Source organism: Diadema antillarum, unplaced genomic scaffold, assembly GCF_040938485.1.
Source record: "Diadema antillarum isolate AM-2024a unplaced genomic scaffold, OU_Dant_1.0 seq00000015_RagTag, whole genome shotgun sequence".
Lineage (NCBI taxonomy): Eukaryota > Metazoa > Echinodermata > Echinoidea > Diadematoida > Diadematidae > Diadema > Diadema antillarum.
Window position 1 is genome coordinate 43,562 of NW_027271135.1, and position 62,023 is coordinate 105,584.

General features: G+C 39.0%; 5 protein-coding genes and 1 pseudogene across 5 annotated transcripts; 4 read left to right on the forward strand and 2 right to left on the reverse strand.

Moving 5' to 3' along the window:
- Positions 1 to 8,878: 8,878 nt before the first annotated feature.
- LOC139725105 (ketohexokinase-like) lies at positions 8,879 to 14,729 on the forward strand. Its single transcript, XM_071636191.1, has 8 exons — positions 8,879 to 8,887; positions 10,147 to 10,268; positions 11,203 to 11,319; positions 12,142 to 12,276; positions 12,581 to 12,653; positions 13,396 to 13,548; positions 13,970 to 14,064; positions 14,453 to 14,729. The coding sequence occupies exons 1-8, from the start codon at positions 8,879 to 8,881 to the stop codon at positions 14,727 to 14,729; spliced, it is 981 nt and encodes a 326-aa protein (XP_071492292.1).
- A 7,192-nt stretch (positions 14,730 to 21,921) lies between these two features.
- On the forward strand, positions 21,922 to 22,836 carry LOC139725106 (UDP-glucuronosyltransferase 2B16-like). Its single transcript, XM_071636192.1, has one exon. It carries the CDS (start codon positions 21,922 to 21,924, stop codon positions 22,834 to 22,836), a length of 915 nt encoding a protein of 304 aa, XP_071492293.1.
- Positions 22,837 to 28,436: 5,600 nt separating this feature from the next.
- Positions 28,437 to 29,351, forward strand: LOC139725107 (UDP-glucuronosyltransferase 2C1-like). The gene has a single exon (XM_071636193.1). The coding sequence runs from the start codon at positions 28,437 to 28,439 to the stop codon at positions 29,349 to 29,351; it is 915 nt and encodes a 304-aa protein (XP_071492294.1).
- An 8,240-nt stretch (positions 29,352 to 37,591) lies between these two features.
- Positions 37,592 to 44,187, forward strand: LOC139725080 (UDP-glucuronosyltransferase 2C1-like). Its single transcript, XM_071636168.1, has 5 exons — positions 37,592 to 38,505; positions 40,731 to 40,787; positions 41,565 to 41,730; positions 42,788 to 43,007; positions 43,479 to 44,187. Exons 1-5 carry the CDS (start codon positions 37,603 to 37,605, stop codon positions 43,759 to 43,761), a joined length of 1,629 nt encoding a protein of 542 aa, XP_071492269.1. The 5' UTR covers positions 37,592 to 37,602; the 3' UTR covers positions 43,762 to 44,187.
- A 3,259-nt stretch (positions 44,188 to 47,446) lies between these two features.
- LOC139725108 (uncharacterized) lies at positions 47,447 to 52,764 on the reverse strand (annotated as a pseudogene).
- LOC139725110 (uncharacterized) lies at positions 52,473 to 58,894 on the reverse strand. The gene is made up of 4 exons (XM_071636194.1): positions 58,585 to 58,894; positions 57,443 to 57,686; positions 52,973 to 53,404; positions 52,473 to 52,642 (listed from the first exon to the last, which is right to left on the reverse strand). The coding sequence occupies exons 1-4, from the start codon at positions 58,744 to 58,746 to the stop codon at positions 52,473 to 52,475; spliced, it is 1,008 nt and encodes a 335-aa protein (XP_071492295.1). The 5' UTR covers positions 58,747 to 58,894.
- Positions 58,895 to 62,023: the final 3,129 nt, after the last annotated feature.

Genomic DNA, 62,023 nt, shown 5'->3' on the forward strand with positions numbered 1-62,023 from the left:
ATCTTCCTTGGATAAACGGAACCCTCAAGCGATTGATTAGAAAGAAAAATAGGGCGTTTTATAGTGCCAAAACAGATGGATCCCATCGGAACTGGTGCCGTTATAGGCAGCTTTGTAAGCAAGTCCAAAAAGAACTTCGAAAAGCTGAACAACATTTTTTAGGAACAACAGTTTTTGACTCACTCACTTCTAACCCCAAGAAATTTTGGTCTTTTATTAAGCAAAAGAGGCGTGACACAAATGGTATATCGGCTTTATACTCCAAGGGAAAACTAGCCGATACAGCTCGTGAAAAAGCTGAAGTCTTAAGTGATCAATATCAATCAGTTTTCACTAAAGAAGATTTGATTAATATTCCTCATATGGGACAGAGACAAATCCCAACAATATCAGATTTGATTATTTCTACAGAAGGTATTATGAAACTTCTTAAGAACTTAGATGTGAATAAAGCTTCTGGCCCAGACGGCATTTCTCCCAAATTTCTCAAGTTATGTGCTGCACAAGTAGCACCTATATTGCAAGTCATATTTACGCAAAGTCTTCGGACTGGCACGCTACCCCGAGATTGGAGACAAGCTAATATAAATGCTCTGTATAAGAATGGTAGTAGATCCGACCCAGCCAACTACAGGCCGGTATCCCTCACATCCACCTGCTGCAAAGTTTTAGAACATATCATTTATCGCCACATTATGAGCCATCTGGAGGATAACAATATCCTCAGTAACACACAACATGGATTCAGATCCAGACGGTCGTGTGAGTCCCAACTGATTACAACAATTCATCATATTTTCTCCTCTGTCGAAACCATTAAGCAAGTTGACGCTGTTGTGTTAGACTTTGCAAAAGCGTTTGATACTGTACCACATCAGAGGCTCCTTCATCGCCTCAAGTATCTTGGAATCCAGGGCTCATTACTTTCATGGATTTCACAATTTCTCACAGAAAGGGAACAAACAGTCATAGTCCAAGGGTCATCCTCAAGACCCGTTCATGTTTCTTCAGGAGTGCCCAAAGGCACTGTTCTGGGCCCATTGCTTTTCTTATCATATATTAATAACCTCCCTGAACAAGTTTCATCCAACGTCTGCCTATTCGCAGACGATTGTGTAGTTTACCGTCCCATTAAGACACATAAAGATTGTGTCATACTTCAACAAGATCTACGTACCTTAGAGGCTTGGGGAAAAAAATGGCAAATGAAATACAAGCTGGACAAATGCAACGTTATGCGCTTCACAAGGAAGTCTCGTCCCATTCATCACACGTACACCTTAGCCGGTCACCAGATAGAAACAGTGTCCAGTCACAAATACCTAGGAGTTGTCTTATCAGACAATTTAAAATGGAATAGACATATTGATATAACTACAGCCAGAGCAAGCAGCATGATTGGCTTTCTCCGTCGTAATCTATATAATGCACCGAGAAATGTTAAATTGCAAGCATACAAGAGCCTAGTGCGTCCCCACTTGGAGTATTGCTGTACAGTATGGGACCCCTTCACTCAACGTAACATCTCCAAGATTCAAGCAGTACAAAATAGAGCAGCCAGATTCATCTGTAATGATTACAAGTGGCAATCTTCCGTCTCCGGAATGATAAAGGATCTCAAACTTCATCCACTCCCAGAACGACGCAAGCTTTTAAGGCTATCAACATTTCATAAAATAAAGCATGGCAATATTGATCTAAATCTCGAGGATTATATCAGTCCTGCTCAAGCACCGAGAGGTATGACAACCCGAAGTTATCATCCAGATAATTACTCTACTTTACACGGTTCCTCAACTGCTCTCGCCAACTCCTTCTTCCATAGAACAGCGAAGGATTGGAATAATCTGCCGAGTAACATAAAGTAGATTCATAAATTTGACACATTCAAAGAAGCGCTCCAGCGTCACCTCCGTTGTGATTAGCTGCACATCACACACCACAGTGCTGAGTGATACTCTATCCAGAGTTTTTCAGCGTATTCATCCAGATCCAGATCCAGCATTAAAATTACACTAGGGTGACTAGTTACAGTACTACTATAAAGTAGGCCTAGGGGCCTGTACCGTAGTGTTAATTCAGTTGACTTGTTGGGGTGGTGCATAGACAGAAAGATCCGTCTGTCCGGAGGACTCTTTTGTATTTTACCATTAACGCCGTCCTCCGTAGACAGACGGAAGGTTGTAGTACCCATTGCTGTGTGGATGTTCTTAACCACTGTCTCTGTGGAAAATTGGGTGAGGTACCTCACCCTTCTCGATTGCGTCTAATTCACGGCCCTAGGTCGGCAAATTTAAGCTTGAATAGTTAAATCAACTATTAAAGAATAGACTACACTAACCAGATTAATGAATAATCCAATATTTCGGTCGAATTTTCAACGCAAAACACACATCAACCAGCCCGTCGCGTCGTCACGTTCAAACTGCAGAAACATACTGTATGAATCTATTAGCCAATCACATGCGAGGTAGTTTCTACGTGTTTTTTTTACTTAATAAAGTACCTCGCATGTGATTGGTTTACAGATTCAAAATGGCGACCTACAGCTAGCGAACGGCGATGTTGCGATATGAATAACATTTCTGCATTATAACCGCGTTACTGTGAGTATTTCGATTGCAAAATGTGAGAAATTAACCCCAAATATTGACCGAAAGATCGGTCTGTATCTGTCCGTCGGGGAATGTTCCGCGGAGACTGCGTCTGGCTTCACGGATCCCCTCCGTATACAGACCGAAGTCAATGATTGCGGCTCCTGTGTGGAGCAGTCGCGCACAGATCAAACGTTACGATAAACCAAATTTCAGACAGCTTTTTTACATTCAAACAAGTATGACATGACATGACACATTATGCAGCAATATTTGGGATAAATTTCTCACATTGTGCAATCGAAATACTCACATAACCTCGGTTATAATGCAGAAATTTTATCGATATCGCAACATCGCCGTTCGCGAGCAGTAAGTCGCCATTTTGAATCTGTAACAATTGCTAAGCCAATCACATGCGAGGTACTTGTTTTAGTAAAACAAACACGTAGAAACTACCTCGCAGCATGTGATTGGCTAATAGATTCATAGTGTATGTTTCTGCAGTTTGAATGTGACGACGCGACAGGCTGTGTTTTACGTTGAAAATTCTCCTAAAATGTTGGATTATTCATTAATCTGGTGAGTGTAACGTATTCTTAAAAAAATAAATTCACCATACAAGCTTACATTTGCCGACCTAGGGCCGTGAATTAGACGCAATCGAGAAGGGTGAGGTACCTCACCCAATTTTCCAAAGAGACAGTGGTTAAGAACATCCACACAGCAATGGGTACTGCAACCTTCCGTCTGTCTACGGAGGACAGCGTTAATGGCAAAATATAAAAGAGTCCTCCAGACAGACGGATCTTTCTGTCTACCCCAAATATTGCTGCATAATGTGTCATGTCATGTCAAACTTGTTTGAATGTAAAAAAGCTGCCAGTAATTTGGTTTATCGTAACGTTTTATCTGTGCGCTACTGCCACACAGTAGCTGGCATCATTGACTTCGGTCTGTATACGGAGGGGATCCGTGAAGCCAGACGAAGTCTCCGCGGAACATTCCCCGACGGACAGATACAGACCGATCTTTCGGTCAAGGTGGTGCAGTGCTGTTGCAGACAACGGCAATGCTGCGCTGTGACACGTGCTTGCCTTTGGGCACAACGCCACGTTACTTTTGTCTTTACTTAGACATCTAGACTCTAGCTCTAGACTAGTTCTCTAAAAAAAGGAAAAACATTGCTCCAGAACTTACTTAATAGAAGCTATCTAACATTACATTAATCTTAACTTTAGATTGACTGTGAAGTAAGTTTAGACCACGTGCACGTCAAAGTAATTTTCCTTCCTTTTGATCATGTTGACTTTCAAACTGAAATCAAAGTTTATTTGAACACTCAGTCACTCACACAGTCACAGCACAGACAACGGACAACAGTGCAGGGCCAGGGCAGGGCGGGCCGGGGTTGATGACTGACCCCTGGTTTTGGTATGGCAGCCCCTGGTCCATTAACACTCAGCTAGACAGCCCATGGCCATGCCATGACTATGAGAGGAAACTATGATCTATATCACATCATAGACTCTACACTTACAGTTAGACTGCTAACTTGTTCGGTGGCCTTTCGTTGAATGGTTGGTTGGTGGTGTACAACACCCTTGCCTGCACCTGAGATCATATATCCAGTAGGAGGTCGCCATTACTAGTCTCTTTCATAATATGTCAAGATTGATTTAATATTTTAATAATATTAGCAACATATACACCTTTTTTTAAATATAAAAAATAATTTAGAAATATTTTAATATTATTAAGAAAGAAAATGCTTACATAATTCTTAAAAGGAAAATATTCTATATGATTAGATGATGATTTAGTATTAAAATGATAGCAGACGCCGCCTCCTAGATCCTTCGTAAGTTGCTTGATGACGCTCCGTATGCAGTACCGGTATTCTACCTTGTCACGAGTTCACATTTCTCAGCCAGAGGCCAGGTGTAAACAACGGGTGTTGTTAGCTGAACAACTGACTACTAGTATCTACCCGGTACCCACTACTATATGACTGATAAGATTCACCGATTTGTTTCATGAGGTAAGTAAGATTTATAGTGTATATTACATCAATTGCAACAACAACAAAAAAAAGCATCAAACAATGCAGCGTGGCACACTACTACTACTACTAGGTAACCCCGTCGCGGGGCGCTGTACGTATTTGTCCGTATGGGGTCGCTGCTGCGGTTAACTACTAGGTAGTTTCAGCACTGCACAAAGTACGAAAATACTCTTTCCAGAGGTCAGTACTTCACCCGGAAGAAGAAGAAGAAGAAGATTTGTTTCAGTGGGCAATTAAAATCCTACAAATGCCGATAAAGTCAATTTCACTACTGCTAGCTGCTTATGTTATGATGTACAGTAACTATACACATGTCGCTGTACACACGGCACGGCGTCTGGTTGGGCTAGATGTACAGCAGTGCAGTGCCACCAGTGCCAGTGGTGAGGATGTATTGTACTACTTGTAGGGCTAGCTATAGGTAGGGGGACGGGGTCGTACAGAATGATTCAATTCAATTCAATTCAATTCACTTTATTGATAATCATAAAAATGGAAATATATACAGAGTAAAATGTGTCGGGGAGTTCACAAAGAAAGCCAAAGGCTTGAGACAAGTGATCCCCTTTAGGAGAGTTGGATACATAAGAATATACATGCAAATGCAAATTCAGAGTTACATTCAGATTACTTAATGACAGTTACAGATAACATAGACAAATAAGATGAAATAAAAGACATATGCTACTACATTACACAAATAAAAACAAACAGACAGAACAAGACTTACAAAGATGGACTGATACAATTCAATAGGCATTTAAAAGATATTGTTTATATCTAGACTTAAAAGCACTTTGAGTGGATACATTCTTAAAAATTGAATCCAAATTATTCCAAAACTTAGCACCTTTATATAAAACAGAATTTTTTTGCTTTATGCTCAAGCGACAAAATGGCAACACAATGTTATCCTTATTTCGAATTTCAATGTTATGTAATGCACAGTTCAGTGTAAAAGAACCATCAAAAATGTCAGGTAAAATTGCATTCGAGTATTTATACATAAAAAGACCAAGTTTGACTAAGACACTGTCAGACAGAGTGAGAGTATTCAATTTTTTGAAAAGTGGAGCGGCGTGGTCAAGAGAGTTGGCGTTTGAACAAATTCGAATTGCTTTTTTCTGTAAAACAAATAAACGACACAAATTAGTTAAGCTGGTTCCAGACCATACGAGACTACAATAATCAAAATGAGGCAAGATAAAGGCATTATACAACATAAAAAGAGTATGTTTCGGCAGTATTGAACAAAGCTTATGCATTATACCAATAGAGATACTTATCTTCCCATGAATATTATTTATATGTTTAGTCCAAGTCAATTTATCATCAATAACAACTCCTAAATAATTAATACTATCAACTTGATCAATAATTCGATTATCTATCTTAATTTCTGAATACGAAACCAATGAAACATCTTGCCGAAAACTTCTGTTAGAGTGGAATATCATATATTTTGTCTTATCAACATTTATCTGTAGCTTATTAGCTCGGAGCCAGTCACAAACGTACATCATTTCAGTGTTGACAGTACTATACAGAGTATTTACATCTCTATGTGAAAACAATATATTTGTGTCATCTGCATACAGAATGAATTGTAAAAACTTTGATGTATTTATTATATCATTAGCGTATATTAAAAAAAGAAGAGGGCCCAAAATACTGCCTTGAGGGACCCCACACGTTAAAGGTAAAGTACTAGAGTTTGTGCCATTAATACATGTGAACTGCTTACGATCTGTCAGATAATCCCTGAACCAACTGAGGGGTACACCTCTATTAACGAAACACCATAGTGTTCCAGTTTGTGCAGCAAAATGCTATGGTCGAGCGAATCAAAAGCTTTACTTAAATCAACGTACAGGGCAATCACGGTTTCTTTGTTGTCGAGTGAAGAAAGGATTTGTTCGAGGGTATGTAAAAGAGCTAATTCAGTTGAGTATAAAGGTCGAAATCCAAACTGTTCTTTGGCCAGTATTTTGTTCTGGAGCAAATGATCATACAATCTATTATAGATAATGCGTTCGAGGATTTTCGAAAATGCAGGTAAAAGAGAAATAGGACGGTAATTTTCTATTGCTTGTTTGTCGCCTTTCTTATAAATTGGAATTACTTTGGCGATCTTAAATGCATCTGGTACAACACCTGTGGTTAACGATAAATTGAATATAATAGAAAGAGGCTTGGCAATTGCAAAAACAGTTTTCTTAATAAATACAACACTTATATCATCATGTCCAGCAGACAAAGTATTTTTTAAACGTTGTACGACACTGATGATTTCATTTTCATCAGTAGGAAAAAAGAAAACTGATTTATTTACTTGATTGCCCAGATAATCTGAAAAATGGTTTGAGGATTTGTTGACATTTTTTGAAATACAAGAACCTATTGATGCAAAATAAGAATTAAATATATTGGCAATCATTTTATCATCTTCTATTAATCTGTGACCTTTCAGAATACGTTGAGGCAATCTAGAGGCATTGCTTTGACTGCCCAGAATTTCATTGATAACTTTCCAAGTTTTACAAATATCATTTTTGTTTCGTTCCAGTAAACGTGTGTAATACTCTTGCTTCTGTAATCGAATAAGTCTATTAAGTCTATTTCTAAATTGTTTGTACAAAAATTCATTTCTTTTGGAAGGGGAGGTGATATGTTTCCGATATAATCTCTGCTTTTTTGCAATTGATGACATAATCCCTTTTGTCATCCATGGTTTCCTAGGAGTGTATTTCTTTCCCCTAAATGCCTCATTGTATTCTACCGTATGTTTTTCACACATGGACTCAAATTCATTCATAAAAGCTTCATATGCAATATTGGGGTCTTTACAGTTTTCGACACATGACCAGTTGTTAGAATCCAATTCACGTATGAAGAGATCATCACACACAATTTTTTTCAAGGTCCGTTTACAATGTCTTTTCGGGCAGTGGGTATCTTGAGCACAATGTGACTTTGTAATATGAAAGATCGGTAGATGGTCTGTTATATCTGAGAAAAGTACCCCAGGTATAATAGGTTTATCCATGACATTTGTAAATATATTATCAATGCAGGTGTAGGAAGATTGAGTTAAACGAGTGGGCTTAGTAATCAAAGGCCTAAAACAATTTTCATACATTATGCTCAAGAAATCACCAGTGGCGGAATGTGTAGAATATTTCAATATATCATAATTAAAATCACCAACAATGTAACAAAATTTATTTTCTTTAGCTATGTTAGAGATACAATTTTCGAGCAAGTCGTTAAATGCACTAGAATCAGTGTCCGGGGCCTTGTAAACAACTCCCACGATAATGTTTTTATCGCGTTTCTGTTTCACCTCTATGAATATGGTATCAACGAAATCATTTGAGAAAGACAAATCAGTTCTCTCATCATATGTCAATGCGCTGTCAACATATATGCAGACGCCACCACCTCTCCGGTTTTGTCGCGGTTTGTGAATAAAAGAATATCCAGGTATACTATACAAAGACGGAACAAATGGTTTGAACCAGGTTTCAGTAAACGCGTAGATCGAAAACTTGTGATCTAACGTTGAAATATAATCAGAAATACTTGAAAAATTAGCGGATAAACTTCTGGAATTTAAATGAAATATGGAAAAATATTCATCAGTATTCACATTACAGAAATTCTTATTGAAATCGTCACTGAAATAATGATTACATGGGGTCTCAATATCATCACCTGAAACATGATAATCATTCATTTGCACTGCATCAAACACATAGGAGTTTAGATTTGGGGAAATAGAGTTTCTGTCGCCATGGAAACATGAATACAAAGTGCTCTGAAATTCTTGATCGTCGATGTAATGATTGAAAGGAAGCTCACTCAATATACAAAAATCACATTTCCAATGGATAGAGTGCAAGTCCAGGTTAATGCCAGAACATTTTACATGACACTGCCTACCACATGAACATACTAGTTTGATTTGATTCCATCGTACACAGGAGAGACAGACACAACACTTCATTACAACATATACAACAATAAATGCTTACATAACACCGTGACCACAAGCGCGCCTGCGGAATTTGAGGCAGGCAGAATTGAAAAGAATAACAGAGAGAAAAGTTCAAGAGGAGTTCAAAAGTTCACTTGCCTGGATTCTCAACAGCCTCCTATGTTTACATCGAATAAATTAAAGTTAAATTAGGCCGGAGTAAGGAAACATAGAAATGGTAATATGGGTCGCGTGAGTTACTTCAAAAACCGTTCGCAGTGTTCTTTCCAGTCGGAGTGTGATGCTATCGTGAACAGTCTGTTGGTTGTTTTGACTTTGATTTTTCCGTCTTGGGTCCATACCTTGTGATCATGTTGGTTGTATTTCAGCTTCACCTTTCTCAGGAGACTCTGTCGTTCACTTGTCAGATTCTCGTGAATGTAGATGCCAGTCGACCTCAGTTTGGATCTCGAGGCGTAGACTGACGACCTCGGTCCGTAGCCGCAGAACTTGACGATGATCGGGCGATGAAGTGGCCACAAATGTAACTCAACTTCTCAAGTGAGAGTGACAGAGCAGAGAAGCATGACCACAATGAGTGATACAGCATTGACAAAAGTGAAAATCTAGTCTAGATAGTAGATATCAAGATCTACATCCTCTTTATACAGTACTAGTAGTAGTCAGTACGGTCACTGTAACCATTGTTAGATTTTAATTAAATTTATGTCGTGTGTGACTATAGTGACAGTGTAGTACCAGTAGTAGGCCTAACAGTTAGACCTTCTATAGTAAGTGACTAGGTAGGAGAGCAAATTTGGAATTCTGTGTTGTATGCCTATTATTAAACTGCAGCCACATTTTGTAGGTGTTGATCAAGGCCTGCTGTATAAGACTGTTCTTACGTGTTGGTATAATTTAAGCCAGCACCATACAGAAATGCAAATGAATTCTGTGATTACCTACAGAGAAATACAGTAGATCTATAACACAAGTGTGCCATTAATTTTGAAGAGAAAAGGACAGAAATGTTTGTTTTGTTTTGTTTTTAATGTCTGACTTTGCTGGAAATCTAAAAATATTGTTAGAATGAAGAAACCAGTAATTTTCTTTATGATATATTGCAGTTAATTTGATTACAGATTGGTAAAATTTCTGTTGTCAAAAGACTACCATCCCGTAATATGTTATGATGTCATTCAATTTATCTTTTATAGTAGAATCCCTTTCACAAACATGTGAAATGAACCTGACAATGTTTTGTTAATGATTACTCATCCCTTGATATCCAACATATGCATGCCTTTTAATGGTTGGTATGTTCTTAACACCCACTTAACACTAAATTATATAACATTAACAACCTCTGTATCCTGAAAGTGATTTTGTTTTTCCCTTTTCATTTTCTCCTTGTCAATATCAGTTTCATGATGTAATGCCACATTTTCATATCTAATTATCATTTATATATGATGTCTTCTTTTTTTTTCTGTCATTCTGCACATGTGCAGGATTCATTCATGGCAGACAGTGTAAAAAAGTCAGCCAGACAAAGACTGCTCATTGTTGGGTTGGCATGTGTGGATTTCATCAATGTAGCTGGACACTACCCAGAGGAGGACACTGACCAAAGGTTTGTCCACCCAAGATCAAGTGGACTTCCTTTAGATTTACAGGGCAGTATCTTTTGGACAAACTCTTCTAATGTACTTGCTTGGCAAATAAAAACAACAACAATGCCTACAATTGTATCGGGGGGACACCATTCTATAGGCCTAACTACCATCAGTTAAAATGCAAGGGACTCTGATACATTCCACACACGATACATTTTCTCCAGAAATTGTTGTTTAACATCACAAAGAAACAAAAAGAGATAATCTGTGTTTACAAATGATGTGGTCATTAATTTGTTGCTTTTGTATAGATCTGTGTTAGGAATTTGATGACATACAGCAGGGCTTGACATACATTTACATGTATGTAACATTATGCCAGATGCCATTTGGCAGTCAGATACAAGCCTTGTTGGCAAATGTCCACTCAAATATGATAATGTGGTTGATTAAAGGGTGGGTTGCCTTGGCATACTAAGATAAAACAATTTTGTTGAATTCAAAATGAAATGCCATACTCAGATATGATACTAGTATTCTTATTGATGTACAACTGAAATGCAGAGTTTAATCTTGCACCTTGATACATTTCTGTAGTAAGTTCAAATCCTTTTCTAACGATTTCCTACCCCCAAATCTGATTCTCTCTTAACCCGTTGAGGACGAGTCCCGAGTATACTCGGGCAAGCTTCTATGGGAAATGCGTGTTGTAGCAAAATCAAACCGTCCTCAACGGGTTAATAAGTAAAGCAGCCTCGGCTATTTTCAGCCACCTGTGCAACACACTTACAAAGGCTGCTGGATTTGAGTCATTTGGGAGAGGGTGCAATCCTGCCTTGAATCAAGGCAACCATGTGATGTTATGGTAGACTGTCATGTTATACTCAGTCTTACCTCTTTCACTGATATTTGAGTGAAAATAATTGATCTGTTTTATACGTTATTGAACAGACTGCTGGACCAGAGAATCAGCAGAGGAGGAAATGCCACCAACACTTCTGTCATCGTGGCTCAGTTGGGTTCTCCTGTGGAATGGCTTGGTACTGTAGCTAAAGACAAACTGGCTGAGTATGTGAAATGTTCATTTTAATTTTATTTTTTTGTTAATTGTTTTGTTTTCATTCACTTTGCATTGCATGACTGTCTAATTTTACCTCTGGTTTTGATTAGACCTCTCCCATTGTGTTTGTGATTTTATTATTTTTGTTTAAATAACATGAACATGGAACGGCAGTGAACTATTAAGATTTTTCCTTAACTTACCATTGAAGACTTGTCCTGAGTATGCACGGACAGGTGTCTATGGGAAATGTGTGTTGTAGCAAAATCAGCCCGTCCTCAATGTATCGGGTATATGTAATGACTGCATCCTTCTGTGAAGAAATGTCAAGAATATACCCTATTTCTTCTTTTTTCCTACAGTGAACATACCTTATAAAACACATAGTATCACTCAAGTATCACAGAAAATAAATACATTGTGTATGGTATTATGTACACTTTTCATATAAAGAAATCCCTTTTTTTAGAGAGAGAGAGAGAGAAATGTGAAATCAGTTATGTTCTTCATGCAGATCAAGTGAAAGAAATTCCAGAGGAACAGAATTTTGACTTACTCAGTGACAGAGAAAAGGTTAGAAAATTCCATATATGTGTACTGATTTCCCAAGACTTTGTACAGACTTCATATTGATAAGAAGTCCTTTCTAGAAAATTTTCTGAAAAATTAATTTTGTCTAAATCCAGCTCAATTCATGATATTTTTATTCTTACGAGTATTACTTGCTCTCTCTGAGTTTATTTGGTTTCTGACTATTGCTTTGTTGTCATAATCGTGTACATACTTTTATTTTCATTTCTTCTTCATCTGATATTTTCTTTGGTTTGTAGTGTCATCATTGAAGACCTCAGTGGAACTGGAGTGCTTCATGACCACGTCTGTTACCATGACAACTGTAAAACACCTGTATCCTGTGTAATAATAAGTGCTCAGTCTGGATCTAGGACAATACTTCATGCAAACAAGTGAGCTGCCATACCATTCATACACTTGTTCTCTTCTTGGGGTACATTTAGCTCCTCATGGGTTACAGTTCAACTGTACATGGAGATATCTATGCTCTTTAATAGCAGGGTACAGTTTTGCTCCAAATGGGAAAAGTGTTTGTGTATTTGGGTCATTTTTCATACCCCCCCCCCCCCCAAAAAAAAAAAAAAACAAAACAAAACAAAACAAAAAAGAATAGTAATGATAATAAATACTAGAAGCCTGTAACACACTGCATATGTCATGTCCAGTCTGTTTACAGTCTACATTCTTGCTTCACAGGACACTACCAGAGTTGGATGTATCTGACTTCTCAAGGCTTGATTTGGAAAACTATTCTTGGATCCATTTTGAGGTACACCTAATCCTATCTATTCATGGAATTTTTCAGTGTTTGCATTGAAATCCTTTCTTATTCAAAGAAGAAATTGTACACATTCGTTAAGCTGTTCAGCACAAGACATTTTTCTCGTATACACTCAAACAATGAGATGATTGCTTTGTGTATTTAGATTTGGTGTCATTTGATTGTGTTAAAAGTTACTGCTGGGCAAGGACTTTGTTTTTGCTGTATGACAGGTAATATACGGTAACAGACATGCACATTATATCACATCTGTAAATTTCCTCTCAAAAATACCCACGAACAACTCAAAGAACAATGTTGTGCAATGTTTTGCCAGGTTGATGCTTTGTTAACGATTCGTTACTTGATGCAATCAGTGTAACATAGAGCGATATATCTCCGGTCCATCACGACATGCATTATCATGCATGCATAATCATAAACTAGTCTCTACCTATCAAACATGGATGTGTGCAACGAATTCTTTACTGTTGTCGATACAGTGGACCCGATAATGTCAAAGCAATAACTATTGAACTTATGTGTGTCAATGAAGCACACAAATAGATGGAAGTTGCGCACACAATCTTTGAACTCAATAAATTCTCTATAATCTGTGCAATAAAGTTCCCACATGGTTTTCTCTTCACAGAAGTGGAGCCATGCTATAGATGTATCATTGACGTGTGTTTTTGAAGCAAAAATAGGATTTCAGAGTACATGTAGGTGACACCTTTTGTCTGTGCCACAGGGTAGGAATCAGACCAAGGTGGAACAGATGATTAAAAGGATAGAAGAATTCAATGAAAGGAGACAGTTACTTGGATTGGAGACCATCACAGTGTCTATTGAGGCAGAAAAACCAAAGGCCATCAGTAGAGAGTTCCTATCCAGAGGAGATTATGTAAGTTGCATCAGTCTAATGCATTGTATTCAGATTGAGTCAAGAGATATACCTTGTGAATGATGGTAATCAAGATAGTATTGTCAGAGGTGTTTTGTTAGGAATAATCTCAGTTAAAACACGTCAAGTAATAATGAGGAACATGGTAATGACAATTTATCGAAGAAAAGATACAAGGTGAATGGTCACAATATCATTTCTTTGAATGAAAACGGCTAGATAGCTGCCTTTTGTTTGGGTCGACAAACTGCATGTTCAAATTTATTGAGTTGTCTTTATTGCAACTGATTGACAAATTGCCCTACATCAACAGAAGTAAGCACTACATCAATGAAGGGTAATTTGTAAAGCTGTATGTTCATTGTTTGATAAGAATAAGATGTCACTCACTATCACCTCCAATGTCTCTTTGGTCCTTAAGGTATTCATCAGCAAGGAGTATTCCCACTCCCTGGGACAGTCCTCTGCAGAAGAATGTCTGAAACATTTGCAGACCAGTGGACTTCTGAAGAGAGGGTAAGGTTTGACATGTGATACTTTCATTGAAAGTTTCTAAAATCAGCCAAGTGGGTGGGGATGTAAAGAGATTTTTAGCAACTCTGAACGGAGACTATGCCATGTTTCTTGTTTGCTAATCTGCCACAAATCTCTCATGTATTCTATGCCCCTTATCTCGGCAAAATATATATATCTAATTGCAAAGCTTATCAGTATCTCTTTACATGAGTTGTGGTTCACCAAGACTTTTGTTACTGATGTGCTTAAAGAGGACTCATTAAACTTTTGATTAAGTATTAGTAGTCTCTTCATCAACAAATTTACCTCTTTTAGAGTATTAATGTTTCACTCTCATTCATCCTGTTCATAAATGCCTGGCTATGCTTCTATTTGCTATCAATGACAGGGCAAGAGCCATCTGTGCCTGGGGAGAGAAAGGAGCCTGGGGATTGGAGGAGAATGGCACCACTGTACACAGCAAGGCTTTTCCACCAATCAGAGTAGTTGACACATTGGGTGCTGGGGACACTTTTAATGGAGGAGTGCTGCATGCACTGAGCATAGGAAAGAGTTTGGAGGAAGCTCTAAAGCTCGGTTGCCAGGTTGCGGGTCAAAAGGTCGGTCAGAACGGATTCCTAATAAACATTGGAGCACTTGACAGCCATCTCCTGCATGCCTCATAATGGCAGAACAAATAATCGAAACTTTTTGCTCTTACCTTGACCTCACCGTTTTACAGCTTGGCTGGAGACTTACAAATTATCAAAGATTGCACAGAGAAGAGGCACACCTAGCATCAGTATTGTCTTCAAATTTTACTTGGATTCAATGTATTTTTGCAAGTTATTGTAAAGTACACATTATTTAGAGGAGAAATTATATTATGTAGTTCATGTAGTTCAAAAAAATTAGCAATACTTGGTACCTTGTAAACACACTGTAAGAAAATAGTAAACCCCAATTCTGCCGGTTTGGTTTATAAGATAAGAAGGTAAGAAAATAAATCAATGAAGGAATAAAAAGTAATGAAATCCGGTGGGTCAGTGATCAGGCTCGAGAAAAATAAGACACTCACATTCAAACACAATCAAATGCCACTTACGATCAGATACTCTGCCTTAAACTTGACTTGTGATTTCATTTAGTATGCAGCAATTGACAGATCTTGTCTGTGATTTAATTGACTTGATCATTACAATGCCAAAATACTTGGTAATGTTCACCTACAGGCCCAACATTCTGTTATGTCGTCAATGGTATTTTCTTTTACAAAATCACAATAATATGAAATGATATGGCAAACCTCTGTTTAGCTTAACGGCATAATTTACCATTTGCACATGAAATAAACACCCAGCATTTATGCTTCAAAAGAGTTCCAAAATGTGAGTTAGGGATAGAAACAACCTATGTAAAAATTTGAATTAGTATAATCAATATTAAGTGTTGTTAGATACACAAAATGTGAACTATGGTTGTACTAAAAATGTTTCCTGACTAAACCGTCTACAGTAACAGTTTATCGAGAAAATAGTGATATCTCCTTATATTTTAGGTTAAGTTGCAAAATTCTTAGATGTAACATAGGATGTTTTGTGATACAAGTGACCTACACATATGCATCAAATGTGATATCTTGAAACAGGACCTCTAACCAATAGGATACTCTTTTGTTATCTTTTGAAATGCAATATGGAATCAGAAGGCTAACGATTATTATAACATGGGTTTTAGAATCTCTACAATCTGATTGGTCAATTATCATGTATTGATTTTTACTTATCCTCACTGAGCCATGCGTCCGGTAAAATCTGAACGCATGGTCATGAATCTGGTAAAATCCGAACACATCACTCAAGCAAGCCTTGTATAGTGTTGTAGGTCTACCGGACGCATGATGGGGAAAAGATTGAATTTCATAAATTTACTGACTAATTTTATAAATGAATGATGCACAGGCCTGTTTTGTGGATCAGTGAGAATTTGATGCTCTTGTTTAACTTTGGAAACAGTCTAAAACCCACTTGCTGCGCTAGTGGGTTTGAACATTCCTGAAGTTTAAAGGGATGGTATAGTTTCGTTTGAGACCTGGCTTCAGGTTTCTGACCTTTTGAAATAAGAGGGGAAACCTCTTCTGAAATATGAAAGAGCATATATGTAACTGCAAAAGGAAGTCAACGTTTATTTGATGAAAATTCGTTTTGAAATAGCCCAGATGTTCTAACAAAGCAGTCCAAATAAAAAGTGGGACCCCCATTTTCATAGGATTTTTTTGTTTTACCTTGTTGTTGAATATCTCAGCCATTTCGATACTGATTTTCATAAAATAAAAACAAAAGTGGTGTGCTCTGTAACATTTCACAAGTGGTTTCTTAATATCTCGCAAAAAGCTAAATGCTCAATCCACATTTCCACTAATATTATACCATCCCTTTTACTCGCACATCCTGTTCTCACCAATCCAATCTCTCATGTGCATCATTTGTTTATCGATATATGCACAATAATTATCATATGTTTCACTTAGTACAGCTGTATAATCTAATCGTGCGATGACATGCTTTACGTTATCACATTCTCAGTATAGCTTTGGCGATTCTCGGTAGTGTTATTCACAGCAAAGTAAATGTATACACTTTCAGAGTAAATTGACCAACTTATAACAGATGTGAGTCTGGTGGCTTTGGGGTATTATGCAGAATGTTCCATCCTTGATGTTTCACATGAAGGGTTACGAGCTTCTTAATTTGTATCGGGAGTTTTCATTGGGAACTTTTCACGCCTGTCTCTGTATTTAGTACGGTCTGCTATGTCGAAATATTGAATCCCGTGAGATTTTCGTGCCAAAATTGATTTTTTTAGCTAACTTTGTCATTGGGGGTGCTGAATCCAAAAAACTTTGGTTCCATTTTTTTCGACCACGTCTTCAGCCACCATTTTGAATTTCAAAATGGCCGCCATAGCCAACTGTATTTTGACCCAGTTCTCATAATTTGAGCATCACAGAAGGTTCAAATTTGATGCAAAAAGCATGTTTATGATGTTAGACATTCTGATACACCATTTATTAATATTGTAGATTGTTTTAATACAGTTTGAGGGCTGCCATCTTGAAATTCAAAATGGCCGCCATAGCTAGATGTATTTTTACCTGTATCTTAGGTTGTAAGCATTATGGAAAGTATAAGTTTGAGGCAAAAAGCATGCTTATGATGTCAGACATGCTAATATTACATATTTGTATTAAATGATGGATCGTTTTGGTTGGCGGCCATCTTGAAATTCAAGATGGCCACCATAGCAAATGTAATTTGGCCTATATCTCATATCGTATGTAGTGTGTAAGGTTCTAACTTGGGGCAAAGAGCATGCGTATGCTATCAGACTTTCTGAAGCATCTTTTTCTGAAGTGATGATCCATTTTGATATTATAGGTGGCCATCTTGAAATTCAAAATGGCCGCCATACCAGAATGTACATTTTGACCCATATTTCATGTTGTAAACTATACAGAAAGTTCACATTCCGGGCATAAACCGGACTCATGATATTGAACATTCAGATGCACTTTGATCCCCTCCCTAAAATTGCACATCATCATTTTTGAGGCTGCATTTTATCATTCAAAATGGCTGCTTTTCAGCTAATATCTGGTGTTACAATCAACTTTTAGGCATATCAATGCTTATGGTGGTGTACATTGTACATTCTTTTACAAACACACACACACACAAACATAGTTATACATTCTGTAATAATGGATTATTCTCATTGGCTGCCACTCTTGAAATTCAAGATGGATTTCGGCCCATATATGGTGCTGTCAGATCTTTACCCTGCAAACTCAAGCATGCTGGAGCACTTTCATGTATAGGACCTACGTGGAAGTCAATAATAAATAGTATTATTATTCCACAGGCGTGACTGCTTTCCTGTAGGTACACTGCCATGTTGAAATGCAAAATGGCTGCCATGGGACACAGCATTACATTTGGGAAAAACTTGTGAATGGAAATCATGTGATTCTGGTGTCAAAGCAAATGACTTTCAAAAGTGCGTCAATAACTGGGTCTGAGTAACTAAATGCCCCCATTTAGACGATTTGGGTGTGGAGTATAATAAACAATATTAGCCATGTACTAGAAAATTTATTGGAAATTTACTAAGTTAATGTCTTCTAGGCTCGTTCCCTGCATGTGTTTTTGAAGTCACAGCACTTGTATAGGGCTGTACACCGGGGAGAATTGGTTCTAAATTCTTCCAGAAACAATGACTTTTGCCATGCGCCATGAAAGGCATGTCCGAGCAGACATATGTTTTTCACAACAATTTGCAGGACATAATCTCTCAACAATATCAATTGTACTTTATCATCTCCTTTTCCAGTGATGGAGCAGAAAACATGCGATGTAGTATTAAACGTAAAGCAAAGATCCATTGAATTTGATAGGAGAATGAAAATGTCGGTGTCTATATGTAATAATCATCAATTTCTTTGAAATTCCCTGTTGCTCTTAAAGTAACATCTAGTACATGCAATGGAATGAGGATATCTGCTTCCTCGTTGTGACGGGTGACAGCTCCCATGGCATCTTTGATGAACCCTTTGTTTCTTTTTTTTGTGTGTCAGATGGAATTGACTGATACGTATTTCAACTTTCAGGCTGATTATTTGGCTCAGTTTTGTGGGTTTCTATCCCATGGGTATGGAAAATAAACCTTTATTAGTGAGAATGAGAAGGCCTTTAAATTAATGAGATGAAGAGTGATTGTGGAATTAGAACAATAGAACTTATAACTTCCGATAGTTGTATCGTCCAGTAATGACTGGAAAATGACAGGTCTATCAAATTGTTGTACCAGTAGAAGTGTTATAAGAAGTTGGTGGTCCTCTCAAGTTTAATTACTTTTGGTCCAATCTTAAACGGTGTATTTCAGTTGCAAGAGCTGAATATCTGGCCATTCTCATATTATCTCAGACAATTTTTTTTTTTAGATTCTTTCAGATACAAATTCCTAGTAAAGAACATGAAAACTTCCCTTTTCATCTCTTTCTAGAATATCCTCCTCGAATGTTTCCGATATCTGATTGCCAAGCACCACATTTATCAGTTTCAATGTAGTGACAATTTTTTAGATTACCCTCGTGTGATGGTGCTCTAATTGTTGAGGAATTCTGATGCATCCAAAGTGCCACAGAACTGAGTTATCATGGTTATTATTGCTCCTTTGTAGTTTTAGAATCATTGGCGGTACAACAGGGAAGCATCTTGGAAGTCTTGATAATTGAGAATGACCCACACAAGGGCAGTCAGGTAAAACCTACTCATTGGCATTCCTTATTCATTCTGTGTTATTCCAGAAATACATCCAGCAATTATGAGCTCCCTGATGAGTTGTTTTATTTTGTGGTCAACGTGTATGCAAGTTTGTGAATGGGATGCCTGGTAGGGTAACCATGACTTTTTTTTTGACATTGTGAGACTTTTCCTTGTTAGTCTCCATTCTCTCGAGGCACCATCAAGTTTTTGAAGATCACCTTTAATGGTATCAATGCTTGTTTTTGTACAAATATTTAATAATTGGGATTAAATATAACTGTTAACGAGGTTCCATGACACCAAATAATAATGTTTTACCTGCATGAGAGGCAAAAACAAATCCCGCGCACGCGAACCACATACCCGCTTGGCTATTATGGGACGTGGGATGTAACGCTTACACGCTTGCCCACACTTATGGGAAGTGGTATGGGACCCCTCCCCTTCCCCCCCCCCCCCACGCAGTTTTTACCCCTGAGGATGGCTTGATGACGTCATCGGAACCTCGTCCTTACAGTCTGAATTTAAGGCGGCCATTTTGAATTAAGATATGACTGTCTTTCTGCGTGACCTGAATGAATTCGGTCTGACTAGGACAATTTTGGCAAATTCTTCTAAGGCGCTTACCACAGTATTGTATGATTTTCTATGGCCGCCATCTTGAATTTCAAGATGGTAGCCTATCTAATGATCCACAATTGAAAACAGCTGTACTGGAACGTTGGACACCACATACATGAGCATTACTGAAAATTTGATGCTTCTACAAGAATTGCAACATGAGATATCCATGAAAACGCTATGGCGGCCATTTTGAATTTCAAGATGGCCGCCTATAGATTGTATCAAAACAATCAACAATATCAGAAAATGACATATCAGAGCGTCTGACATCACCACGATGCATTTTACACCAAATTTGAAGCTTCTACAATGCTCACTGTCTGAGATATGGTTCAAAACACATTTTGCTATGGCGGCCATTTTGAAATTCAAGATGGCAGCCTACAAATTGTATCAAAACAATCGAAAATATCAGAAAAAGATATACCAGAGTATCTGACATCACAACCATGCATTTTGCATCAAATTTGAAGCTTCTACAATGCTCACTTAGTGAGATATAGATAGAAATACAGTTTGCTATGGCGGCCATTTTGAAATTCAAAATGGCGGCTGAAGACGTGGTCGGAAAAAATGGAACCAAAGTTTTTTGGATTCAGCACCCCCAAATTGACAAAGTTAGTCCAAAATATCAATTTTGGCACGAAAATCTCACGGGATTACATAGTAGCCTCTACTAATTGGATTTTCAAACATTTTGGAAAAAAGCATTGTGTGAACAACATATTTCCTTCCCCGCTTGTCTTTTGATGATGTGATGATACAGTAATTGTGTGATGAGTACCGGTACAATAAGTGCAAAGTCATCACATTCACTTTAAAACAGTGATGGGACTTGTCAGTCAGTTGTTTCATGTAGATTTTAAAGTGAATAAGTGGTGATTACGGAAACAATGAGTCCTGCACTCAAATAGTGTGTTAAAGGACAAGTCCACCTTCGAATACATGTGGATTGAGTGAATGCAGCAATATTTCTAGAACACATCAGTGAAAGTTGGGGGGAAATCGGACAATCCGTTCAAAAGGTTTGAATTTTTAAAGTATCTGCACAGTCACTGCTGGATGAGAAGACTACTAGAGTGTATGATGTCACAATGTGTACAACGATATAAGGAAAAAATAAAGAGAATTTCACAAAATTTCACTTTTTGAAAGAAGTGCACATTTCCTGGACTCCTCACTGACATATATTGTGGGTAATATTATTCCCCGTGCCCCTTGCCTGAAAGAGGGAAGTCAAATGTTCTTTTATTATGCGAGAAAAGTGAAAAATAGTAGTCTTCTCATCCAGCAGTGACTAAGCAGAAAGTTCAAAAATTCATAACTTTTAGACAGATTGTCCGATTTTCCTCGAACACTATCTTGCTGATGTGTTCTAATAGTATAGCTGCGTTTACTCAATCCACATGTCTATGAAGGTGAACTTGTTCTTTGAATAATGGCGACATACACTGAGAGTTTAAAAACCTACAACCGGTTATCCCCTGTATTACGCCCTCATTATTGGGGGAAAGTTGAGAATGTTTATTTATTTCATTTTTTTTCCTCTACAGGATCTTAGTTCACCTAAAACCATTCTAATGCTGATTGAATTTACTTGATGAATTGAATTGAATTGAATTTTCACGTGATGTGAAAGGATCCGCCACACCAATCTACTTTTGTTTTTAGTTTTAGAGTTCACTCATGGGCGGATAAGAGCGGATACACATGTCAAATATGTCTATAGCCACAATCTGGCGCTAATGTGAAGTAATGCACTACACTGCATGATAAACCATCAGCTTCTAAAAATATACTTGATAGCCTAAGGTACTATGGAAGGGAAGTGGACTTCGGACTTCTTACTATCTGTAAACATATGTATCAATGTAGCATGCTTGGTCGTCTACAGCTGATGTATGGTTTGCAACTTTAGGCCAACGCTAAGATGGCTGGAGTTTCTCCGTCGAGCCTCTGGCCTCGGCCGTTCTGGATACTCCTTGTTCTTGCATTTTCACCTGGACCTCTCGTTCAAGCTTCCAGGTTTTTGCTTCCCGCCACCTCCCTGGCCATCGCCAAGAGTCACTATATGGGACTAAGCACTATCACAAGAGAACTGGTACTACGAGGACATGAAGTCACTTTACTGCTCCTTGACAGGCGGGGAACGGCTGGCATGCTAGAAGGCTCTTACACCGACAACATCACTTACCCAAACTCGAAATCTGATGAGGAACTAGCCGCGGTATGGAGAGACATGACAGATGCAATGGACAATTACTCAAGTTGGACCATATCGCAGACTGTCAAGAAGATTTCAAAATTATACGATAATCTGTACTTTGGTTGCTACGAGCTATTCCAGCATGGGGAAACCTTGGGAAAGCTGGAGGCGAAAAAGTTCGATATGGTGCTGTCCTCTCCAGTGGCAGATGCTTGTGACACTGTGATCAGTGCTTATTTGGATGTATCCTTAGCTGTAGTCACAGGATCCCGACGAAGTCCGTCTTTCAACGAAGACATCTTCGGCATACCCGTTCCAAGCTCGTACACCCCATACAGCCTCGCTCTTCAGCTCCCAGCCAACATGAATTTCTGGCAGCGGTTGGCAAATTTTGTGACAAGATACACCATTCATCCCGTGATTGAGTATTTCGCGATAACTCTGCCAGTCGGCAGGCTGCAGGAGATGTATGACATCAGAAGAGACCTTATTCCGAAGCAACTGCTTCAGAGGGCCGACCTCTGGTTGTGTCACACCACTTTTGCACTGGACTCTGCCCGACCCATTACGCCAAACTGGGTTCCTATAGCTGGATTTACCACCAAACCACTTAATCCTCTGCCACAGGTACCGACATAAACTTCGCATTTTCCTATAGGTGTTCCGATCATGCCCCGAATCAAGGGTCGTTTTTTCCTATTAAAATTCCTATCTATTCACCATCACCAGGGTTACTCATTTCCCTTTTAGTGAAAATCGTTGGCTGTATGTATGATTATACATGAAATTAGGTTCATTTTTAGTTGTCAAAATTGACATCAGTGCAGCGCACCTCAACCATCCCCCAGTGACGCCACACAGGCATGAGTTCATGCACTGCTGATGACGGCTGTCCAGAACGTAACAGGTGCATTCCTTAGTCCAAAGAATGGACGGCCATTCATGAAGTGAAAAAAAAAAAAATCTCTGACAGTTCTTCTGTCTTCTGCCTTAAACGAATGTAGAGAGCCATGCGTTCTCTCCGAAGCTGTTGAGACCATCCTGACTGCATGTTAGCGGCTGACGATCAGAGATAATCGTCTCCTTAGAGCACAAAACATATGAAAAGCCGTATAAAGATTCCAGTTTTTTTTTTATTCATCCCTTTCCAAGTAGGTCGTGACGAACAAATCTCTTTGTAAGGGTCTAGTCAGGTGCAGATAGAGGATGCTCGCGACATTCTGTAGCTGCGAACGATTTTCCTCAGTAGATTGACAGTTCTGTCAGCCGTCGCCTCTATGAGTTCGCAAATGCTGTGTGCTTTGACGAGAAAAGCGCACTGACCTCATCCGTGGAATGCCATTTGAACAACATCTGCAGGGAATGAGAGCCCATAATTATGTTCACCATCTCCGCAATGGTGTATTCATAGAACAGAATGATGATAGGACATCTTCAATGGATTCAGATACGAGTATGATGGGTTGACTTTGGTAATGTCTAGGCCCTTCTCGCCGTTGACTTTCCTCCACTACAACATGAGTTCCTATATAGTTTCTGCTCGGAATTCGCCATGATGACCGTATAGTTACATCGAAGATTATTAAATATACTTTCCCGACAGAAAACCCCACGATTACTATGTGTACAATAATGAAAGCAAGTTTGGCGGCATGATGCAACTTTGTCTTATATCATGTATATTGTACTTCCGTCCTCACCGACACATGCTTTATACTCCACTGTATCTGACCTGTTAGTCACAATGCACGTTTTTTTTTTGATAAGTTCTACATAGTGGGAGGGGTGGGGCATCAATATCTAATGCTGATAGTTACTATATCGACCGTCGATGCATATGCTTGCCACGGTGAAAAGTCTTTGCCATTAGTCAACGAAGCACACATCAAGATCGGCGGTCTGCATTTCACTTATATTACTTTACCTGTACATCATTCTCCAAACAAAGGTGGTTTTTCTTGACACCGAGTATAGATTCGTCTTCACAATCTCTTTGTAAGGAAAGTTCTTGGTAATTACCGTAAACTAAGCTCACCCTGCCTACTTCTGCTCCATACAAGTCTCCCATCTGTATGCCGGAGATCCGAAAGTCTTTTTGTGCCCGTCGTATATAGCGAGACCTCCGGGATCTCAGCGGCACTATAGATTCTCTGAACAAGAGGTGGGATAGCGTTATTCGTATCGCCTATAGGAGAGAGATGGCTTCGATAAAGACAGACAGTCCGTCATGGTCTTCTTGAGCCCTTCTCTACTTGATTGTTTGTTTGTTTGTTTGCTTCTATCTTTTTTGTATTCCTTTTTTTTTGTATTTTCCATCTGACTTGGCTGGCTGGATAGCCCATATTCCGCTGCAAACAGTGTAGTTGGTCTTCCATGGGACCCAGTTGTTGTATATATAGGAGGCGGTACACGTACGTCGAAGTTATGCACCCTGTGTTCATTACTGTGAATGGAGCGGGTTGTGGCTCTCACACACATGTGACACACATGACTTCAATCTGTGCGAGGCAGAGTCTTTTTAATGAAAAACACAGCATTGCTCAGTAAGACTCAATATGGGCTCGAACTCGCTGTATTCATTTTCGAGAACTTTTTTCTTGTCGCAGTGAAATTTTTAACATGTTGAAAAAATCTTTGGAACAAGCACTTTGCAATGATAAACGCGCTTTCGATGTTGATTACATCTGTTAACGAATTTGAATGCAACTAATAACGAACTTTGATGAAATACAAAATTCGCTGCATAACATTTTCAAACATTCGTCGCTCAGTGAGACAACCCCTTAACAGGACACGTGTTTCCTAAAGGGGGTATCTCACTGAGCAACGAATTATTGCGGCTGCACAGTGAGATACCCCCTTTACAGGACACTTTCCCTTTCTGGAAAAAAACATTTGCTCTCATAGGCTCATATACTGTGCGTATTTTGGCTGGCTCATCGAAAGACCATTCCAAGTCATACAATCATAAACGAGATACTGTATGTCTGTATTTTATGTCTGTACATGTATACACTATATGTTTGTGTTTAATGTCCTTACTTTCACACGAGATGTACCACAACCCGTTGCAGTTAATTTGATTAGATCTATAATCAGTGACAGGGAGAGTCAGACGAGACGCAAAAATTAGATATGACTTCAAATATTTCTTTTTTTCTGTTGAATGAATGCATTAGAAATATGCGCTACAGAACCAACCAAGGCTAGTCCTCAAAAGCTAGGATGACTACATTGTAGAGACATTCTATGAACCTATATTTTAGCGTATGATAACTGGAAGAGAAAGGAGAAAGGTGAACAAGTGATTCAGGTCAACGATGCTGTGATCTGATAGATTTTTTTTTCGATATTTCCTGCTGTTTCCTGCATACCGCTGGGAAAGTAAACTCCCCATCATGGACAATGTGCCTTTTATGCCGTATAAGGGTCAACGCCACACCAGTGTACATCCCACATACCCCATCCCATCCCCAAATGATGAAAGGTTTCTGCACAGATGGAAAGAACGAATCCGATGACGGAAACAACCTTATATGATAGGGACATTTCCAGCAGCATAACAAGAGCAAAATCCCATGATTTTTTCTCTTGTTGTTGTTTCTTATACATTGTATAAAAAAACAGTCATGTATTGTGTGGCAGACCGGTCAGACTGGCGGTGTGTTTGCGCGTTTTGCACTTTTTTGAAAGGTGCTTTGTGAATTGATATAAATGAATAGAAAAAGGATATATTTATTTATTTAGTTATTTATATGATGTATGCATGGTTTGTTTACACGCGAAATGTACTTATGTACTATATATTCATAGGATATCACACACAAATCTTCAACACAAAGCGAATGTGTGTTCACCCTATAGAGTGACTCATTGTACATAAAATTGACATAATGTGTATATTATGTTTACATGCACACACGCGCGATCGCATACACAGTTTATGTTTTTTTATATAATAGAATATTGATGACATAAGGCACACATGACTGGGCGTTACTTTGGATTATTAAGTTGTATTACAACATCCTCCCACTAAGTCCAAACTTTGACGTTATACGTTACAAAAACGGCCGTGTTTATAGATAAAGACGTCTGAAAACAAAATGATGAAATTTTTATGAAGGCCCTAATTTCTAGAGAGGAAATGCATGAAGGTGTATTTGAAAGCCGCAGTGATAGACGTAGTAGGTGATATTCTTATACAAATCTTCAGGTGTATTACTCGTGAGGGAACAAATCGTGATAATGTGACCTTATAGGAGGGCACACAGATCCTACAGATTTGTCTGGTTTCTCAGGTTACCCAATACCATGCTGAGAATGGGGGATCCGTGATATCATGGGGCTGTTATTTCTCGTTACGTGTCATGGGAGAGACAAAAGGCATTTGTACATGTTTTCGTCCCCGATTTAGCCAACCACTGATCCTATAGGTCCACTCTGAACAATGCGTCTTGAAGTGGATGCATCAGAGGCACTGGGCTGCAACTGACACAAGGAGGTGATGCCCCGCCCACATCCCTTCCACCCTCCCCCCCCCCCCCCCCCCCCCCCGCACAAACACACACATCGCACCATCCTCCCACGGGTATCCGTGGGTCTACACCCTTCTTCCATTCAAACATTCTTCGTAACTTCTGAGACGATAGGATGTAGGTCATGGTACGCGAGTACCGACCCAGTTTAATTGAGATACAGTGTATAATGTGTTTAGTGTCTACTGTATACTTCGCATGAAGTCGAGGGCTGTCACATTATGAAAACTTAACGATCTTATTCCATGTCCCAGACGGCCTAATGACTTTTATCAAAATCGAAACTCCGTTTTCCGCTTATGATTTCTGGTTTTCTTCAAGGTGTTTTTTTTTCCTTTTCTTTTCTTTTCTTTTCACATTTATACTTGGTCCAGTTAGTTACTGTTGACGTTTTGTGAGAATTTTCGGTGTGAAAATGCATTTCATCATATTAATTGTGTTATCTCCGATGAATTAACTGAGATAATAAGGTTATCTTCTAAGGTCTTCGGATTGTCCATCTCTCTGCTTACGCTGTTCAGTGAGTCATCTTTTTTTGATATGTGGGGTTTGCAAAGTCGTGGTATAAAGGTACACTTAAATATTAACTGTGTATGATATCGCAAAGAAGACGTTCTTTTTTCTGACTGTACGTGTTGGTACGATCATTTATAAGAACAGTGATGAATGCCGTTATTGTAATTGCTTTTGTGTTGTTGTTTTGTGGATGTGTGTGTTTGTGTGTGGTATCTTATTCTTGCATTTGGTCGCTTCTCACTTACTTTGTGTTTTGTTTGCTTGCTTTTTCCAAGTGCTGTGTTTGCAAAGAGGTATTTTACCGGTGTGGATCAACGCGCGAATTCAAACGCAAATATACCACCCAAGATCCGTAAGACTTGTGATTTCATTTCGCGGCACTTCGACTTGACAAGTCTTGTCGTGATTTGATACACTATATTTGGTTACGAAATAACAAGATAACTTAACCACATTTTATATTGTTATGTTCTCCAATGGGGGATTATTTTTCGCATATAGTGTCAAATAAAGCACCAAATAATTGATCAAAACTATACGTCAATAATAGATATATAGAGTACCAACTTTTTTGTATTTTATGATACGCAGAAATTTCAGGAAGACAATTACAATTCCCACTATGTACAGAATTGTGATCTGTTCCAATGATATGCCCCGTTATGTAGGCTTACTCGCCTGACAATATTAATGTGGGAATACTCAGAAGCTCTTGTCAATTACTTTGAGGCTCAATAGGGTTTCCCGACAGTTCATGCACATGAAACCATTTTTGCACTGGTTTTATGTATACTATCACAGAGGCAATGCTAAGAAACTGTCGATAATGCAAATTATCGGACCCGTCTACCTCAATCTAGTTCTGTTTGTTCTTGAGCTCAAGGCAATAATTGGACACAGGAACAGTGAACAGAAAGTGCGCTATCACAAATATATCGCTGGTATGATTAATGTGGATATGAATTATAATAGCGCACTCTTCCCCTCAAATACTTTGAAGTGCACTTCACATGATGAAACCATCACCTACAGAAGAAGAAAAGAAATTACAAGCACACATAGCCTCCCGTAGGCCCTATAAAGGAAGTGAACTTTGAACTTATTGTTATGTGGAAACATTTTGTAGCATGCTGGATCTTCTGCACTGCCACTATCTTTCTAGTCTGCAACACAGTCAGAGCGAAGATGGCTGGAGTTTCTCCGTCGAGTCTCTGGTTTCGGCCGTTCTTACTCGTTGTTTTTACATTCCTAGCACATGGACCTTTCATTCAAGCTGCCAGATTTTTGCTTCCCGCTACCTCCCTGGCCAGCACCAAGAGTCACTATATGGGACTAAGCACGATCACAAGAGAACTGGTACTACGAGGACATGAAGTCACTTTCCTGCTCCTTGACAGGCGGGGAACGGCTGGCATGCTAGAAGGCTCTTATACCGACCTCATCATCTACCCGAACTCGAAATCCGATGAGGAACTAGCCGCGATAAGGAGAGACATGACAGATACAATGGACAGTTACTCGAATTGGACCATTTCGCAGATTGTCAAGAAGATTTCGGAATTTTACGATAATCTTCACTTTGGTTGCTACGAAGTTTTCCAGCATGAGGAAACCTTGCAAAAGCTAAAGATGAAAAAGTTTGATATGGTGCTCTCCTTTCCTGTGGTAGATGCTTGTGACGCTGTGATCAGTGCTTACCTGGATGTATCCTTAGCTATAGTCACAGGAACCCGACGAAGTCCGACTTTCAACGAAGACGTCTTCGGCATACCCGTCCCAAGCTCGTACACCCCATACAGCTTCGCTCTTCAGCTCCCAGCCAACATGAACTTCCGGCAGCGGTTGGCCAATTTTGTAACACGATACACAATTCATCCCGTGATTGAGTATTTCACTATAACTCTGCCAGTTGGCAGGCTGCAGGAGATGTATGACATCAGAAGAGACCTTAGTCCGAAGCAACTGCTTCAGAGGGCCGATCTCTGGTTGTGTCACACCACTTTTGCATTGGACTCTGCCCGACCCATTACACCAAACTGGGTTCCTATAGCGGGATATACCACCAAACCAGTTAAGCCTCTGCCACAGGTATCGAGATAAATTTCACATTTTCCTGTAGGTGTTCAGATCATGCCCCGAATCAAGGGTCATTTCTACATATAAAAATACTATCTATCCACCATCATCACGGTTACTCATTTTCCTTGTATATGGTGGAAATCATTGGCTTTATGTATGATTATACATGAAATTAGGTTCATTTTCCGTTGTCAAAATTGACATCAGTGCAGCGCATCTCAACCATCCCCCAGTGGCGTCACACAGGCGTGAGTGCGTGCACTCTGACGGCTGGAATGCAACAGGTGCATTCCTTAGTCCAAAGAATGGGCGGCCATTCATGAAGTGAAAACAAAAAATCTCTGGCAGTTCTTCTGTCCTCTTCCTTAAGGCTGCGTTCACATAGAAGTATACTATTCGGGTATTCGGGGCTCGTTTTCGAGGGCACGCGAATAGCTTGAATCGAACGATAGGATTTCCTCACACCGCTTCACATAAGAGGGCACTATTCGAAAGTACCGAATAGCTGCGAAAAGTATAGCAAAGTGGGAATCGAGCTTCTTCGATTTTCTTGCAGCGTATACCGTCTCTCGTTTATGAAATAATGGCAATTTTGGTCTGGATTTGCCCTTTAGCAAAAATAAGCATGTAGACTGACATTCTGATGCAGTTTAGAAATTGTAAATAAGATTTGCTGGGATGTAGGAGGAAGAAATCCTCACTGCATGGGATGGTGAGTTGACGGTGCGGGTGATGGTGTACTCGGTGCCCGAATAGCGAATACCGAATACCGAATACCGAATACTTCTATGTGAACGCAGCCTAAAGGGACATTTCAGACGATTTTCATAATTTCACATCATATAGTACATAAATCGACAACTCCATGCATAGATTTATGGACTTTATTGTGGTTCTTGAGCAGAGAAACAATACTTTGAAAAACCTTAAACAAATTACACTGAGCAAAAATGATGACATAGGAGGTTCACATATTTCAGATATCAGGCAGTGTAATTCCATTATACAATACCGCTTGCTTTCGAGTTCACCTGTGTATAATCTATGCATGCCTTCTTCTTTTGTTCTGCTTCCTTGAGCCCCAACTCATGCATTCTTATGGTGACTCTGCCATGTCACCATCCTTGTTCATTGCAATTTGTTCTAAATTTTGAAAATATTCTTATTCTTCATCTTAATTATCGACAATTCTGAAACTCTGTCCTAAGTACAACTAATATAGTTGTTCAAATGTAAAAATCTGAAAATCATCCAGAGGTCTCTTTAAACGAGTGTAGAGAGCCATGCGTTCTCTCCGAGGCTGTTGAGATCATCCTGACTGCACGGGATCGACTGACGATCAGAGATATTCGACTGTTAAGAGCCCAATAATCCATGACAGGTGCATGAAGAAGCGTATATGAATAGTCCCGTTCTTCTTCCGCACTCACACAAAGGGAAAAGTAGGGTGAACTTGACTCTGTTCTCCATCCCTTTTTTATCATATTGGTTGTGACATACAAATCTCTTTATAAGGGTCTAGTCAGGTGCAGATAAGAGGATGCTCGCAGTATTCCATAGCTGCGGATGATTTTCTCAGTAGATTGACAGGATTGTTCTGTCAGCCGTCGCCTCTATGAGTTTGTAAATGCTGAACGTGTGCTTGGATGAGGTGAACAAGCGCACTGACTTTTCGCTCCCTCATTCACGGGAATGCAACTCAACGTCTACGGGTGTGAGAGCCAACGTTTACCATCTCCACAATGGTTTACTCATAGAGCAGAATGATGAGATGACATCTTCAATGGATTCAGATACGAGTATGATGGGTTGACTTTCGTCTAGGCCCTTCTCGCCTTTTACTTTTCTCCACTACAACATTGAGTTCCTATAGGTTCCTATTTAGTTTCTGCTCGGAATCCGTCATGATGACGGTATCGTTACATCGAAGATTATGAGATTTCCCGACAGAAAACCCCTCGATCACTATAAATATTATGTACAATAATGAAATCAAGTTTGGCGGCATGATGCAACTTTGTCTTATATTGTACTTCCGTCCTCACCGATACATGCTTTATACTCCACTGTATCTGACCTGTGAGTGACAATTCACGTTTTTGATAAGTTCTACATAATAGGGGTGGGTAGGGGCATCAATATCTAATGCTGATAGTTATCATATCAACCGTCGGTGCGTGCTTGCCTCGGTGAAAAGTCTTGGCCATTAGTCAATGAGGGACACATCAAGATCTGCGGCCTGCGTTTCACTTTATCTCTCTACCATCATCCTCAAAACAAAGATGGCTTTTCTTGATGCCGAGTATAGATTCGTCTTCACAATCTCTTTGTAAGGAAAGTTCTTGGTAATTACACTAAGCTCAGACTGCCTACGTCTGCTCCATAGCTCTCCCATCTGCTGGAGATCCGGAAGTCTTTCTGTGCCCTTTGTAGAGCGAGACTGCCTGTGTCTCAGCAGCACTGGATTCTCCCGAACAATAGGAGGTGGCATAGCATTACCTGTAGGAGAGAGATGGCTTCGATCAAGACAGACAGTCCGTCATCATCTGTCTTTGTGAGCTATTCTCTTCCTGTTTGTTTGTTTGTTTGTTTGTTTGTTTATTTATTTGTATCTTTGTTTATATTCATTTTTCATCTGACTTGGCTGGCTGGATAGCCCATACTCACCTGCAATACAATGTAGTTGGTCTTCCATTGAGCTCGTTAGTTATGTGGACTTGGCGCATTAGAGTATACCCTGTATTGTTATTGTTATTGTTATTATTATTATTATTATTATTATTATTATTATTATTCCATGGGACCCAGTTGTTGTATACAGGAGGCGGTACAGGTACTTCCAAGTTATGCACCCTGTGTTATTTACTGTGAATGGAGCGGGTTGTGCCTCTCTCACACACGTGACACACAGGGCCTCAATCTGTGCGAGACAGAGTTTTTTAACGAAAAACGCAGCATTGCTCAGTAAGACTCAATATGGGCTCGAACTCGCTGTATTCATTTTCGAGAACATTTTTCTTGTCGCAGTGAAATTTTGAACATGTTGAAAAAACCTTTGCGACAAGAACTTTGCAATACAAATGTACTAAACCCCCTACAGGGGGTATCTCAATGAGCGACGAATGTTCGCGTCTGCACAGTGAGATACCCCCTTAACAGGACACGGAGTTCTTTAACTACTCCACAATTGAAACTGTCTCTGTGTCGCAAGATTGTCCATGCCAAAAAAAAAAAAAAAAAATGCTCTCTTTTCCCAGCTGTCTTCTTTTTCATATACTTAGCTGTTTGTGTTCTCCTCTGAAGTGAGATGTGAACTTTTTCAATTTGCGAGCGTTATCCAAACCTAAAATATTTCCATCATGTTTTTTACACGGATTGATTTAATATGTAAAACTACGTTAGTTTCAGATAATTCAAGCATTGAAATGGCAACGGCTATTTTGGAGCATCCTTGTGATCTGAACGGGTATCGTATGTCTGAATCTTTGGATGTAGTCACTTTCATTACACTTCAGTACTGCAAAATTTGAAATGTATGTTCTTTTCCAGAAAGCAGATTCGCATTCCGCACCCTCAAAATATAGCGCGCGCGCGCACACACACACACACATACACACACACGCACAAATCAGATTCTAGAGAAAATAAAAATACATGTATACATACACTTCAAAATCTTTACGATGGGGCGTGTTCTGAATGTATGGAAACTTGAATAACAGCTTATAACAGTACACACTTTCCACTTACTTGCACGAAATAAGTAACCATGCACACATCTAGACATGGAAGAATATGATTTGACACACAATGCACGTTCACTGCTTTACACTCCAATCAAAAACAAAGTCATAGATAATTCATTTATGCTATACAATGTATGTTAGGATGGTCACTTGAAATAGAAATTGCGTATTATATTATGTAACATTACGATAAAGCAACAGGTCAATTTTCCTGAATACGTAATTGGAAAATAAATTGTATTGAATTGCCATTGCCTTTGTGTCTTTGTTCCGAAGGTTTCCATCAGTGTTTAATTTCTGTGTTCCACAGTTTCGGAAATTTAAGTGTTTGGAAAACATTTGCTCTATAGGCTCATACAATTTTGCTGTGCGTATTTTGGCTGGCTCATCAAAGGACCATTCCAAGTCATACAATCATATAAACGAGATATGTGTGCTATATATTTTATCATATGTCTGTACATGTATACTATATTATGTGTGTGCTTAATGTCCGTACTTGCACGCGAGATGTACCGCAACCCGTCCCAGTTGACTTGATTAGATCTATACTGGTAATCAGTGACACGAGAGAGTCAGACGAGACGCAAAAATTGAATATGACTTCATATATTTTTTTTTTTAATTGAATGAATGCATGGGAAATATGCGCTACATAATCAACTAAAGCTATAGACGTCAAAAGATGGGATGACTACATTGTAGAGACATTCTATGAACCTATACTCTTAGAGTATGACAGCTGGAAGAGAAAGGTGATCAAGTGATTCAGGCCAACGATCCTGTGATCAGATACTTTTTTTTTCAATATTTCCTGCTGGTTTCCTGAAAGCCGCTGGGAAAGTATAAACTCCCCAATCATGGACACTGTGCTTTATATGCCGTAGGGGTCAAAGCCACACAAGAGTACATCCCACATGACCCACCCCACCCCCAAATGATGAAATTTTTCTGTACAGAAGGAAGGAAAGAATCCCATGACGGAAACAACCTTAGGGATATTTCCAGCAGCAGCATAACGCTTCTTAAAGAGCAAAATCCCATGATTCTTTCTCTTTCTCTTTTGTTTTTGTTTTTGTTTCTTATATAAAACAGTCATGAGTTGTGTGGGAGACCAGTCAGACAGCCGATGTGCTTGCGCGTACTGGGTTTTTTTTTTTTTTCGTTTTGCACTTTTTGAAAGGTGCTTTGTGAAATGATACAAATGAATGGATAAATATATAGAACATTAAGTATTATACATATAAATAAATAAATAAATAAATAAATAAATAAATAAATAAATATATATAATATATAATATGCAAGATTTGTTTACATGCGAAATGTACTTGTGTACTATTCATAACATATCACACACAAATCTTCAACACAAAGCCAATGTGTGTTTACCCCGGAGTGACTCCTTGTACATAGTGTGTATGTTTACACGCACACACGCACGCACACACACACACATACCCAAACAGATACTAAGTTTATGATTTGTATTATAGAATATTGATGACATAGGGCACACATGACTGGGCGTTGCTGTGGATTATTAAGTTGTTTTACAACATCCTCCCACTAAGTCCAAACTTTGACGTTGTATACGTTTAAAAAAACGGCCGTTTTAGATGAAGACGTGTGGAAAAAAAAACTGATGAAACGTTCCGAAAAAGTTATGTGTTTTCTGGGCTCTCTGTGAAAGAGCTGGATAACTTTTTTGGTATGGGGTCTACAATATAAAAAAAAGAATAGGGTATACATGTATTACTAATTCTTTAGAGGTAGCGGTCTAAGCTTAGTAGGATGCATTTGCAGTGAAATAGCTTCGAAAATTCATGGCACGCATAATGTCCAAGCGTATAGTTGTCCCTATAAATAGGAAATTAATCCCTGTAAACCAAAAATATTTTGGTTTTCAAAATTATTGCATATCATTAAAAAATGAACCAATTTTTATGAAAGGCATAATTTACCATTTGCAGATGAAACAAAAACCCAGCATTAGTGCTTCAAAATAGTTCTAAAATGTGAGTTAGGGATAGAAACAACCACTGTAAAAAAATGAATCCGTATAATCGATGTTAAGTCTTGTTAGATACACAAAATGTGAACAATAGTTCTAATAAGAAAGCTTCCGGATTAAACCGTCTACAGTTATACGGTTTACTGAGAAAAATACTGATATCTCCTTATATTTTAGGCTTTGTTGCGAAAGTTTTATATGGGGGTAGGATGTTTTGTGATACAACAGACCGACACATATGCATCAAATGTAATATCTTGAACATTTTGAAAATCACTACTCCCAAAGGTAAACTGGACCTTTAAGGCCCAAACTTGTAGTGAGGAAAATGCATGAGGGTGTATAGTTAAAGGGCCGCAGTGATATACGTAGTAGGTGGTATTCTTACACAAATCTTGAGGTAGATTACTCGTGAGGAAACAAATCATGATACATGTAGTTTGACCTATAGGAGGACACGTGGTTTCTCAGGTTACCCGACGCCATGCTGACGATGGGGAGGGGGGGGGGGTCCTTGAGATCATGGGGCTGTTATTTCGCGTTACGTGGGAGAGACAAAATGTATTTGTACTTATCTTATTTTCGTACCCGATTCAGCCAACCACTGATCCTATAGGTCCACTCTGAACAATGCGTCTTGAAGTGGATGCATCAGAGGTACTGGGCTGCAACTGACACAAGGAGGTGATGCCCCGCCCACACCCCTCCTACCCCCTACCCCCGCACAAACACACACACACCACCACCACCACCACCGCCGCCGCCGCCACCACCACCATCCCTCCCTCCCATCCGTAGGCCTACACCCTTCTTCCATTCAAACATTCTCCATAACTTCCTGTAGGTCATGGTACGCGAGTACCGACCCACATTATTGAGATATACACGTAATGTGTAAATAAAGTATCCACATGAGGCAAGGAGCACGTATATATAAAGCATACTGTGCATGCCCCTGGATAGAGTGCGCATGAAGTCAAGGGCCTCTCTTCCACCTCCCTGGTCACAGTCTGTAAACATAACGATCTTATTCTATGTCCCAGACGGCCTCATGACTTTTATCAACATCGAAACTCCGTTTTCCGCTGATGATTTCTGGTTTTCTTCAAAGTTTTTCTTTTGTTTTCACATTGATACTGGGTCCAATTAGTTACTGTTGGTGACGTTTTGTGAGAATTTGCGGTTTGAAAATGCGTTGTCATCATGACAATTGTCTTATCTTCGATTAGCTAACTGAGATAACAAGGTCATCTTCTGCCGTCTTTATAGGCTTGTCCATCTCTCTGCTTACGCTGTGCAGTGAGTCATCTTTTTTTTTATATGTGGGGTTTGCAACGTCGTGATATAAAGGTACACCTGTATATAAACAATACTGTATGATATCGCAAGGAAGACGTTTATTTTTGTAAGTGTTGGTACGATAATTTACGATTCACATATATTTTCGCTGCCATGGGACATACTGATGAATGCCGTTATTGTAATTGTTTTTGTGTTGCTTTTTGTATGTGCGTTTGTGGGTGTGTGTGTGTGTGTGTGTGTGTGTTTGTATGTTGTATTTTATTCTTGCATTTGGTCATTTCTCAGTTACTTTTTGTTTGCTTGCTTTTTCCCAGTGCTGTGCTTGCAAAGGGATATTATACCGATGTGTATCAACGCGCGAATTCAAACGCAAATATACCACCCAAGATCTATGAGACTTGTGATTTCATTTCGCGCCACTTTCGTGATTTGATACAATACATTACGAAATAACAAGATAACTTAACCACATTTTATATTGTTATGTTCGGCAGTAGGAGATTTTTTATCCGCATTTAGCGTCAAATGAAACACCAAATGATTGATCGAAACTATAGGACAGTAGATATATGGGGTACTCTTTTTGGTATTTTGATTTTTTTTATGCAGAAATTTCAGAAAGACAATACAATTCCCGCTATATAGAATTGTGATCTGCCAATATGCCCCGTTATGTAGGCCTATACTCGCCTGACAACATTCTGTATTTCTGCTCAGAAGCTTTTGTTAATTAGGTTGAGGCTCAATTATAGAGTTTTCACGACAGTTCACGAGAAACCATTTTGGACTGATTTGATGTATTTACTATCACGGAGACAATGCTTAGATACTGTTGACGATGCAAACGGACCCGTCTACCTCAATCTAGTTTTGTTTGTTCATGAGTTCAAGGTACTCACATGGGTCACAGGAACAGTGAACAGAAAGTGCGCTATAGCAAATAATAGGCACACTCTTGTGCTCATATATTATGAAGTACTAGTAAGTACACTACACATGATGAAACCATCACCTGAATCAGAAGAAAGAAAGAAAAAAACACGCACACATTTGATCAAGGAGCTTTGAAGCTCCTTGATTTGATAGCCTCCCGTAGGCACTATATAAGGGAAGTGGACTTTGATCTTATCATGAAACATTCATTTGTAGCATGCTGGATCTTCTGCACTGCCACTATCTATATGTAGTCTGCAACACAGTCAGAGTGAAGATGGCTGGAGTTTCTCCGTCGAGTCTCTGGTTTCGGCCGTTCTTACTCGTTGTTTGTGCATTCCTAGCACATGGACCTCTCATTCAAGCTGCCAGATTTTTGCTTCCCGCCACCTCCCTGGCCAGCACCAGGAGTCACTATATGGGACTGAGCACGATTTCCAGAGAACTGGTACTACGAGGACATGAAGTCACTTTCCTGCTCCTTGACAGGCGGGGAACGGCTGGCATGCTAGAAGGCTCTTACACCGACAACATCACTTACCCAAACTCGAAATCCGATGAGGAACTAGCCGCGGTAAGGAGAGACATGACAGATGCAATGGACAGTTACTCGAATTGGACCATTTCGCAGATGGTCATGAAGATGGGGGATTTTTACAGTCATATGAACTTTGGTTGCTACGAACTGTTCCGACATGAGGAAACTTTGCAAAAGCTGAAGATGAAAAAGTTTGATATGGTGCTTTCCTCACCGGTGATAGAAGCTTGCGACTCTCTCATTAGTGCTTACCTGAATGTATCTTTGACTATAGTCACAGGAACCCGACGCACTCCTACTTTCAACGAAGACATTTTCGGTATACCCGTCCCAAGCTCGTACACCCCATACAGCTTCGCTGTTAGTCTTCCATCCAACATGAACTTCTGGCAGCGAGTAGTAAATTATGTGACGCGATACACCATCCATCCCTTGACCGAATATTTCACTATAACTCTGCCAATCGGCAGGCTGCAGGAGATGTATGACATCAGAAGAGACCTTAGTCCGAAGCAACTGCTTCAGAGGGCCGATCTCTGGTTGTGTCACACCACTTTTGCACTGGACTCTGCCCGACCCATCACACCAAACTGGGTTCCTGTCGCTGGATATTCCATCAAACTAGTTAAGCCTCTGCCACAGGTATATTATGTACATTGTATGATATCATATTTCACATTTTCCAATAGGAATTGGAAGTAAGAGTCTTTCTTTTTGCTACAAAAAAATACCATCTATACACCATCATCACTTTAACTCATTTCCCTTTTAGTGAAAATGATTGGCTTTATAAATGATACAGTCATAATATTTAGTTAATTTTCCGTCGTCAAAATTTTTGCTGCTGTCTGCATCTTGCCCTGACCTTAAGATTTCTACATGACATTCAATTTTATCTTATCGTTTTTCAGACGATATTTAGGAGTCCGAATGAGTCCTCTTGACCACTTTGAATCTGTCCGGCTAAAACGGCTAGTTCAGATATCGTCATTGCCAATCCTCCTTTGTTCTAATCCTGATATAAAATTGTTGCTCTATAGATAGTCAAACAGTGCGTATGATCTGCATGAATTTTCCATTGTAATTAAAGTATGATCCTTTCGGCGTGTTCCAGCCATCCCAAAATTTGTGTGTGTGTGTGTGTGTGTGTATGTGGTTTTTTTTTTCCATTTTGATTGAAATTTCCATGAATATCTTTAATATGAGCTTTTCTCTCAAGTTAATATTTGATGAACAAAGTGATTTTTTAGGTTGATCTTAATGCTTCTTAAACAATATTTAGAAATTGCCGTTTCTTTTTTGACTCTACAGGTTTATGATCTTTAACTGAAAAAAGACTCCACTATATAGAATAATTATTAAATGCATGTGTTGTTAAAGAGTTGATGTTGGTTTTCGTTAAATTGATAAAAACATATTTCTTTGCATAGCGAATAGCGAGAGAGTATAATAGTACGTACCAACGTTTGGATATTACAACACGATCCTGGCGTGTGACACCAAACAAATAGGATTAAACACGTGCTTAAGTTCTTGCATCATACATAAATGTAATGTACCATATAAGAGAGAATGACATCATCCGGCGCTGGGCATTATCAGACACACACGCACACACTTAATCCCCAATATCATATACTTAAATTCATTCACTCATATAGGTTTTTCCAAAAACGAATTACAATGACAATTGACGAAATTAAAGTTAGGATTTGCGTTCCACGTGCTTCTCGGGACGAAATTGAATAATAAATCATTGAAATTGAATTACAAAAGTGCGAAAATGAATGGGAAAACCTATATTATGTTATATTTCATCCGCATTTCCTTTTGTTGGAAACGAGGTCTCTGAAAAATTAATGATTATTTAGTTAACAAGAAAAAATGAAAAAAAAATTCCTGGGAGTCATGGGGCACTTTAAGAATAGGCCAAGAGAGCAAGGTATTTCCGACCACAAAGTAAATAATACTCTTATCTATACTAACGTCGTGACATTCTTAATACATTGTGCAGAGATCAGAGGTCTTTACTGCCAAGCTTGCATATCTTGATGAAATAGGTTTTCCCATCCATTTTCGCACTTTTGTCATTCAATTTCAAAGATTTATTATTCAATTTCGTCCCGAGAAGCACGTGGAATGCAAATCCTAACTTCAGTTTCGTCAATTGTCATTGTAATTCGTTTTTCGTCAAACATTTTGAAGACATAGCATTCAAAATCGTCAATATATTGTCATTCAAATTCGTCCCTCCCGCTGACGGATCGCAGAATGTGAAGATCAAATTCGTTTTTGTTCACACAATTTCATGAATTTTTCATTCAAATTAGCCAGATGTTGTCGTATGCGGGACGGTACGTCTGTTTGTATCATGTGTACTCGGATTGCTTGTGTGTGTGTCTGTATCTGTGGTTCTCTATGTGTGTGTGTGGGGGGGGGGAGGGGGGGGGGGGGACACTTGTGTGTATGTTAACTCCTGAATGTGAAATGTGAACGGTTACAGAAAAAAATACATGAATGACTGGGAAATCACACCGGATAGAGATATGAGACGAATGTGAATGAAAATTTAACGAAAATGATCGAAAAAAGACAAAATCGATCCTGCTGTTTTGAGTGCTGCGAATGAGACTGACGAATTTGAACTGTAAATGACGAAAATGTATGCCAAATTACTAAATTGAATCTACTTTATGTGAAAAATGAATGACGAAAGACGAATTTGAAAGTAAGATTGGTCTATTCCTGACATCCCGCCACGAAATTGAAGTAAAAATTTGTGAAATTGAATGAAAAAAGTTGGAAAATGAATAGGAAAACCTATATAATCATTTCTTTCACTTGCCTTTTTTGTTTCATTCCTACAGAAACTGGAGGCATTCATAGAAGGGTCTGGTGAAGATGGATTCATTATATTTACCCTGGTAAAGGATGATTTCTAATATTTAAAAAAAGATAGAAAAGATACTTTTTAAAAGTAGTGGTGAAAATATGCAAATGTGACTTTTATCGATTTGCGCATGAAGCAATCAGTAGGCCTATATATACAAGAATTTTACTTACGATAATTAATTTCGACAAAATACTACTTTATTTGGCAAAATTAGAAATGGTATTATTTACACTTTAGCAGATCCTCGCATTTATTTAGATTTAGTACAGTGTACACTGTATGCCAAGAATCTACATCCTATAACAAACAAAGTCAAAGTCTCAAACACTCATTCGCGGGGAAGGGACAATTTTAACTTTTTCCTTTAAAAAGAAATGTCCACAAATGGGCATTCTCATGTCTTAGATCAATCCATCGATCCATAGTGTATACGTTAGTTTTTCTCGTTCAAGTTCCTGTACGGTATTATGTCAGTTAGGTTGAACTCGTAAATGTTTTATGTGCCCAACCATAAATTGTGTGTAGTATCAAGGGGGAAATTGATGCCCGACAAGCTGAGATTAATATGTGCTAATTGTTCATGGAATGACGTGGTCTTAATTGCATGATTATATTTTTATTTTATTTTTTTATATTACTGATTTCCAGACCGTACTTGTCCCTTTTTTAAAAGGAATTTAATACATGTACTGCAGGACTAACTGAGATTCTCCTTTGGACTCTGGTAAATAGTACAGGAAGATAAAGAAAATAAAGACGACGAAATTGACCTCTCCTTTATAACGATTTCCAAATGTTCGTTTCGTAGGGATCGATGGTCGCTTCGATATCAGACAAAAGTGTGACAAACGCGATTGCCAAGGTGTTCAGCGAGTTAAAGCAGAGAGTTGTCTGGCGCTATGTCGGGCCTACTCCGGCCAACCTTGGAAACAATACACTCATCTCGGACTGGTTACCCCAGAGTGACCTCTTGGGTGAGACATCATGTTTTACACATCAGTTAACGGCTTCTTTATACTGTATACGACAATGCTGCCCGTAATTTTGTTTTCATAACTTGTATCCTATCACAGAGTACAGTGTATATGGTATATTGTATGGCATTGTTTTTGCCTTGCCTCGCATGTTGAGTGTTTCGTATGTTGAGTGTTTCGTATGTACAGTTGAGTGATGAATTCATTTACCATCCTCGTGTGAATTGAGAAACTCTTGAAGATTGGACAAAAGAGCAAAATAACTGGTCGGGCATTCCAACATACCGAGATTGCTTAATTTGAAACAATATTTGTAATGAAACAAACTCCAAATCAAGTTTTTAATTAAGCAAATTTACCGTGTGAGTGGAAACTGGAATTGCTGAGGGTGATATAAAACTTAATTATACAATCAAGTTTCAACTCACAGTCTCTCTGCGTTTGTGTCTGAATGAGAGTGACTAGGGCCTATGCATATATGCCATGCTAGTTTGTTTAAAGATTTGGCGGTCATAATTATGTATTTATTTTTCACTGACGAAGAGTCACCAATCACCAGATTCTAGATCAAACGTTGTATTGAGAAATCTTACAACCACTTAATTCTGTTCAAAGCCCAGGAGTAAATGTATTTGTGAGTGTGAGTGATGAGTGTGTGTGTGTGTGTGTGTGTGAGTTGTTTTCAATATTCCTTCCAGAAAGACAGTGAAAGACATCTCATAAATTTTGGATGAATCATTGATATTGAGGATTCTAATACCACAATGACATACAAAGACACATTACCACCTTTGTTTATTCTCTCTTAGTTGCCTTTTCAATTTTTTTCAATGTTTGAAGTGACTGTTTTGTCCCGTGACAATGATATGATTATTGTTTTATTTCAGGTAAGATTAGTTATGGGGCCTACATCTTATCTCTAAAAAGTGTTCGTGACACATAATATTTTTATTTGTTAATCTTCTTTCCTTTGCAAGCATCTTTCACATTGGAGACCCCAGTTTTTTCATGTCAGTTTTGCCGATAAAAACCTTTCTAACTACTGACTCGTTTTTAGGTCACCCAAGGGCGCGTCTTCTTATATACCACGGTGGCAGTGCGGGTGTGCACGAGGCTCTATACTTCGGGGTACCAATGGTCATCATGCCCCTGTTCGGCGACCAGCCAGCCAACGCCGCGGCGGTTGCTGACCGAGAGCTTGGGGTGGTCATTGACAGGAGCACAATCACTGAAGACAAGTTTCGGAAAGCTGTCCGACAAGTTCTGGATGATCCCAGGTAACGAGATTTTTTTAAAGGAAGTCACAGTTCCAGGAAATGAATTTCAGTGAAATTGGAAGTCTGTCGCCTGGAGTGCCATTGCTCAGGCGTAACGACTTTAGGCCGTTTCTATGTGTTCATTTTGGTTGTACATTTGTATACATGTATTTATATTATAAACATATATGCATACATATACACGTAACTTCTTTGTTAGATCTCGTCAGCATTTTTCTTTTTGTTCATTTATGCAAATATCAATTAAGAAAGATTGTAATCTATAGATAAGTGATGGTCAAAGACAAAGTAATGGCATGACTGGTTTCATTCTAAAGTCCTTTTTTGTCATGCTCACTGCTTCATACGCTGTATTAGGGAAGCGTGGATTTCTTGAGTGACATAACTGTCACATGATATGTCTGAGAAGAGATATAGATAAGGCCAAATCAATATGAAAGCTCGAAATTTCTCGTTGATTTCTTGGTACAGATACAAGACAAATGCAGCCAAAGCATCGGCCATCTTCCAAGACGATCTCATGAAGCCGCTAGACCGCGCCATATTTTGGATTGAGCACGTGGTCAAGTTTGGCGGGGCGCATCTACGTACAAGGGCCAATGACTTGAATTTCATCACGCGAAACTGCCTGGATGTCCTAGCTGTTATCATTGCATCAGTCCTATTAATGATGTATGTGTTTGTCCGTTTCTTTATGTTGTTGACTCGATGTTGCTGTGCCAGAAACCGAGGACAGAAAGTAAAGGCAGATTAGGACGCACTGTCCGTATCATTATTTTGCTTTCCGAACCTACATAACTTACATCTTGAAACGAAAATGATTCTTCCACAGGTTCAAACAATGGTATGTCCAATACATCATGGCATACATAGTTGTATCAACTGAAATACACCTTAAAACATTTTTTTTTTGCACTTTTGAAGAGCACCAATACCGGGAATACCCTAGCAGTCTCCCCATTTGCATGTTATAATACACAGATCGGTAGCCACCACCTATGTTGTGATTAAGTCACTACATGACTCATGAACTATATTAGTAAATCTGGTCAACTGTCCAGTTGACCAGATTTACTGATATAGTTCATGAGATATACTTTACCTGGATGACTGAGAACATTGACAGTCACTACATGACTCTTTTGTATGCAAGGGTTGTTGTTGATTTTTTTACTTTCATTTTTTTTACACCAACAATAACTAATTAAAACACAGATCACGTAAGAAGGTTTATTTTCAGTACAATAAATGTGTTTAGATTACATACCAAACTACAGGTTAAGATTTCGTATATGTATCCAAAATGTCATAGAAGACAACCATTTGTAAACTAATCTCTTATAATCTTCATAGTCTTGTCTGAGACCAGTATGGTGAGATGTCATTCAACTTGATTACTCCACACGCATCGTTATCATTGCATCAATATATTTAAATTATGTCGAGCCAATCGTTCTGAATTGAATGTCTTCCCTCAATAATCATACATGTACCACTAAATTTGTTCAACTTCAATAAAAACATGATTGGCATGATCTCAGATTCAGATTTTGATTTTCTATGATTATAATAATGTTAAAATCTCGCATCCATTGGTTATTGGAAGTAAACTTTGAAAAGTGTCAATAATTATATCTCTTTATAGATCGTGTTCTGTCTTTCGTACTTTGTCATTTATCAAGATACATTATTCTGAGATATAACATGTCAACGATTCTCACGGCCTGCAACCATGCTTTTCTGGATGGAAGAAAAAAGACTGAAACTATCGTGGATACTTAATGACGACTTTATTAAAGACACAAACAAATAAGCAAATGTGAAACGGAAAGTTTTTTTTCCCCAATACTCAGTCGTGCTGTGCATTCCAGGAAAGCATAGGGTTAACGAGTTAGTTGTCATTGTAATGAAAATTAATCTGGCTTTCTTATGATGTCATATTTAAATAAAATAATGCAAATTTGAGAGAAATATGATGAACTAAACTGGAATTGCGTACTTTTTCTAGAAATATATTATGACGTCAATTACAATGCGCACAAAATACACATTTCTTGATCGTTTAGTGTTACTTCCACCTTATCGAAAAGGTGTTTAATATATCAGAAGCAATCAAGTTATGGAGTAAGATAAGACAGTTCAAACACAAAATAGAGTACATGTAATACGCAAACGATTACCGGAATCAATATACTAAGATACAATGATGCCATTTCCGTTTATCCTATACTATTCAAATACTAGTAACCATAACGTTCTTAAAAATTGGACGATATCGACTAAAGTGATTATATCGTTGTTTTGGTGTATGTTTATATGTAAACTTATCCTATCTCAAGGACATCTTGGTTAATTCGTCACCCTGCTTATCAGTTTTTTAAATCGCTGCTTATAAGAATGCAAAATGAAGGACGACAAGGAAATCAAAATGGCACAATGTGTGTACTATAGCTACGTGTTTCTTTATACATTGATTTTTATCCGAAGCAATGTCTCCAATACGATTCTTACGGGATTGTAATGTACGTTGGACTGTAGGCCTATCTTAAGTTTGACAATCACAGTGAAATGGTGAGTCGAGGAGCAAGGGGTGGTTATTATGCCAGAGTAACACTCACCAAGTTTTATTTGACGAATTGAATCGTTCTTCTAAATTGATATTCCTTAAATTGGAACTCAGCGCCTCTGGGCCAAAGTCAAATATTCAAACCCACTACGTTTGAAGACATTTGATTATTGATGAAGGAGATTTTTTATACCAGTGCTCTGGAAAAAAAAATAAAGCTACATTACACGTCACTCTTTCCACATAGGGTTCAATAACAATAAAATCATCTTGACAATCAACGTATAATATTTTCAAGATTGGTTTGCATCCCATAAGCTGGGAATTATCAGTTCTTTGTAGATATGGCCTACATGCAGCATTATATATGTGTGTATATATAGCATACATAATATAGGCCTATATATAACGGTCTTACGATGCTCTCGTAAGTAGTTCACTAGAATACAAACCCTTGAATGGGTACATTAAAATTCTCCCTTCAAAGTTTCACGGGCTCATATATAGACTAATCATTTGGACATTCACATACATATCTGATATTTTTCTCAACCTGTTTAAATAATTATTGCGTTAATTAGCTTCAGGTGTGTGAATCTCGTACTCGTCAAACTGTAAGGCCTACATTACACAGTATATTATAGTGGAAACTCGATCCTGCCGTTATTTTGTATGGGTGCGACATAGGAGTCTATTAGTAAGTGCGAGTGAGATTCGTGATATCACAGTGACGGCAACACAGCTATAAATGTCATGGAGGTCATTAAGTCTATCAACACATCTGACATAACCCAACTTGTCCAACTGCTTACAATACATCCTCATAATCTGAACCACGTGCCATTGTTTCACTCAATTTTCAGAATTGGTTTCTCTGCATGATATGCAGGGAAGGTATACGGACATGAGAAAATGTTTCTTTTTGTCTTCAATTGCGTTATTTAAAGCCTTCTAGGAGACTAACGTAAGACTCATAAGCTGTAGATTATATCATGTACAATGCTTGATTAACATACAGGGGTTATCGAATGATGATCTTATTTGCTTTCTATTCAAGAAGCGTCTAATCATTAAAAAAGAAGTGGTGATAAAACTAGGGAGTGTTCTCCTTTTCATCGAAGTTGAGGTATACATGCTCTTATGATACGTGCTTATTAAACCACATTTTTTTTTTTAGTGCAGATGTCAACCAAGACATGTCACTCTCCATGACTGCTTGTAAATCTAGAGGCCTCAATGAATTGCACAGAGCTAGTAACATCTTAAATATTGCCGGTATCCGGATTATTCTGCTCTGCGTGGGTTTGGGATCTGGTTTTCATTTCACTTAAAATGGCTTATCACTTCGTCCAAAGGCGTGCTTCAAAGTGTACTTGATGTTAAATGCAAAATAAACAAAATACTCAAAATCAAATCAATGTACAAGTACAAGCCGAAAATGATGCGTATACGGGAAAGTCGTTACGTAAATTGACAGTACATGTATAGCTTGTCAGAGTAATAAAATACAAAATAGATACACTTGAGCAATATCTAAACATATACAATGCCGATGAAAGGAATGTACATAACGTAATAGTAATGAATTATTCAACATGCACTCTTATGCTGAAGAAAGTTGTTCTACATTTTTCACCTTCAGCATGTAAACCAGACAACGTTTCTTGATATTTTTACTTGGTTTGGGTTAAACCAAAGAGTCAATTCCTTTAACCCATTACCAAGCAAAATGATGCTCCTTCTATGAAAGATTCGTAGATCCGTGGAGATCGGGCTAACCACCGAAGTTTAATGATTTGTTTCCTGACTTATTTCGACCTTCCCTGCATATTTTCTTCAAAACTATGCATTTGTTGTTGTTTTTTCGTTTTCACTAAAGCTGACAGACAAATAAAAATACAAACAAAGACCTGAGCAAACACCTCTAAAAACATGGCTGCATTGGCGAAGGTAATTTTCAGGAATCGGAAGGCGTGCAATAATACCGGTAGTTTATGTCAAATACATTGTAAAATGAACTGACGACGAATCCAGTAAGAGGTCTGAATCAGACAATAATCTGGGTTACTATAAATACACCAAAAACCCTTGCTCCATGTCTGACTTCACGGAAAATTTCCTTTAATCCATTGATTGTATATGTTTGTGTGTGATGTGTGTGTGAATTGCTAGCAAAGAAACGAACAAACAGTGGACAACAGCGCAATAGATTTATTTTCAGGATAAATGATCAACGAACTGATAAATCTTCGTCAAAACCATTGTTCGGCGTTTTGGCACCTCGCCACAGAAAGATCACAGAACGTTCTACTTCGTCTCTGATAATCATGTCAATTCCTGCAGATATAAGCTGAGCATATACTTAAGATATTATTTTACATCTCCAACGTGAGCCGAAATAATGCTGTACACTGAAGAAGTGCATTTGAAAGTTGCTTCGGACGCTTCCTGCTGATGGTTATGGCAGTCAACATTTTATTCCCTTTCTTTATTGATGCTCAGATTCCTGAACATATCCTTGCAACCTTTTAGTATCATGGAAAAAGGGCGACACCATCGGGAAGTCAAAAGCATTCGACTTGAACGTGAGTGTAGAATTGTCTGTGTCGTCATCAGATAAACACAGGAAAGGACAGCTTTTCGAAATATAGTCCTTGATGGATACTGATGGATTGGTCACTCTGCAGTGACTGAAGGATATGCAGCAGTTGTCATTGGTCACTAAGCCTAATGGCTTTTGCCCATACGTCATGATGCAACAGTTATGGAAGTGAAGACAAAGAACGACATTTCCCAAACACTTTCGAGCCCAGAAAAGCACGTAGCCAATGTTGATCGGATCTACAACATGAATGAATCGGAGAGAGAACACACGTGGAGTCCCATCGCTGTGTACAAGGATTGGCTCTTGGCTATCATTCTTGTCGCGACATTCTCTCAAAGTTTTGATGTCTTCGATCTCGACCTCGCTCAAATCGCCAAGTACAACTTTAGCGAGAGAGAGTATTTCCAAATTTGGAAACATCCGACTAGTCAGAGACAAGATGGTGGGGAGGGAAATAGAATGACCTCGATCGATGTCAACGAACTCCAATCTGAACTCTGCGAGTGAATCATTTTGGACATCTTCCGGGATAGATACTTCCCTGTTGTAAGAGAGATTCTCACACCAGTGTGACAAACCGACCCGCTGCAGACGTGGACATGCCATCCCTACATGGGCTAGAACATCAGCCAAAGAACAACGTTGTGGAGGGAAACTCGAACCCGCGATGATGACTTGTTCGATCCCCAACTTGTCAGGAAGTGATGAGTAATGAGATGAACGAAATTCAGGGATCCGAATCGTCATGAAAAGAAGATGAAGTTTGATTGTGTTTGGGGTGTACCGAGCAATCAGAAAGAATATATCTACGATCGAAAATTCTTCCAATGCTATATTCGACTTTCTTTTGACCACGTCGATGCTTGCATTACCAACCTTCCTTAAGCGTATTTCGTCTACGATGAGTTGGGCTTTCACGTCGTCTGCACTGGGAACTATCTCGGTGTGAGAAGGGATGTAAGCTTTTAACTCATCAAGTGATAGCAGTGTCAGATGACATTTGCCTAACGATTGACCTACAACATCCAACACACCTGTAACAGATATATCTTCCATCATGTTCTTAAGACGCAGCTCCTCGAGACATGACTTTACAACGCATTCCTTCCGAGAGGTATCATGGCGATCCTCGACGGTCAACACAATGTCGTGCAAGAAGCATCTTTTCATGGCGGAGCAGAAACCACTCGCAACACCAAGAAGCTCAGAGAGTGACAACTGGTTATCAACAAAACCAATTTCCAAATCCTCAATTGCAGTTGACCCAACCCGAGGCATGAGATCTGGATTGTGCTCATGAAGAACTAGCTCAACATAGGAGACATGCAGACATCGCATGTTCTGACACTTTCTTGCAAACAGGTGCAGCAGATCGAAAAGAGACACTTGCGTGCTTATGCTGTTGATATGAAGTTTCTGAACACTGCATTGCTGTTCATTACTCTGCCTTACAGTTTTGCATGACTCATGAAGGTCAAGTTCTGTGTAAGTGAGCGATATGGTAGCAACATCAATCTTCATCTGCGACAGTATGTTCATTAACCCTGAAAGATGAACAGACTTTTGACATTTGTTGAGACTGAGTTCTTCAAGTTTGAATGTCTCTAGGGATGGTCCGGGTAAACCCTCCAGCGAGAAGTCTCCCGTGAAATCGGAAACGAAGATGCTTTTCAACTTTCGATAGCTCTTTGTCGTGAGTGAGAGAAGATCGGACAGAGAAATCGTTTCAATTATGTCGAACATTGACAGACTGGTGCATGGTTGAAAGCTAACATTGTTAGGTAATGCAAACTTCAGATAGTAAAGGAAGCTGTGACAAAGGCTGCCATCGTAGTCCTGGCGTTCTGGGTTGTGTCCATCCAGCTTCTCAATCATTGGAAGCAAGTCTGCCTCGGACCCACTCTCTTGATTGATCATGAGGCTCAGCAGAAATAGAGACCTCATAAAATCATGCGACTTTACGACAAGCATTTCATCAAGGAATTCCGGCACTTGTTCGTCAATGCCACTCAGCTCACTATGTAGATCAGCTTCTGTCTTCTCATTATCTTGCAAAGACACAAGGTGTTCAACTATCTTCCTAGATCTCACACGATTGTCGTAACTCCCTTCACGCGCCCTTCGTTGGCAGCTGAATACCAACGTGTACTGTAAAGATATTGTCTGGGCAGCGTTGGACATCCCTGCCAAGGTTGACTCCATGACTTCGGGGTGTGACGCGATGAAATCTCCGGCACATTTTTCTTGGAACAACAAGTGTGGAAAGGAGTAAACAACCTTGAGAGACTCAAATGCATCATGATGTATTTTGGCCTTTTGTCGAACAAGCAGTCCAATTTTCAAGCCAATTTCAATCATGCGTGTTTTGTGCCCAAATTCGTCTCTAGGGAAAATTAACTTCTTCCCGGGTTTCAAGACGCCCTCGAGCGCCATTTTCCCAAGATCATCCCAGAACTTTTCTAGCACAGGCATGTCCACCTCGTCTGGAATCTCATGATAGAGGGGTTTCCTAGATTCACCGATCTTGTCTATGTTATTGACAAAGAGGGCACGAAGAAACTTGGTGAACAGGGAATTCATCGTATCGGCTTCGGTCGTGTCTTCGGAGCATGTCTTTTTGAGATAGCATACCATGGAAAGAAGGATTGGCACACGCGCCAGGTGGCGAATAACCCCGCTATATTTTATCTTCTCCAGGCACTGTCTAGCCGCCCGATCATCAGGAGCAAAGTACTGTTTGACAAAAGAATCGACCCCCTCTGAGTCAAATCCGTCAAGACTTACCTGAGCGTACATGCATGTTTGCTTTTGAAGCAAACATGTGTGCCACGGGCGGGTCGTGACCAGAGTCGTAACTTCGGCCATCATTTTGCCTGCCAGAACATCATTAATGTCTCCTTTATAGCTATCTGGATCAAATTCATCGTAGCCATCGAGAATGAGCTTAACCTCTGTTGGATTCGACTGAATAAACCTCTGTATATGCGATCAGGAGTTATCGAACTGTCTTTGCATATAAGCTGGGTGTGTATGGCCTCGGCTACGTCCCCCGAACCCTGAAGTCTACGGAACTCAAGCGCACAAAGTATCTTAACGTCCTTCAGGGGAGACTGTGGCACCTTCTTTGCCCAGTCATAGGCAAGTTTCTTGCACAGGGTACTCTTACCGGTTCCACCCTCACCGAAAACCAGAATTCGATCTGCTATGCTGCCATCTATCCAAAGGTTGAAAAGGTCGTTGTGCGAATTTTTCAGCTTATCTTTTGTCTTCTTACGGGATCTCGTGTCGACTTCCTGTCGCAAAGAAAGAGAAATGAAGTATTCATTGAGGTCCACCAGCCTCTCGTCCCAGGGATCGGTAGTCACAGTGCAATAGATCTGTTTGTAGTACCTTCTCAGTTCCTTTGCAAATATTTCAGCAAACTGCTCGTCTTCTATATGTGCTCCCTTTGAATAATCCGTGTTTTCTGTAAACATAAAAAAATCAGAAAAGAAAGACGATATGATTTAGTTATTTCAATGTTGTTTACGTCAACTTCACTCTGTATTTTCTTATCCTGTTCCTCACTGATACGTGATAGAAGGTCAATCTTCAATATTGCATTTTATCCCTCAAGAATGTTTGGCAATAAAGGGATAATGATTAAGATTATATGATGGACTCCTGTTATAACAAAGTCCTCGGAACCGGCAGTTTTCTTCCATTATATCGAAATTTCGTTAGAACCGTACAAATAAACAATAAGAATACATAGAGTGGATAATGTGGCGGCATTAATTTTCACTTCGTTGTAACCAGAATTTTATCATAACCGTGTTCATTATGATGGGAGTGCACTGTAATTATAATGCAGTGTAACTTTTTATTTTCTATTATAGAAATCGAGATAAACTCAAGTGGCTAGCGTCTTGAGTGGAAACCAACAACGAAAAGAGAGATCTATCATAGTGATAGTATTACTATCCAACAATTATTGTTACAACAGTGAGTACGACTTGTGATTATGGGTAAATTCATTTACGCCTACCTATAAATTTGTGGGGGGTGTTTTACGAGCTACAATGTATGTTTCTAAAAAATGGTGTAATGTCTAGTTTTGTGAATCACTAACACTTACTCAGCTTAAAGAGTAAATGCGACAAACAAAAGACAATTATACCTTTTCTTAAGCACTTATCGGCAGTTTGAACCATCCCGATTTGGTCCAGCTTAGATGCCAAAAGATGGCGTCTACCCTTTTCGCCGGGAGTCTTCTCTCTCCACGTGAACAGCATGTGCGTCGTACCATCCACAGTTACGTTGTTGTGAAGAAAATTTGTCTTTTGGTATCTCTCGATTTCAGGATAACCAAAGCCAAGTAGGAGACCAAGATCAGGAACTTTGGATACATCGACACATTTGGCAATATCTCGCAGCTCAGTGTCAGATACATCGTCCGTACTAATACATCTTTGTTCTCTGAAACTTAAAAATACAACCAAGACAACACGATGAAAATCAGCATGAATTTGTGCAAAAGACTTCAATGAAAACTACAGCTTTACGAGTTTGTCATTTGCATCATTGCAGTTATAATCGATATTTTGCCTGGCAGAAATCATTTGCATTCTCGAAAACACTCTTTCTAAGAGTGTAGGCTTACTTGTTCCATTGGCACAATCAACAAGCAATTAGGCACAATGACACTGAAGTACTGCCTATAGATAAATATCTACCATCACTTTAGGAATATCACCTGACATGTAAAGAAATTTGACTATGAAAGTGAAAATCACGCTAACTAATTATCCTTACTCTGCGAGTTCTGTTTGGACGAGGTTAAAATTGATGCAGATAGTGACGTAGAGACCAATCCCTGCTCCCCTCTACGAGATGACGAATACTCCACGTTTCCCAACTCCTCAGACAGTGGCGTTTTGTCTTCTTTCCGTTGGAGCGTCCTCGCAGCACTAAGATCAGTTGGTAACTGAGGCAACTCATCTTGACTGATTTCTGCTGGTGGAGATGATATCGGGACATCGACCGGCTCTCTTGGAAGAGGTTCTTGCTCGGTGTGCTCTGATGTTCGGGTAGATAACTCTCCTTCTGTACGGCTCTGATTCGCCGCCGGTGGTGCTTGCACCGAGGAAGTCTGTGGGGATGTCAGTGACTCACTTGCTGGTGATAGTGGGGGCGGAGAGGGCGCTCTTGCATGTACCATGACAAGACGGGCTCCAACTTGATCTTCTGTGTGCAGAAGAATGTCTGTAATAATACAATTCTGCTGTACATTTATGCTTTAAAAACTGTACAGCTTAAAGCGTGCCCCCAAACACTGACGAAGGAATCAAATTTTACATTTGTTTTTTGCATACTATAGTTTAGATTTATCGAAATTATGACAAAACTAGCATTTGTTTTTCTTTGGCCTTTTAGTTTGCGTGTTCGCTTGTTTGTTTGTTTTATGGTTTTTCCTTCTTTTCTTCAAATCATGAAAATACAGCTTAAGTATATGCGTTTTGTGTAGGAAGATTCTTACACACGCCATATTTTAAATCACTCTAGTCTTTCCCTCGATCATTAAAGGACAAGTTCAACTTCATAAACATAAGAATTGAGAGAATGCAACAATATTAGTAGAACACATCAGTGAAAGTTTGAGGAAAATTGGACAATCGATGCAAAAGTTATGAATTTTTAAAATTTTTGTGTTGGAACCGCTGGATGAGGAGACTACTACAGCTTGTGAGTCATATGCGTACAACAGTATAAAGAAAATGTAAAAGAAAATTCAACATATTTTCACTTTTTTCGCATAATAAAAGAGCACTTGACTTGCCTCTTTCTAAAGGCAGGGGGAATAATATTACCCATAACATTTGTCAGTAACCAGTCAGGGGAATGTGTACTTTTTTCAAAAGATGGAATTGTGTGAAATTCTCTTTATATTTTCCTTATATTGTTGTACGCATGTGACATCTAAGTTATTCATACACTGCAGTAGTCTTCTCATCCAGCGGTTACTGCACAAAAACTTCAAAAATTCATAACTTTTGAACGGATTGTCTGATTTTCCTCAAACTTTCAATGATGTGTTCTACTAATATTGCTACATTCTCTCAATCCTTATGTTTATGAAGGTGAACTTGTCCTTTAAGGTGCACAGGTAATTAAAATCTTACCTTCCTCTGGTTCAAAGCTTTATCTGCCTTGAATAGTGCCCTTCCTATAGCATCGCACATACATACTGCATTGCCCATTTTTAACATAACAGAGGTCTTCTAGAGACCATCTTATACATTCGATATAATTATACAGTATCTATCAAAAAAAAAAGAGAAAGAAATAAGGTAATCCATCGTTGGAGGGTTATTATTCATAATTGTCAACTCTACACGGAGAGCACAATGTTGGTTGTGAGGAGAGAGGAGCTCTTTTTCTCTTCATTGATATCTAATTATGTCGATTTAATGTCATAAACATGAGTGAGCACATGAACTTTAAAGACAATGACAAATTGCACTTTTTTTCAAAATTTGAGTGTCACATGAAGAAAAATGAGGGAACGATGAATATCTCAATGAATAGATGAGATTATAACTTTTAACATGTCCACCTGTCTGATGACCTGGTCACTTCCACAAAAGCCAACCCACACAATCCTTTTTTCTGTTTGTTTTTCAACACATAGCTTGCAGCGTCAAACCATGTCTTTTTACGAAGAGAGAAAAATAAAGTTACCGACAACGTGGCCGTGTTGAAAGTTATGGACCACAAAAGGTTAGAAGAAACCCTAAACACACACCTGCAGTCGTGCAGGCTGACCTGTTAATTTTACCACTTTCATTAACAGACCTCATCCATTCAGTGAGACATTCATTCCGCTTGAAAGATTCATCTGATTGGAATGTCAACTGGATAGACGTTCATTTTGTCCCAATCAGTTGCAATTTACCTGTTTGATGAGACTTTGGCTATTTGTAGCGATCGATGTGAAGAAGCTTACAGATCCAGTAGGTGAAATCTTATCAAACAGATAAATCGCAACTGATTGTGACCAAAAAAAAGAATGAACTTCTATCCAGTGAAACATTCATTGTTGCTTCACGATGACACTCAAACTTGGTAAAACGTACAATTTGTCATTTTTGTCTTGTTTGAAGTTCATGAGCTCAGTCATGCCTGACATTTGTCAATCTGATTAGGTATCAATGGAAAGAGGAAGAGTTCTTCTTTCCTCCCAACCAACATTGCGCTCTCCATACAATACCATAGCTGAAAATCATGAAATAGTAACCCTCTTAATTTGGATTACCTTTTTTTATACGCACTGTAGATTCTTACAAAAATAGCACATTCGTAGATGTGACAACAAATTAGTCGTTTGGTAAGTCATTTGGGACGCATTTTTTTTTTCAGAATAAGAAAATTTATAAACACAATCATACACTGTAGATGATGTTCTGTCTGATGACAAAGTAAAATTCACGCAATCATATTGTTTTACTCCCTTCGATGCACAGGTTTACATAGAGATTATATAAATTTTCATTCAAGCTTCAAGCTCTATACCTCGAGGCTAAATCTGCGGTATAGACATATGAGGTTGATTTACAAACATTTTGTTTGACTTGATTTATGGACTTTGCCTTTGGTTATCACATTTGCCTGTGTGCATTTTCATATTCACTTCATGATAATCAATGTGATCAAAGAGTCGAGTCAATCTTTGTTCACACACCATTTGTACTGCGTATACGTGTATGTGTGGGGAGCACTATACAGCACAAGCTAGGAACAATGTAAAAAAAAAATACATTTTCATGCAAACACTGCAGGCAATGGCAGGGGACGTAGTTTTAATCCCGCAGAGCTACCAAGTCTCACGCATTCTGCGTGAGACTCAAGCATTTAGGGGCCATCTCACGATCTCACGCATGGCACCCATTCCTCTCACGCATCGGGCCAAGTCTGCCACTTGGGCCCATAATAATGAGCATAGCTCAAAAGATTGAAGTGATAGTTGCAAATGAAGGTATATTTCCCTTTTGTCTCCCCAAATACACCTGATCGCACCATTAAGAGCTAAAAATTGAAAAAGCTCTGTACAGTGGGAGGCCACAGGGGGAAAAACCCCTCCCACACCCTCGCTCGCGCGCATAATCGCATGCCGAGATGCCGAGTCATGAAAATCTCACTCATAAATTTTTTTTGAACTTGGCATCCCTGATCCCGTCCAATTTCAAGTAAAATAGTTGAGCTGTCTTTTACGACCACCAGGTCGAAATCTATCTATAAAAGTTGCTTCCATATAGGGTCTACACTCACAGTCCAACCAGGGAGGTGGAAGTGTTCCACCTCCCTGGTCCAACAGTATAAAGGCGGTTGTACAAGTCACTGTTCAGCAGAATTTCACTTATTAAGTCTGCATAAATCTCAAGTTTGAAGTACGTTAAATGTTTATATAAACTCCTCAAAATAAGTTCTGCAATAAAGTTTGATATATCATATTTCTCTTATACCTGCATTATCTTCATTAAACATGACGTCATAAGAAAGCCTGATTGATTATCTTTGAATGACATCTCACTTGCCGTGATTGGGTGTTCTTGGAATATGCAAAATAGTTGAGTATGGGGACAGATCAAAGGTGAAAAGTCGCAACAATTCTGCTATTTATAACGTACAGTTTTGACGAAAAAGGCCACAGGAATAAGGAAAGCTGAAATGAACTTTCAAAAACTCCTATTTCCTTGAAATAAGATGACTTTTTGGTCAACCTTTATGTTTAATTTCAATCTGCAGATACTACTGCAGTTTTTAATTCCTGGATGAAGCCTGGAATCTAATGATAATTTCACAATGCATTCTTTTCAAGCACATTCCTTCCGTGCAACGACAAAGCAAATGGGAACTCTACACTGTTTGACATAATACAGTATGTTTGCTCTATTTCGCAACATTTCACACTTGACCTCTCCTCATACTCAGTCATACTGTGCATTCCAGGAATGCATAATGTAAACAAGCGAGTTGTCGTTGTAAAGAAAATAAATCAGGTTTTCATATAATGTCACATTTGAATAAAATGATGTAGTTTTAAGAGAAATATGATACATCAAATTGAACTTGGAGAACTTTTTTTGAGGAGTTTGTAATCTTATGCATGAGGATATAGTAATTTATATGATTATATATATATATATATATATATATATATATATACATATATATATATATTGCTTTCTAATTAATTTCAAGATATTTAAAAATGTTGATTTTTACCCTGTGGCGCTCCAGTGTGAATTGTTAGTACATTGGTGTCTGTGAAGTCCTCAAACACTGCTGCTGTGATTGGCTGATCGTTGTAGGTGATAAGACTTGACTCATGGCCATAGAGAGTCTTGCATTCAGTCAACAGCTGGTCCAGGGAAGCCGCTTCCACCTCTCCAAGTCTTCTCCTGTCTTTGCCATCGTCTTGTAGAATGATAAACGACTTCACGGGGCCTTCTGCAATCGTTTGTCGCTTCTGAATACATGAAATAGTGGTCGATTTGAATGAATGAATGAATGAATTTGTTTTAAGTGACCGCTGAGGAAGAAGTGGATGGTATAAAATAAAAGCAAGCAGCCACGGCTTGCCCCTCCCAGCCCACCTTTTTTTTTTTTTTTGTGGGGGGGGGGGGGGAGGCATAATAACCACTTTGGGCCCCCGCTTTTAAACCCCGGAAGTGTCTCTAGAAGAATGTTTTGTTGTTTTTGCGTTCAAGCCGATTAACCCCCGAAAACGTACCTTGCAGAAAACTGCCGCTGAAGGCGTTTCTGTGTCAGCTGATGAAACGCGGAAGTGGCATCAGTATTGTAACTGCCCACCCCCCCCCCCAAAAAAAAAACAACAACAACAACAACAACAACAACAACAACTTTTAAAAACGCGGCGCCGGCATTTAGGACAATGGGGGAAGGGGTAGGTAATAAGTGTCTTGCTTATATAGGGGCAATCGCTATAGCCAGCTAGGAAAATCGAACCATGGCATATCTTGACTGATAGTCTGCGTGCTTTCATCCACTGAGTCACAACAGTTTCTCAAAACACAACGATAGCATAATATAGGACCTATCATACCCTGACAGTAGTTAAATCAAGGGAAATCACTTTCAAAGTTTTGCGGAAATTGCTTTGATTATTCTGTACCATTGAATAATTAGATGATAACTACACATTAGTTACAATGTCCTATTGAGCTGCACTGATTACGAATATCATAAACACAAACTCACACCATGGTGAATCACATTCATAAAATCTTGTGAATGAATTATGCATCTCTGTGCGCATAAATAGGCCCACATAGTATTAAGCACCAAAATGAATGTATGAATGATGAGAAATTACATAAAGTAGACCCAGTTTCATTAAAACTTACGAAACGCCTGGATCTTGAAAAGGAAAGAGACCTCCTCAGCCGAGAGAGCCTCCCTCTTCCAGCCGAGGTTTGGCCGGCAATGAGGTCTGTCTGCTCCGCTTGTTGCTCCCCTCCTGGAACATGAGGCGACGATTTCTGGCTTCGAGAAAATCTGTTTCCCATCTCGTAATTCTATAGATTGATCGACTCAGTCACCATGGTAACAGTGGCTGTTCCTTCATGAAAACGACGTGTTACAACTTTTTTTTTCCTTGTTATGATCACGATAACATCCATCTGGTTTTTGGAAATTTTGGATCGGAGATTTCCCTTTGTGCTCAAAAGCTGCCAACGCCCCACATACCATGTGAATGTTACTTCGATTATGATTGTGAACATAAAGTAGCACGCACATCACCTGTATTCGCGTTTGTACGTTGTATCTCCTGTGATGATACACCGTTCATAGTTCAAAACATGTTCTGCATGTATGGCGCTGAGCGTTTCATAGAAACTCTGGTCAGAGTCTACCTCGACGGCTCGACCGAACAAAGTCCGAGAGTACAGAGAATTCATATCTAATAAGTAGCTCATTAATAATCGTTAATTTTTCTTTGTCCTGAACACGCAAGGTCAGGCCCGTCAGTAGGATTTTTATGGGGAGTTCAGAATTAGAGTTCAGGGTTTGATCAGCTGACAAGCAAAAAAAAAAAAAAAAAAAAAAAAAAACCACAAAAAAGCTCCCCCATTCAACTTTTTTTAGTTTCTCGTGCACTTCCGAAAAAAAAAAATCAGTGCAAATTTCTGATGCCACTACAATCACCCTTTCAAACGGGGGAGGGGTGGGGGGGGGGGTCGGCGACTCATATTTTTTCCTCTTTACTTCTTTTGGGGTTTTTTTTTCGGCTGCTGGCAAATGGGGGAAGGGGGTTCCGCGGCACCCCTTGAACCCCCTCCCCCCCCCCCCCCGATAAGGACCTGAAGATATACTTTTTATATATCCTGCGATAAAACACATACAAGTACATCGTGTCTATTCAAGTTAACATTACGTGAAAGTATGTCGGGTACAGGCCCGTATTTCAAAATTGGAAAAAGTCCTTTCTGAGGGGGCTGATTAAACCAAACAGGGTATGGTCTGCAGGGGCCGCGTTATGCAGAAAATTTTTCGGGCCCGGAGGGTAGGCAAGAACAATCTTTGAGGAAAACGAGAATTTTAAGAGTTGAAATTCAACGATCTGAAATATCTATAGGCCTAAGATACGATCGTTATGGTAGGCCCTCTATAATGCTGTATAGGCCTATGTCACGCATACAAGTCAATGTTTCTGACATTCTGAACTTTTTTTTAAATCAAAGCGAGTTCTCGATGTGAGCTGTTTTAGAGAAATTTTTCTCTTTATCTCGCCCATCCCCATCCCCCCACCCACTCTCTCTAGCTCTCTCTCTCTCTCTCTCTCTCTCCCCTCTGAGGCGAGCCTCATGCACTACAAAAGTACTCTGTAGCAGCCGGTCACACTGCCAAAAGATCGCTATATTAATCGAGATCGCGAAGTTTTGCCAGTGTGACAGCGGCGGCTAGTGAGACTTGCAAGATATCATGAATGCGAGATACATTCCAGCTGTAATCGTACGACAGAAAGAAGCATTCACGATAAAGATAATGCGAAAAATATGCTAGCAAACAGGAAAAAGTACATAGTAATTACGTTCTGTACAGTGATAAAGAAATGAAATATGCCTATAAGTATACCTTGTTTACATTTTAGAACTCCACAGCTAAGTTCTCATCAGCTTTTCGACAAAAATGGACTTTATAAAACTTAACAAATAACTTCTGTCAGTTTTACATGTTTTTACCGTTGTACCAAATTGAGATTTAAGGAACTTTGTTTTCAGAGTACCTGTTTGCCCACAGAGTGCGGAGGTGCAAGTTCACACGTTGTTGCTGTGTAAGCAGAGCCCTTCTGCTGTGCACCGTGAATCGAAGTCCTTCATTATCTTGCAGACAATTTAAAAAAAATAGTAGGCCCCAGTCACATATAAACACGGGTCCTGTATCTACACAGTGATCCGGGGAGATCCGGGGAGATCGGGGATAGTTTCGACCTCGATATGTGTCGACGAGCGTTGATGACTGTACACACAGTATCAACGCGGCAGCTACACGGATATTAAGGCCGGAAGAGCGCGGTGTCTACACACGGACAAACACGGCATCTACACGAATCAACACGGCAGCTACACGGCAGCCACACGGACCATCCCGGATTGCTCTGCCAACACGGCAATCCCTGGATGACACCGAATGTTTTTGACCTCCAAAAGTTGCCGTGTTGGCCTCCTGGATGTCCCCAGATCTACACGGATATACAAAGATGTCCAAGGAGGGTCGTCCCACGAGACCGACATCCACGAGTCATGTACGGTCCACGAGACGGACATCAAAAATACAATGTAGGTCCATGAGTCATACAACCCATGAGTGATATACGGCTCACGAGTCATACAGCCCATGAGTTCGACACTACGCACAAAAGGCTCACGAGACCAACACTAAGCAGAGAAAACCCACGAGACCGACACTACACAATATAAAGGCTCAGGAGACCGATAGTACACAAAAGAGGCTCACGAGACCGATAACACAAGTTATCTCTCAAATCGTAAGCAATTAACAAATATTAATGGTGTCCCATCTAAACTTAAAGAAATAAAATGTGGAGTACCACAAGGGTCTATTCTTGGGCCTCTTCTTTTTTTATTGTATATAAATGATTTGCCGTATTCAACATATGATGTAGATTATATATTATTTGCAGATGATGACACAAGTGTATTCTGTAAAGGCACAGACCCAAAGACATTATTTTATAATATGAATGTTCAACTTGATTGTATAAGAAATTGGTTGTCGGTAAACAAATTGATTTTGAATGTTGATAAGACCAATTATATATTATTTGGAACAAGAACTAAAATTGACAGTAATTTGAAATTGATGTATAGAGATGAGGAAATTAAACGAATATAATTATGACATAAAATTTTTGGGTGTTTTTATTGATGATAAATTGTCCTGGAATTCTCACGTGAATCATATATGTTCAACAATATCGAAAAGTATTGGTGTTCTGTATAAATTACAATTTCTTCCACAGAATATTTTAAAGATGCTGTATTATTCGTTTGTTTCAGTTCATATAAAATATTGTAGTATTGTTTGGGGTTTTACTACAAAGAAAAATATTGATCGTATTCATAAATTACAGAAACGCAGTATTCGTTTGATAACCAACTCTTCATATTTAGCTCCCAGTAAGCCATTATTTCTTAAGATGAAAACTTTACCTGTTCAAGAATTTATTTCTTTGGAAAGTATGATTTTTATGTTTAAAGTTTCCAACAATGTTCTTTCTGAAGTATTTCACAACCATTTCACTTTGCATTGTTCTATACA

Coding starts and splice junctions, on each gene's coding strand:
- LOC139725105 (XM_071636191.1), top strand. Junction 11,320..12,141: donor GCTAAAGACAAACTGGCTGA/GTATGTGAAATG, acceptor TTTGGTTTGTAG/TGTCATCATTGAAGACCTCA. Junction 14,065..14,452: donor AGTGGACTTCTGAAGAGAGG/GTAAGGTTTGAC, acceptor TATCAATGACAG/GGCAAGAGCCATCTGTGCCT.
- LOC139725106 (XM_071636192.1), top strand. CDS start 21,922: ATGGCTGGAGTTTCTCCGTCGAGCCTCTGGCCTCGGCCGTTCTGGATA.
- LOC139725107 (XM_071636193.1), top strand. CDS start 28,437: ATGGCTGGAGTTTCTCCGTCGAGTCTCTGGTTTCGGCCGTTCTTACTC.
- LOC139725080 (XM_071636168.1), top strand. CDS start 37,603: ATGGCTGGAGTTTCTCCGTCGAGTCTCTGGTTTCGGCCGTTCTTACTC. Junction 38,506..40,730: donor TAGTTAAGCCTCTGCCACAG/GTATATTATGTA, acceptor TCATTCCTACAG/AAACTGGAGGCATTCATAGA. Junction 40,788..41,564: donor GATTCATTATATTTACCCTG/GTAAAGGATGAT, acceptor TTCGTTTCGTAG/GGATCGATGGTCGCTTCGAT.
- LOC139725110 (XM_071636194.1), bottom strand. CDS start 58,746: ATGGGAAACAGATTTTCTCGAAGCCAGAAATCGTCGCCTCATGTTCCA. Junction 53,405..57,442: donor TCACACTGGAGCGCCACAGG/GTAAAAATCAAC, acceptor TTCTGCACACAG/AAGATCAAGTTGGAGCCCGT. Junction 52,643..52,972: donor GTCCAAACAGAACTCGCAGA/GTAAGGATAATT, acceptor TGTATTTTTAAG/TTTCAGAGAACAAAGATGTA.